Source organism: Maylandia zebra, unplaced genomic scaffold (genome assembly GCF_041146795.1).
Source record: "Maylandia zebra isolate NMK-2024a unplaced genomic scaffold, Mzebra_GT3a scaffold02, whole genome shotgun sequence".
Lineage (NCBI taxonomy): Eukaryota > Metazoa > Chordata > Actinopteri > Cichliformes > Cichlidae > Maylandia > Maylandia zebra.
In genome coordinates this window covers 3,128,077-3,193,446 of record NW_027490032.1, presented here as the reverse complement: position 1 = coordinate 3,193,446, position 65,370 = coordinate 3,128,077, and the positions used below count along the sequence as shown (strand labels likewise).

Here is a 65,370-nt window from a genome sequence, read left to right as displayed (position 1 = left end):
TCGGGCAGTGTCTTTGCATTCAGGAGCCTATAGTCTACACACAAGCGAAGGCCACCATCTTTCTTCCTGACGCATACCACAGGCGAAGAATATGAAGAACAAGATTTTTGGATCCAGCCCCGATTGAGTAAGTCTTGTATGTGTGCTTTTACCTCCTGATAAAGGTGTCTGGGGATTGCATTATATGTCTTTTGCACAGGCACTTTGTCTTTTAGCTGTATCTCCAGTTCTAAATCTTTAATGCATCCTGTGTCCCAGTCATCTTTTGCAAAAACATTGCATTCCTCCCTCAGCATCTGTTTTACCTGCTGCTGTTGGTCACTTGTCAGATGGCTCAAATCCACTGGTGGGTCCCAGGGCTCAGTTTTTGTTGTCTGACTGGACTGCACTGTGGGTAAGGAAGTACTTCCGTCGGATGTCTTAGAAAGCTCACCCTCCATACATTTTACATGTGGCATGTAGATAGCATCAACATTGTGCAGCCACCCCAGTGTAGTGCGACCACAGAGGGTGATATCATGGTCAGTCATGTTTTCCACAGTCACTGCAACTTTAGCATCACCTTCTGAGGGGAGCTGAATTAGCTGTTCTCTAACAACTAGGCCTGCTGGCCATGGTGTCTCACAGTTCGGCTCCAACACTGCATGTGACCCACTCAACACACTCTTATTTAGCCAACCACATTGCACTGTCATCATGTTACGCTTCGGGATGGTCACAGGTTGCCTTCCTACTCGGGCTATGTGGGGATGACTGTCAGGCGTTTGTTTCTTTAGGACAGACAGGACAGCTCTTGCAGTTTTGCGCCCCACCTCGAATGCTGAGCACAATCTGTCCAGCATATGCCCTGGGGGGATACAGTCTTTGCTGGTGTCATTTCTCAAGGCTAATTCTTCTATCACATTAAAGCCGATGATGGGGCATTCAATGTCACCACTGGCGACTAGGATTGGAACTTGGACGGGCCTGTTGGTCATCCCAGCAACAGCATTTTTGGACAGGCTGAACTCAGTCTCTATCCATCCTTCATATGGAATACTGGTCCCATTAGCAGCTGAGAGCTCTAAAGCTCCCTCTTCGAGCAGCTCTTCCACTGACCTCATTTCAGCATCAGGCAGGTGTTTCTTTCTCCAGTTCGTCCCCACTGTGAGCCAGTGTCCCACAATATTGTGGTGTCCACACCTCCTAAGAAGCCACGGACCTGGCATCTTTTGCCTACCAGCTTCGCCATTTGTTGTTGTTTACCAGTGAGGGGTGCTTTGAGGCTGAATGTCGGTTTGGTGCTTCTCCCCTTCAGGGTTAAGTATGATTTCAATCTTACTTGAATTAGCTGAGCACTTTTTCCTACGACAACCTGCTGCCCAGTGTTCCGTACTGCCACATTTGTAACAGTGGTCACATTTGCCGTGGTGGTAATCCCCGAACCAAATGGTGGACACCAGAGGTGAAGGGAGCCACCAGGCTGAAGAAGGAGGCCTATCGGGCTTGGTTAGCCTGTGGGACTCCGGAGGCAGCCGACAGGTATCGACAGGCCAAGCGGAATGCGGCTCGGGCAGTGGCTGAAGCAAAAACTCGGGTGTGGGAGGAGTTCGGAGAGGCCATGGAAAAAGACTTTCGGACTGCCTCGAAGAGATTCTGGCAAACCGTCAGGCGTCTCAGGAGGGGAAAGCGGTGCTCTACCTGCACTGTGTATAGTGCTGGCGGAGCGCTGTTGACGTCGACTGAGAAAATTGTCGGGCGGTGGAAGGAATACTTCGAGGACCTCCTTAATCCCACTGACACGTCTTCCGGGGAGGAAGCAGAGTCTGGGGATGAGGGGTGTGACCCACCGATTTCCGGGGGCGAGGTCACTGAGGCAGTTAAACAACTCCTTGGTGGCAGAGCCCCTGGTGTCGATGAGGTCCGCCCCGAGTTCCTGAAGGCTCTGGACGTTGTAGGGCTGTCTTGGTTGACACGTCTCTGCAATGTTGCGTGGAGATCAGGGGCAGTACCTGTGGACTGGCAGACCGGGGTGGTGGTCCCCATCTTCAAGAAGGGGGACCGGAGGGTGTGTTCCAACTACAGGGGGATCACACTCCTCAGCCTCCCCGGGAAAGTCTATGCCAGGGTGCTGGAGAGGAGGGTTCGTCCGCTAGTCGAACCTCGGATACAGGAGGAACAATGCGGTTTTCGTCCTGGTCGCGGAACACTGGACCAGCTCTTTGTCCTCTCGAGGATACTTGAGGGTGCATGGGAGTTTGCCCAACCAGTCTACATGTGTTTTGTGGACCTGGAGAAGGCATTCGACCGTGTCCCTCGGGGCGTCCTGTGGGAGGTGTTGCGCGAGTATGGGGTGTCTGGCCCATTGCTACGGGCCATTCAATCCCTATACAACCGTTGCAAGAGCTTGGTTCGCATTGCCGGCAATAAGTCGGACTCGTTCCCGGTGGGTGATGGGCTCCGCCAAGGCTGCCCTTTGTCTCCGGTTCTGTTCATAATTTTTATGGACAGGATTTCTAGGCGCAGCCAAGTGGCGGAGGGCTTTCGCTTTGGTGGCCTCAGAATCTCATCTCTGATTTTTGCGGATGATGTGGTTCTGTTGGCTTCATCGGGTGAGGGCCTCCAGCTCGCACTGGAGCAGTTCGCAGCCGAGTGTAACGCAGCGGGAATGAGGATCAGCACCTCCAAATCTGAGGCCATGGTTCTCAGCCGGAAAAGGGTGGAGTGCCCACTCCGGGTCGGGGATGAGTTCCTGCCCCAAGTGGAGGAGTTCAAGTATCTCGGGGTCTTGTTCGCGAGTGATGGGAGAAGGGAGCTGGAGATCGACAGACGGATTGGGGCTGCGGCTGCAGTAATGCGGACGCTGCACCGGTCGGTCGTGGTGAAGAGGGAGCTGAGTGTAAAAGCGAAGCTCTCAATTTACCGGTCGATCTACGTCCCTACCCTCACCTATGGCCACGAGCTGTGGGTAGTGACCGAAAGAACGAGATCGCGGATACAAGCGGCGGAAATGAGCTTCCTCCGAAGGGTGGCTGGCCTCTCCCTTAGAGATAGGGTGAGAAGTTCGGCCATCCGGGAGGGGCTTAGAGTAGAGCAGCTGCTGCTCCACATCGAAAGGAGCCAGCTGAGGTGGTTCGGGCATCTGGCAAGGATGCCCCCTGGGCGCCTCCTGGGCGAGGTGTTCCAGGCATGTCCCACCGGGAGGAGGCCCCGGGGCAGACCCAGGACACGCTGGAGAGATTATATCTCTCGGCTGGCCTGGGAACGCCTTGGTATTCCCCCGGACAAGCTGGAGGAGGTGGCTGGGGAGAGGGAGGTCTGGACCTCTTTGCTTAGGCTGCTACCCCCGCGACCCGACCTCGGATAAGCGGATGAAGATGGATGGATGGATGGATGGTCACATTTGTTTCCTGTATTGGATGATTGACACTGCTGGCACTGTCTAACGTTTGTGCTTCTAGGCTGTGACTGGTATTTCCGGTCAGGTGGTTCGGCCATTCTCATGTGCTGAGGCTTAACGGTCTGCTGGAGGCTGGCAATGTGAGTGGTGAGGTTCTGCAGAGCCTCACATATAGCCTTGTTGCCTTGATCAACTTTATCCATTAATGTGTCTCGTTTGACCGCTCCACCTTGCTTGTTCTTACTTTCTGATGTGTGCATACTGCTTTCTTTCTCCACCTCTTGATCTTCCCTACTTACTGCTGCAACTTTGATAATCTTTGCTCTTGATGCAGCTGACAGCTTATTCTTTCTTTCCATTTCCAGACTGTATGCCGCAGTCATTTTTTCCAGAAGAACCTCATCTGTGATTTTAGGATTTTGCAGGTGTAGCTTCACATCAGCTCGGATGGTGTCATCATGGAGGCCAGTGAATACTGTCTGGAGAAACTGATTTTGGATGAGCTCCGAACTGTACTTTAAACCAGACTTAACTCTCTCTGAAGCAAGAACAAGTTGTTGTCTCAAATCCATTGCTCGCATCAAAAACTGGATTGGAGTTTCTTTTGGCTCCTGTACAGCACGTGTGAGCGAGTAATATTTGCCTGAGAGCTTGCAAAGTCAAATCTACTCTACTCTCAAGGTAGCTTTTCAGTTTTGTTCCTGGGGTTATAGCTTGAATGATGGCTTCAACAATTTCTCCTTCATCATATCCCCTCTTCAATGCCCTCTGGATTTGTCTTTCCAAGCTAGTGTATGTTAATTTGTCCTTTTGGTTTGGTTCTCCAATTTGTCCCATTATTTTAAGATCCCGTCGGTACAGTGGGTGTACAAAAGGGACACTTTGAGTGGCGACAGGGGTGACTCATGTAGCATTCAGATGAGAAACACTTTCTCTCTGCTCGTCTGAATTACTGGGTGCTATCACATTTTCAGCCACAGGGTGGTGCTCTTGTACCACTTGTTGAGACAACGGGGCATTACTTTCGCATCTCTTTTGCTTCACTTCATTAATTTTGTCATCTAATTCCAACAACAGAGACATTCCTTCATCTTCTCGTGCAGTAACATCCTCTCCCTCTAAGTACTGGAGAATACGCCGCCTCAGTTTACGAGGTAAGTCTTTTTCACTTTCATCCACGGCTAAACTGAGGGCAGTACAAATCTCATTCAAATCCGGTGCTAGCAGTGTAAGCAACTTTTCCTCTATCTCCTCAAGAAGTTGCTCCCAATCAGGAGACATCTGCTGTACTTTAGACATGACGAAAAACTTTTACCTTCACTGCCTTTTCTTGGAGGGATGGCACTGCGGTATGAGTTCAGGTGGGGGGTAGTGAGCGAGGCTAGTCACATGTAGCTCGTCCTTCTTTGCGGTATAAACTCCAAACCGGGCGGAAACACCAAGATTATGTTGCACCCTCAGAGAGACATGACTCCATTCTCCTTTTTCTTGCAACTTTATTCTCCTCAGTTCAGGTTTGGAGTTTACAGGCAGGATAGCGGATCATCAGCAAAACGTCGCTCCCTCACGTCTCAGACACTGTTTGTTTGGGGTTTTTTAGCGCTTACTGATGACATCACACATCTGAACTCTGACCTCCTGGAGCCAGTAAACTACAAAAATTAACTAGAACTGTGTCCAAAAACAAAACACAATTAAAAAGGAATAGTCTTTAAAGATTTTCCCAACAGTTCAGAAAAATTTAAGTTTTATAACTACTTTTAGAGCGCAACATAAACACTTTATATGTCTACTTTTATGGTTTAAATGAAACAATATGAAGATAAAACTAGTCTTGTCAACCTTTACCTAAATAATAGCCTTGGACCTTTTTTCAATATCATGATATTTCTTGGATTTTCTTGGACCAACTGCTTAATTTGCCTCAAGTCAGCCGTCAGCTGCTGGTGATCGTAAGAACGATGTCTGAAGTGCGTTTGACTGAGCGGTCTGTGATGCTGAGGAAGTTGCAACATTCCAACAGTCCACAGCTGCAGAAGCGGCTAGAAAGAGTCTCTTATAGAGTCGTGAGATAAAGAAGAAGTTATTCGACAGCAAGACGGGCAGTGACACACAAACTGCTATACAGACATGTCTGACAAAGAGCTTCTACCGGGTAAGGACATTTAAACTCACTTTTTCAATGTACATTTAAATATGACATAAAAAAAAGATATTTCCAATGTCTAATCTGCTACATTTGGATAAAAAAAAATACAACAACGCAATCTTAATGTTCAGGAGAACATAACTCTATGTCAACTTCATGTCAAAATCCCAGAAAGTTGATTTTGTTCATCTGGACGTAGTGTTTTTGTCCAGATGAACAGAATGAACTTTTGGGGATTTCCTTACCTGGGTGATTGAGCATGCATTAAGAGAATTTGGCTAAAATATTAATTATTTTCTTTCACAATGACTATTTGAAAGCAAAAAACTAAAACTAGAGAAAAGAAAGTTTTAGCTCTTTAGCACTTTTAGCACAATTGGTGAGAAGAACCTCTGTACAGGTTTCATGTTCACAGTTCAAACAGGTAATAGCAAGCATGTATGTTATCCAAATTTAATTTGATACACTACTACATGGAAAAGGAGTTCATATTAGTTTCTCTGTAATAATTAAATAAATACATATTCCATAAAATTCCCCTTGTGCCCCTGCAGGTGGTCTGTCCTTCAAGCTCGGGTCCTCTACCAGAGGCCTGGGAGCTTGAGAGTTCTGCATAGTATCTTTGCTGTTCCTAGGACTGCGGTCTTCTGGACAAAGATCTCAGATGTTGTTCCTGGGATCTGCTGGAGCCACTCACCTAGCCTAGCTTGGGAGTCACTAGGGCTGCTCAATTAATCGAATTTTAATTACGATTACGATCTGGGCTTTCAACGATCATTAAAAGTGACTGAGCCGATTATTAGCCCCTCCCTCGTGCTTTACTCTCGCGCTGCTCCGTGTGGCAAATCGAGCCACCTCTCGTTTTGAACACGCGTCACAACCCGAGGGAAGCTCGGAAAGCTAAGCAGAAGTTATTTGGAGAGGAGAGTGACTGCCGTTGGTTGAAAAGAGAGGTAAAAAAAACAAAACTTCAGTGGTGTGGAAACATTATGGGTTCACGGAGTCAGATGTGGATCAAGTAGACATAGTGTGCAAACTTTGCTACGGTGTCGTAGCTGCACCACAGAGCAACACTGCAAAGTTCACTAAACATAGATGTTTACATTTTTCATTTATTTCTTATATTGCAAACATTTGCACTGTTATCAGTATTTACACACTATTTTATATTATTTTTTTAAAGTCATTATTCAATACATTGTTATTGTTAACCCTTTAAAGCCAGTCAGAGCAGCACGCTCCGTTTTGCATAAATATTTTTAAATCCCTGTAGAACCAGAATCGTGTAAGCTAGCGCAATAATTTTTTTTTTGCATATGAAACCAGAGGAGTTGTACTTACATCTTATGCCATCAGCTTGTCCTAGGTCACGGTTTCCTTCCGCATAAAGCTTTGCAAAAATTGCATAAAAAGCACTAGCAGGAACAAAAACATAATATTCCAGAAACAGGCTTTGTGATCCGATCAGCTGTTCGTAACACTTCCCACATTGAAACAGACGTCAGCGCGAACTATCGCATGTCCGCCATTTCCTGCCAGAAACCGGAAGTGATGTCATCTTCGTGGAAAATGTAGTTTTTTACTTGTAGGCCTTAAAAACCTATACTGGTGTTTTTATAAGTCATGTTTGACTTTTCTGAATAGTTGCTGGGATGCTTAGAACTCATATTGCACTGCTGGAAATAGTTTATTTTGATGCACATGCTGTTTTCTTTGCAAATTTGAATCATAGGATTGTTTTTTTGTTTTTCCTGCAGTATATAAAAATTGCTTTATCTCCAAAATAAAACTATGAAGACACTCAAAATAAATTTCCTGTTGTTGTAAACTATTTTTTGCATTTAAAGTTTTGAGGGATAACCCTCTTAAATTTCAGTAGAAATTTCAAGTAAAAATATATGTAAAAAACAAAAACAAAAATGATTTTCAATTTTTTTGTAGTTTATTGCGCTTTTTTGCAATTAATGTAGTTACTATGGACTTAATGCATACATATTATTAAAATATGGGCTATAACATTTGTATTGATGTATAGCAACTTGAAATGCTCCCAATGGCACTACAACATGTAAAAAAAATAATATAAGCTCTGGCGGACTTGGTTCTATGGTAGGTCTTAAAGGGTTAAATAAATATCGTCAAATAATCGAGATCTCAATTTCAGTGAAAATAATCGTGATTATCATTTTTGCCATAATCGAGCAGCCCTAGGAGTCACTACACCTAGTGCTCCGATTACCACTGGGTACCTCTTATCTGAACACTTCGTACCAAGAATGTGTGTTTTATAGATCATTGGGAATGTTTCTCAGAAAAAAAATAGACTAGGAGAGAGCCATTCCAATTTGGCTTATTTCCAAAGATGTAGCTGATTCTATTAAACCTCCTAAAATGAAATGATTTAAAGTTTATTTTAACATCTAAGGCCTAAAAGAAGAAGTGTAGCAATGCAGAAACCTGCAGTTTCTCTGTCCACCACAGGGTCAAAGACTTTCTCTCAAAATTTTCTCTTTATTTATTTATTTGTTTATTCAGTGACTTAAGCCCTGTCTGGGCTTCAAAACAACTGAGGGAAGCTAACAAATATTTGTTTTCAGGTTTTCATCTGTAAAAATGTTCATTTTAGAGAAAGAAAATAGTAAAATGTGCCTTTTACACCAACATCAGTAAAATGTTCATAATATTTTTCTGCAGAGCTAGAGGAGCCAGAACAACAAGAAGAACCAGATAAACCAGAGTACAGGATTGTGCTTCTTGGAAAAACTGGAGTTGGAAAGAACAAAATTGGAGATGCCATTTTACGAATTAATAGAAATGGTTTTGAGTCAAGGTCATCTTTAGAGTTTCAGAAGAAAACACAAGAATTCGGGGGTCAGATCCTGACTGTAGTTGTTACTCCAGATCTGTTTGAGAACAGACTGACTGACGTGGATGTGAGGAGGGAAATCCATAGATGCATCTGCTTTGCTGCTCCTGGTCCCCATGTGTTCCTGGTTGTGTTTCAAACTGGCAGCTTCACAGAAGAAGATAAAGAAATAGTGAGAAAAATTCAGCACATGTTTGGAGAAAAAGCAGCACGTTATATTATGGTCTTATTCACCTGTGGAGATGATCCAGAGGCAGCCAGTGTTACCATTGATGAATTTATTAGTAAAAATCCACCTCTGGGTAACTTCATCAGTCAGTGTGGAGGAAAACATCATGTGTTTAACAACAGAATGGAGGATTCCTCTCAGGTCAGAGAGTTACTGAAGGAGATCAACAACATGGTTCACAGAAATGAAGGAAGATACTACACCAGTGAGATGTTCAGACAGGCTGACTTCAGGATTGTGCTTGTCGGGAAAACTGGTGTTGGGAAAAGTGCAACAGGAAACACCATCTTAGGACAAAGAGTATTTATGTCTACACCAAATGCTTCCACAGCAACAGCAAAGTGTCAGATGGACACAGGTCAGTTTGATGGTCAAATCCTGGCTGTAGTTGATACTCCAGGTCTGTTTGATACCAATAAGACTGAAGAGGAGGTCAAGATAGAGATCAGTAGGGCCATCCCCTTTGCTGCTCCTGGTCCTCATGTGTTCCTGGTTGTGATTCAGGCGAACAGATTCACAGAAGAAGAACAAAACACAATCAGGCAGATTCAGAATGTGTTTGGAAGAGATGCAGCACGGTACACTATGGCCCTGTTCACCTGTGGAGACAATCTGGAGCATGATGGAGTCGCAATAGAAACATTAATAAAAAATCCAGCTCTCAGTGAGTTCATCCGTCAGTGTCATGGAGGATATCATGTTTTTAACAACAGAAGCAGAGACCCTGCTCAGGTCAGAGAGCTCCTGGAGAAGATTAACACCAGGGTTCAGAATAATGGAGGAAGTTGCTACACCAATGAGATGTTTGAAAAGGCAGAGAGAGCATTTAAAAAAGTGGAACCAGACCTCAGGATTGTTCTTGTGGGAAAAACCAGAGCTGGGAAGAGTGCAGCAGGAAACACCATCTTAGAGGGAAATGTATTTAGATCAACATCATCTTCTTCCCCAGTGACATTAGAGTGTCAGAAGGAAACAGCTCCGTTCGACTTTCAAAAACTGGCTGTAGTTGATACTCCAGGCCTGTTTCACACCATGTTCACCTTAGACCAGTTCAACAAAGAAATCAATAGATGCATCTCATTGGCTGCTCCTGGTCCTCACGTGTTCCTGATTGTGGTCAATCCAGGAGAGTTTGAAGATAAAGAACAAGAAACAGTGAGAATCCTTCAGGATGTGTTTGGAGACAAAGCAGCTTGTTACACCATGGTGTTGTTCACCCATGTAGATGATCTGAAGGTCTCCATAAAGGAATGCATCATTGAAAATCCAGCTCTCAGTGAGTTCATCAATCAGTGTGGAGGAAGATATCATGTTTTTAACAACAGAAGCAGAAATCCTGCTCAGGTCAGAGAGCTGCTGGAGAAGATCAACACCATGGTGAAGGAAAATGGAGGAAGGTACTACAGCAATCAGATGTTTAAGAAGGCAGGGAAAGTTATAAAGAAAGAGGTGGAACGACTAATAAAGAAAGAAAATATGACACCCAAAGAAGCAAGATACAAAGCAGAACGAAAAAACATGTTTAATCGAGACAGCAAGGTTGCTGTTCTTATAGGATCTGCTCTTGGACTGGGTGTTGGAGTTGGTGCTGGAATTGGTATTCCAGCTGTTTTCACAGCTGCTGCTGCTGGAGCTACAGTTGGACTTGTAGGAGGTCCAGTGGGAGCTGCAGTAGGAGCTACAGTTGGAATTGTAGGTGCTTCGGTGGGAGCTGTGACGGGAGGTTTAGTAGGGTCTTCAGTGGGAGCTGGAGTGGGAGCTGGAGTTCATTTAATTCCTGCAGCTAAAATAAAAAACAAGGCTTGTGTCCTGCAGTGATATGCAGTGTTATTTGGCAGCAGCTCATTAAAATCAACATGAATATACAGACTGGAAATCAAATTTTAGAATTATCTTATTTGACTGTGCATTTATTGATTATTAAATGTATTTTGATCAAATATATTTGGTAATTTTACAGAAAAAGGAAATCAAAAATTAATAATTGATTATGTCATTACGAAGACATTATTAAACTGTGAAACAATCAGCCTTTAAGATGATCTAAAATCTGTTTTACAGTTGTTCAAGTCAGTAGAACAAGCATATTTTTTAATACTGATGAAAATTACTTTTCTCGTGTTGTTAATCAGAATCAGAATACTTTAGAATACTTACTCGTTATTAATACGAGAAAACAAGATAAAAGATGGAAAATCAATCAAACAATTCAGAAAAAAGCATTTACTGTTATTTTTTTTTTTTTTAATTAAAGTCTGACATTAAAGAACAGCAGAGATATTTGATTCATGTTTCCTCTGGGCTTTACCTTTGTTCTGATCTGTTAATAAATAAAAACACTTCAAATGAAATGGTGTAAAAGCACTGTAATAAAAATATCTGAAAAATAAAAACTTTAAAAATGTTTCACTGGATACGATTTTTTTCTGCTAATCTACAAAATATCATCTGTAGATTTAAAACAGCCAGCTAATATTTTTTGTTCCTGTTCGATTAAAAAAATGTGATCACAAATTTTTAAGCCGCCTATTAAAATACAATTTTTGGTTGGGGAACATACGCACAGCCTGGGAGGGGCACATATGGATGTGCAACAGCTAATGCAGTAAATTTCAGAGTGAAATTCCTACAGGTTTTGAGGGGTAAGGCAAAGATATATGTCAAATGCCATATTTGTAAATGTCAAATTACAGAGTTGCATGCTGCTACCACTCCAAATACTAACGTAAAACTCTAAACTGGATGTGAAAATGTTCCTGTGGTTTCCAGTTCCTCTACAGAAACTTCAGCAAAGAAGTAAAACAAAGTATGTGGTATAGAAGGGATGCTGACACACTAAAACGTTGTGTGTTTGTGGTGTCTGCTGCATCTTCCTGGCTTTTTGGGTTCTCAAAAGTATCTCCTATCAGGTGCTTAGTCTGAGCAGAGTTCTTTTTTACCCTCCTTTTCCCTCATGTATTGTGCACTTTCATTATTTTTCTTACCATCATACGTCTCTCTGGTCTGTATGGTCGTAAGGGGTCCTATTTCACTGCATGTAACATTGCTAGTAGCAAATAATGGCCCAATCAATCAGATTTTTCACTTCCCCATCCACATTTACACAGCCCAAGATATACAGTAGAAAACTTCCGCCAGTCTGAGCTCCCCAGATCTTAATCCCATTGAGAACTCGTGGTCAATCCTCAAGAGGCGGGTGGACAAACAAAAACCCCCACTAATTCTGACAAAGAAGTGATTATGACAGAATGGGTTGCTATCAGTCAGGATTTGGCACAGAAGCTGATTGAGAGCATGCCCAGTCGAATTGCAGAGGTGCTGAAAAAGAAGGGCCAACACTGCAAATACTGACTCTTTGCATAAATGTCATGTAATTGTCGATAAAAGCCTTTGAACGTATGAAGTGCTTTTCATTATATTTCAGTACATCACAGAAACAACTGGGACAAAGATCTGAAAGCAGTCTAGCAGCAAACTTTGTGAAAACTAATATTTGTGTCATTCTCAAAGCTTTTGGCCACGACTGTATTTTGTGTCATTTTTTTAAATATCTGCATGTAAGAGTTTTAAATGTATAACATATTTAATTTAATGAACATGGTTTGTCATGAAAGAAAAGTGTATTCTAAATAGGGCTGTGCGATATGACCAAAAGCTCATATCCCGATATAAGACATCTATCGTCCCGATAATGATATAAATCACCAAAATTTAACATTTTCTGTAAATTCTGTGAATCCTGTTCTGACGTTTGAGTCTAAGGTTTATTTTTTAGCACCTGACGGCTCTTTTTCGCTTCTCATCCGTAAATACTCTACATACTCTTTCACGTGATTCAGTTTATTTTGAAAAGTCTCAACAGGATCTTGATCTTTATTGTGAAAGGTTTATGTGGAAAATAAACAAGCGGACACACGTTGTTCCTAACGACAACGCATAAAAACAGGCACTTGTCCTTCCGTAGAGTGGTTATTTTAAATATAAGAGAAAGAGAGAACTTCAAGAATGTTACGGTTCTGGGTCAGTGTTGACCCAGCATTTTGAGTTTCTTATATTTTGGTTTATTTTTGCATTATGGATTGTTTTCTGATGTTCTGGTGCTTTGTTTATTATTATTATCATTATGGATCTGTTTCTGTTATTCTTGGTGAGGGATCAGTTCTTAGGTTTTGGGTTCTCGTGTGTATTGCAGTTTCTGTTCAGTGTCGTGTCTGCATCTTTGTTTAGTGGTTTCTTGTTTCCTGTCTTATTGTGAAAGTCTTTGTCTTATGTTAGTGTGTGCAGCTTAGCTCCCCCGTCTCGTTAGCCCTGATCTCCCCCTGCTGTGTCTCCCTTCTGTTACCCATTCCCTGATTACCACCCTGTGTTGTCCTCAACCCAGTGTCGCGTCGTACCATCAGATTATGCCTGTGTGTTTCTGTTCTCCGTATTCAGTGGTCACTTCATGTTTTGTTTTTGTACCAGCAAAAAAGCTGAGGTTTTTGAGTTTCAAGTTAGTGTCTGAGTCCTGCGTTTGGATCCTCCTCTCCGCCTGCCCGCACACAGAGCCCTGACAAAGAAATTAATATAGCCACTACAGCGACCATCAAAACGATGAAAAACTATTGCCGTAAAAAGTTTATTTTGCGACACCACGAAACAAACGATAGCGTAAAATGAAACGATAGACGTTTTTATATCGTCATCCATGTTTAGAATTAGGGCTGTTCGATATAATGATATATATTATCATTATATCGAACAGCCCTAATTCTAAATGTAACCAACTTTAAGGTATAAAGGTGAATTACAGCGCAATAATTACTTGGGCTCGTAATAAGACCCTGGCCAGAATCAGAAGACACCAAATTCGTATGGAGCCAAAGTATTGAGCAGCAATAATGACCTGGACACAATGTTAACTTTTGAGTAGCCACTCTTGTATTGTTACAAAGTATAACAGGTATTTGTCCAATTTGTACAGATAAAGTATAAAATAAAATAAATAGTGTGCACACTCAACAAAATAAAAGTACTCGTTGGGGCCCTTTAAGAATTTAGAGTTAAGCTGGCGATAGCCAACTTCAAAGGTCCTTGTGAGTGTAACTGGAATGTATGAGTGTGTGGCGTGTATCTTCTTTGGGGTAGATCGTCCTCAAAGTGGTTGGCTCGCCATCTATCACAACCAGAATATCGTCCTGGTCCTTGGACTTTTCCGTCCTCTCCAAAAAACCTGACCTATAATCCAGGTCATAAAATGTACATTCTAATCAGTCTGTTTCAGATGCATTGTTTAAGGTTAAAATACAAAATCAAAATATTGCATCACCTCATATTCATTGCATCAACATCTTAAATCTTATCAAATCTCACAGTTCTGTTGTACAACATTCAATTTTCAAGCATATCAATTATGAGAACTAAACATCTAAGTTGCTCAAATATTTCTCTATTCATGTAAACATTAATTAAACAGTACTTATGGTAAGTAACCATTGACACTCAAAATACAATACACCATAACAAATTCAGAACTATGTGCAAATAAGCAACAAAATATACATGTGAGTTCAGTTCAGAGGCATTAAAGCAGTGTGCTTAATTTCTCCACACTATAGGCCTATTCGTGAGAGAGAAATGCACTAAAAATTACCCTCTAGATTACTTTAAACTCACAGTGAACTGACAAAAATTAGCTTTAGAGCAGCTAAGAACATGTTGCTCACCGTTGCTCTGTTTCACAAAAGCCCAACACACACTGGCGTTGGAATTGCAGCAGCTCTCCGGATGAAAGGTGAGTGGTTAGCCTGTGAGACACCGAGCTAGCATTAGCATGATCGCAACGGTAAGTCTCTACAAGTTTTTTCCATCAGAACAACACTCGTCTTACCGACGTTGCCTCTCTCCTTCATCCAGCCACTCGACTCCGGACTTCCAGCAGGTAAGTAGGCTGGCTTTCCGTCCTCTCAATCCTGAGTTTTCCTCTCTTTTGTCCGTGGATTTCTCGGTTTGAGTAGCAGATGCCTCCACTCCTCTTGCTGAGATAAGAAAAACCCGGGACACCATGCACCTCCACCTCACTTCCTGGCTGACAGGGTCAATGCGGCCTGGGTAGGCTCTGATTGGTTGCTGAGCTAGGTGCCCTCACGTGGGGTGAACTGAGAGGTGCATTCAATGGTCATAGGAAATACGACGCTTGTTGATGTGGACAGTTAATATAAAGAGAATAAGTATGATATTTTTCATCTGGGCTACATAAACATTTTATATGTCTACTTTTATGGTTTAAATGGAACAATATGAAGATAAAACTAGTCTTGTCAACCTTTACCTAAATAATAGCCTTGGACCTTTTTTCAATATCATGATATTTCAAAATTTTTAGTGTCTGGCACTAAAATACATTTTCTAATCAACACAAACAAACGTACTAATAATGTAACTGAAGCATGTGGCATGCTGTCAAAAAAAGGTTTATCCCTTGATTTTTATCGTCACTCAATGGCTTAATTTGCCTCAAGTCAGCCGTCAGCTGCTGGTGATCGTAAGAACGATGTCTGAAGTGCGTTTGACTTGCTGCTGGAGCTGGGGGCTAGGAGGAGGAGTTGGCCGTCCGATTGCAGTCTGGAGTGTGGGGCCTCCCTGCTGCTGCGGAGTCGGGGCGGTCTGCCTCTCCCCGCCACAGGGAAAAGGGTAACACCACCTGGGTCTGGGTGCAGTTCCCCCCTCCAGGGGCAAGGGTACCTAGACCCGGTTCGTAGAGTACGCTTGGGGAGTGTCTGTCTCCACGTCGGTTGAGTGTGGAGTAAGTGCATATGAGAGCATGAGGGTGGGAATGGATGTTTGTGTCTGTGTGTGCCTGTATGTCTGTGTCTATATGTCAGGTTGGGTATCAGACGCCACCTCTCTGGGGACATCTCAGGCCCTCCAAGGTTTGGAGGCCTATCTCCCCCCACCACCACTTCCCCTGCCAGTGGCGGACTCCCTCAGACACCGGTGCGTTGGTGGTTCTTTTGTTTTCTGGGGATGGGCGTCCAGGTACACACCGGCTCACTCCTTGGCGGCCGCTTATCGGGGCCTGGAGCCAGGGGCTCGCTCGGGCCACTTCGGAGGTGGGGTGCCCCCGGCCTCTCGGTCTGGGGCTCGGTCACTCAGGCACAGCTGGCTGCTGGCGGAGCTCACGGGCGCGTCACTGCAACTCCCCCTGGCTTCTGCTCCGCGGCTGCTGAGTGACCCCTCATCTGGGACTCTCCTCAGCTCTTTCTGGGACAGTGGTGCAGCTGCCCCTCTGTGGGTCTTCCTTGGTCTCTTGTGTTCTGAGGGCCTCTGGATGTCTGGAGTTTTGATCTCCTCCATACCTGCTTCATGCCCTGGAGGACGGGGCTGTGGCCCCCCCACACCTTCTACCAGATCATTACATGAAGGAACCTTTTAGAAAAAACAAGCGCGTCCATGCTCACAGGTGTACACACGGGTGATCACACCCACAAACTACACCCTTTTTGGCTCCTACCTCAAAGCACACTGTGTTCTGTTGATCTTATGTGCTGCACAATAATGTTTAATATTTAGTATTTACTGTCATATTCCCATATATCATTGTGATGTTGTTGATTCTATTACTCTTGTTCTCTTCTGCTTGTTTTTTTTTCTTTCTCAACAGGTGATCCAGGTGATCGATAGATGCATTTTCTTTTTCTTTTTTTTTCTTTTTTTTTCTGCCCATCCTGTTGGTTTTTGTTTTTTTGCCCTTCTCCCCCGTCCCTCTTCTCAGCTGTTTCTCTTTCCCTCTTTCTTTCTCCCCTTCTTTCCCCCAGTCAAGTCTGTCCCGTATTCAGCAAGTGAAAATAAAATAAACAATAAAAGGTGAATCAAATGGACCATTATGGCAAGGCTGGGATGGTCAATTTGGTAAAGTAAATCCGTTAGGCATCTTTCTTTGCCTTTAGACAATAATTCTGATGGCAAAAGAGCCAAACGGGACAGGCCAAAAAAAAAGAAAAAAAAAAAGGAATAGACGTCAGCGTGAACTTTTGCATGTCCGCCATTACCTGCCCGAAACCAGAAGTGACGTCATTTTCAAGGAAATGTAGTCTTTTTTACTATTAGGGCCTCAGGGCCTATACTCGTCTTTTTAAAAGTTATCTTTGACTTTCTGACTTTCTGTGTCGTTTCTGGGATGCTTAGGACTCATATTGCACTGCTGGAAATAGTTTATTTTGATGCATATGCTGCTTTTTTGCAAATTTGCAGTATAATATTTATTTTCGTTTTTTCCTGCAGTGTATATAAAAATTGGTGTATTTCAAAAATAAAACTATGAAGACACTCAAAATAAATTTCCTGTGGTAGGAAACTATTTTGTGCAACTTTTTTGTATTTACAGTTTTGAGGGATAAGCCTCTTAAATTTCTCTAACTAGAAATATATGTTAAAAAAGCAAAAACGATTTTCAATTTTTTTGTAGTTTATTGCACTTTTTTGCGATTTATGTAATTACTATGCACTTAATGAATACATATTATTAAAATCCGGGCTATAATTGTTGTATTGATGTATATCAACTTGAAATGCTCCCAAAAATGGCACCACGCCATGTAAAAATATAATATAAGCTCTGGCGGACTTGGTTCTATGGTAGGTCTTAAAGGGTTAACAAAAAACTGTGAAAATTGCACATATTAATCTCTAAAGCAGGGGTGTCCAAGTCCTTAAGGGCCAATGTCCTTCAGATTTTAGACGTGTCCTTGATCCATCACAGCTGATTTAAATGGCTAAATCACCTCCTCAACATCGCAAATATTCAACAAAATCATTTTAAGATAAGATAAGATAAGATAGAACTTTATTAATCCCTCGGGTGGGTTCCTCTGGGAAATTCGACTTCCAAAAAGCACAGCAACGACCGAAATTACAGTTACATTTTATGAGTTATAATAAGGGTGTCATCTGGAAACTCTAGTATTTTGCTATCTTTGGGTTACACTTTGTGGTATTTTTTTTCTTGGGTGGGGGGGAGGGTTGTTTATTGTTTTGTGGTACAACTATAGTTGGTCAATAAAGCACTGAAGCTTTGAACACATGTTCACTAACACTCAAGCATTTTGATACTTTTGTTATCGCTGTGTTCTGCAGGCTGGGTGCAGCCATGAAAACAGAGAGACAACACCGCCACCACGAGGTCAAACTTGAACATTACACCAGACAGCTCTTATCAAGCAAACTGATCTCATTTTGTTTCATTTTATTGTAGCATGAACTGAGAATTATTTAGACAAAATACTTTTAATTTACTGTGGTCCTTTTTTGTGAGCTCATTTGAATTGTAGCCTCGGATTCTTAGCTGACAGCAGTAGAACCTGATGTGATCACCTCAAAGGCCACTCTGAGCTCAGAGTCAACGGATTATACTTTGTAGTCAAAGTCCTTGTGACTACACACTTCTACCACATACACACGCAATTTAATCACCAGTTAACCTAGAGGTGTCAAACTCCAGGCCTTGAGAGCCGGTCTCCTGCAGGTTTTAGATGTGTCTTTGATCCAGCACAGCTGATTTAAATGGCTAAATTACCTCCTCAACATGTCTTGAAGTTCTCCAGAGGCCTGGTAATGAAGAAATCATTTGATTCAGGTATGTTGACCCAGGGTGATATGTAAAACCTGCAGGACACTGGCCCTCGAGCCCTGGAGTTCGACACCCCTGAGTTAACCTAACATGCATATGTGTGAATTCCAAACAACTCCACCACCATCCCACCCAATTGCAGATATTTTCTTTATGTCAGGGCCGTGTCTGACCTCTGCTAGTATGACCTCTGCTCGTTCTATGTACAGTATATGATCACTCATATGCAGTTTAATTGTTTCACTGGCTGTGGATTCCCCCATGGACCTCCATGTGCACGTAATACATTATTTTATATTTAAGTAAACTTTGTGTGTGAACTCCCTGCTTGTCACCTACTTTGAGACAGTTTGTGACACACATTTAAGACTCAAACTGACTCTGGTGTGAACATCTCCAGCCAAGCCTTTCAACCCAGGAACATGAAGTTTGACTCTTTAAAAGTAGAAAAACTCATTTTCTGTACATTAACACGAATCAGAACATCTATGAGAGCTCATGTGAAAAATGGTGTTAAGAGAAACTGTCAGGGACCTGGATCTGAGCGACCCAGGGTCCCTGAGCAGTTATGGACTTGTATTATATTATATGTGTTTTGGTGTTGCTGTCCCTCGTAGGTGTGTGTGTGTGTCTGGGTGTGTCTGGGAGCACCTGTTTACAGGCACCTTCAGGCCTGGTAGGTGGTTGGCCACACCTGAAGACCACCACACAGCTGATGAAGCCCCGTCGGAGGAGCTACTTAAGAGTGTGGTGGAGCTCTCTCCGACACAGGATCATTGCGTGGCTCTTGGCTCGTTAGTAAGTTCAGTCTGCCCATTATGTGTGTATTACGACTGCATATTTGTTATTTTCCCCAGGAGAAGTGTGGAGACGAGAGGGCAGCGAGCACGGGGTGCTCAGACACACTAACACTGGGAAAAGGACACGTCACGGCAGTCGGGAACGCACTGAGGATTTATTGTTCCATTCACTGTAAATAAATGCACTGCTTATATTCAGAGCTCCGTGCCTGGGTCCTCCTCCCTCCGGTTGGCCAGCGCCAGCCGTAACAGAAACCAGAATAAGGGAGGAAATTCTTGTCCGGAAACAGAAAAAAATGGAGAAAGTGTGTTTGCAAACTGGAATCAACAGATTAAACGTCTTGAGTGTGTAGCGTTTGATATCTAAAGGGTCGACCCTAAAACGCTTTCATCAATATTGCAATCTGTGATTTTTCATTCTGAATGATTTTCAGACACACCTTTTAAGTATAAAAACATTTGGTGTCTAAGTTTGAAAACAGTGGCAGAAGGTTTTTCAGAGGTAAAGTGACTCACCTGCTTCTCATGTTTGACATGTGAGAAAAAAAAAGTTTAGAGTTTTGATTTTTTGGTGTATTTTGTCTATGTTATGAGAAATGCTTTAACTCTTTTAAAAGCTCCTTTGGGAGTGCTGAGAATGATGTTTCTGATGTAAGAACTGCATCAAATAGTCAACGTGACGAACGTCTAGCCAAGAAACAAAGCTGGCAGCTCTGCAGCGCTCCCTTTTTAATTCTCTCCCTCTCACGTTTACATTTTCTCTAACAATTCATATGTCCTGGAAAGTCTCACGTTATTTGCACAAAAGCAGGTGCACATGCCTTTCAGACAAGGTAGGATTTGTTTGCACATCTTTGGGATGTGCACCAGCAGCTGTGAAGCCTGTCGCCATAGCAGACAGTCTATAGTGCAACGTGACAGAGTAAATGGGCTGTAGGGTGGATTCTGACAGGTCCTTTTACTTTTACTTCTGCTTTTAGAATATTTGAGCTAAAATTCACCATGATGCATCAATGCTCCCTCGAGTGTGTGTGTGTGTAGAAAGAGATGGTTCTCATTTTAAAATACAAATACCATCATACCTGACCAGATAAGTCGTGGTGAAGAATGCATCCACATGCTGATGAGTTTCAAACTGTTTGTTGCACTCACAGGTAAACTTGTGTATATTACCCTAAAGTGCTACCACTCTGTGAAGCACGTTTTGAGTTTGAAAAAGATCATTAGCTTTGGGAATATAAACAAAGATAAAGTTGGAATGCAACTAAGTTTGCATTTGTGGTAAAGTAACTTAGGTGAGCTTTTTAGATTCATCTCCAGATCAGAGCAGCGCACAACAATAAAGTATGTTGCTGCCAGAATAGTATATGTAGTATAAACTAACAACTAAGACAGAAAAGTAATGAGACTGTGTGGCTGAGGATTAAATCTGTCCCGAGAACTGAGAACAAACAAACTAAATGAGTTTAAGTGAATTCAGGGAAATCCTGTAAATTCCAGATATTTTCATATTTTCTGTGATTTTAATTATTTAAAACCTTTTAATAATATAAAGTTCGCTGTGTGTGTGTGTGTGTGTTTCTGATTGATCAGTACAGGGTTTGCTGTTTATTTTTTCTTTGGTAAATATGAGAATAAAAAATAATATTGTCTACACTGCTCCACCTGCAACCATCCACCCTCAGGCTTGTTTGTGTAGGCCATGAGCAGACCTCCCCCCTTTTCAGGAGTGTAAAGTGTGTTTGTGTTGTCCATGAAACACGGCACACAGTGCAAATACAGCAAGAGCAGATGGTGAGAGTTTTCAAAGGCATTTGAAACTTAGGCTGAACTAATGTCCTCGGGAGTTTGGTTCAGAGTGGAAACTTTTTTTCTACTTGGGAATTATTTCAGCATTCAGTCGGATCAGTGGAACTCACAGCATAGATGAATGCTACAACATTTTTGCTACTTTACTGGATTTTCCTGTCTCTCCTGGTCTTCTGTTCAGCTGCTTCTGGAGGTGAAATCTGAATTTATTACATTCTGTTTCATGTTTAAATGTTTTGTTTTTAATCTAGTGAATGTTTGACTATTTCAGTTAAAGTGTGTAAAATTTGTCACCACTTCTCATCAGCTGATTTCAGATTGGTGTCAACTGAGTTGGCTGCAATAGGACAAACATGTTTTAGTCAGACAAGAAGGATACCCCCCCCCCCCCCAAAAAAAAAAAAACAAACAAAAAAAAACATTAAAGCATCCAATTTAAGCTACACCCCAGGGAGACTTTCAACAGTTGTCTGTGTTTTTAAAAAATAAATAAGTAAATAATAATAATAATAACAATAATAATGGAAATTGTGTGCACAATATGGATAATTAACATGGATAATCTCAACACATGGTAATAAGTAAAAAAACCCATTTAGGTTTAGTAACAGAGGATTAGACATTTCACAGTGGGCCCATTTGAAATTTTTACCACCAATTCACCTCAAAAACACCTGCAGTGCGTGCACCAAACACCAAAGTGACTCCAGCCCTGCAGCTTGTCTAGGCTGCAAGGTCACTTTTTACCTGAGCTGTCAATGTTGGTGTTCCAGATTAACTGGTTTTTACATCAGATGGTTGACCTCTGTACCTGTACCTCTGTACATTTGTTTAGCTCACTTTGTTTAGCTCATTTGTTTAGCTAGATCTTTAATCTGATATTTCCAGTGTCAACATTACACTTCAGATAACAAAGCACATTATATTGATTAAAAATATTTTTAATGAAGTTAAAATAATGTGTTTCTGTGAAATAAATCACAAGCCAACATCTTCCTTCTGATACCACCGATCAGATCAAGAGAGACCAGAGTTTAATCCTTTTAGTTCTTTATTAAAATCACTATAGTATGCATTGTAAACATGTCAAAGGAGCTTGCAAAGAAAAGCATCTGGACTTCTTTAAGTTACTTGAAGACGTTTCACCTCTCATCCGAGAAGCTTCTTCAGTTCTAAGGTCAAATGGTGGAGAGTCTGAGCAAAAACTGGTTCACCCGAAAGACAAAACGCCAAAACACAGACTTAACAATGTGGTGTATGCTGTACAGTGCAGTGAGGAATGCCCAGACCTCTGCATTGGAGAGACCAAACAGCCACTTCACAAGCGCATGGCACAACACAGAAGAGCCACCTCCACAGGACAAGACTCAGCTGTCCATCTGCATCTTAAGGATAAAGGACACTCTTTCGAGGATGCCAATGTTCACATTTTGGACAGAGAGGACAGATGGTTTGAAAGAGGAGTGAAAGAAGCCATCTATGTCCACTGTGAGCGACCATCTTTGAACAGAGGCGGGGGTTTACGACACCAACTCTCTGCCATCTATAATCCAGTTTTGAGATCCCTTCCCAGACGCCTTAACGCCCACTCACATCCTGGGCCATCTGACCTCAGGAAATCACATGATAAGGTGGGGCCAGGTTTCACAATGAACTCACCCGAAACTCTGGCTGATTGGGACCCACACCCAGTTTCACACCTTGGCTCAGGCGATTAGAGGATCATCAGGGGGTCCTTTTGTCCCTCTGTGGGGGGTCACTCCCACTAGGTTTATATCTGGGACTCTCCACCATTTGACCTTAGAACTGAAGAAGCTTCTCGGATGAGAGGTGAAACGTCTTCAAGTAACTTAAAGAAGTCCAGACGCTTTTCTTTGCAAGCTCCTTTGACTATGATGACCTGGATGACTGAGAACCTTCACAGACCCATTGTAAAAAGTTACTGTAGTCATCCTGATTGAAAATGCTGAAACATTTTATGAGACAGAAATTCTTAACTTTTTAAATAGAGCAATGATGAACAGTGAGGTTCAGTTGTACTTTGACCTTTAACCTCTCTGATCTGTGTTGTTTCCTCTTTCAGAACAGAAAAACATCACAGCTGAGTCTGGACAGGACGTCATTCTGACATGTCGAGCTGCAAACAACAACAACATATTTGTGGAGTGGAGAAGAGTTGACCTGGATGAGTATGTCCTTTTGTACGGAGACGAGGGGTCTGTACTTGAAGACCAGCATCCATCTTTTAAGAACCGGGTGGACCTGCAGGATAGACAGATGAAGGATGGAGACGTGTCTTTGATTCTGAAGAATGTGATGATTGCTGACAGTGGAACATATGAGTGTCGTGTCATCCAGAGAGGACACAGTCACAAGAAGACTGTCATTAAGAACAAGCCTATCTGTATCATGGACCTGAGTGTTGATCCTCCAGGTGAGTGAGTAGAGTTCAGTCTGTGTGTGTGTGATCAGAGGTGGGGCTGTTTGATAGTCTCTGATGAGATTTTGAAGAAAGTAGCTCACACCTTTTCTCACCTGCAGGTCAATCAAGAAGAAATGAAGAAGATGGATCTATTGGATGGAAAGTTGCTCTGTCAATTTTCTGTCTACTTCTTGTTGCTGCTGTTGCTGTTTTTATGTACAGAAAATGTTAACAACAACAGAGTCGGGGTTCAGAGCAAACTCCTGTTTAAAGAAATGATGTGACTAAAACTGAAACCTCTGATGAGCCTCTCATTGGATCTTTGTGAAGAGACAAGCTAGACGAACACTTGTTCACACCACTTTTTATTTTTTAATGTTTTGTAATTAATAGTGAACTGCAGCTATAATAAGTTGAGTGATTAGTGCAATTATTTTGACTGTTACAAAACCACAAACATCATAAGCCCAGTTTCTACATGTCAGAAAATAAATCAGAGCAAAGCAGGAAGAGCTTGCTTCAAGGACATGCTCATTAACACTCCAGCACTTTGACACAGTTTTTATCACAGTCCTCTGCAGGCTGGGAGCAGCTATGAAGTGAAACTGGGAAACAACACTGCCACCATGAGGCCAAGCTGGAACCAGACAGCTCTCATCAAGCAAACTGTACTTAATGGAAGATCTTCAACATGTTTTTTTAAACATAGTATAAACATAGGCCGGCATAGTATACAGAAACATCTGTGCCGAATATGGCCTGGAAGTTCCAAGGTTAAAATGGGAGACGCCCCCAAGGGTGGTGGAGAATGACCGAGCTAAGATCCTGTGGGACTTCCAGATACAGACGGACAAAATGGTGGTGGCTAACCAACCGGACATAGTGGTGGTAGACAAACAGAAGAAGACGGCCGTAGTGATCGATGTAGCGGTTCCGAATCACAGCAATATCAGAAAGAAGGAACACGAGAACCTGGAGAAATACCAAGGGCTCAAAGAAGAGCTCGACACGATGTGGAGGGTGAAGGTGACGGTGGTCCTCGTGGTAATCGGAGCACTAGGTGCGGTGACTCCCAAGCTAGGCGAGTGGCTCCAGCAGATCCCGGGAATAACATCGGAGATCTCTGTCCAGAAGAGCGCAGTCCTGGGAACAGCTATGATACTGCGCAGGACCCTCAAGCTCCCAGGCCTCTGGTAGAGGACCCAAGCTTGAAGGATAAACCACCACCCGCTATATATATATAGCCAAGTCCTGATCGGGAGGTAACGTCAGATTCCGATCGAGTCTGAAACCATGTGATTGGGCAGATTTCCGATCACGTGATCGGATCTGGATATCCCTAGTCTCCAGTGGCCCTGCTAGCTCAGTCTCCTGTGTTCCCGCTAGCTCAGCCACCCATTCTGCCACCATTCTTGCAAAGTCATTCCATACGGGGAAAAAATTTCACATTAACCTTTGGTATTTCTCATGAACTGGCTACCTTTGAGACTATAACTCCCCCCAGGGCCTCCCCAGAGGCTACGTCTCAGTCCTCAGCTGATTCTGGACCCCTGGAGGCTAAGAAGCCTATTGAGGATTGCACCGTGTGTGCCTTTGGAGCTCCTGTTTTGTTTCTTTAGACATGAGTTTCGAGTTTTGTCAGTTCTGTTCTCGCCACCATCGTGTTTTGTTGAATGTCATCCTCCTCAATAAAACTCACTCACATCAGCAGTGCCTGCATCTTGGGTCCTTTAATAATTCCCACACGGCTTGCCTTGCAAACCGTGACAGATACTTTGTTACCAAGAAACTGTATGACTGTCAGAGAAACGAAAGAAAAACTAGATTAAAACCAATGATGCCTATCAAATTCTTTCCATGACAAAGAAGTTTGCCAAGACATGCCATGACTTCAGCCAAACAGGACACACCCACATTTTTTGCTTTTGACTTTCAAGTCCTGCCCTTCTGAGCAGTGAATCCAGTAAAGGGGAAGTGGAAAGTTTTAGGCTGACTTGACAACTGATTAAAATGATTATAAAACTATTAATCAAATTATTCCTTGTTGGAACAGTCACTGTTTTGCTCTTTAGAAGTACACTTTATAACTTCTTCAAAGAAAGTGTCTTAAATTACAATAAATGCAAATCATAAGGGTAGGCTTGGCAGGAAATTCCCTTGTGACAGTGCCAGGGCAGGGTTTGTGAAAGAGAAACTAAAGACGCGAAATAAAAACACAGAACCAAAACAGAGACAGCAGATCCCCTGAGGCATCTTGACAAACATACATCATCTGCAATTTTTCTCATCATCTCAACAGGTCAGTATTAGATTTAAATAAAACTGCATTAAATATAAATAAAAGAACGTATTTTTTGCTCCTTCCTTGTCATAAAGGGTCACCACAACATATTATCTGTACATGTTTGATTTTTTTACACTGACTTTGTGTGTGTGTGTTGGATCGTGATTCTCAGTGTAATACAGTGGAGAGAATAGATGCAGGTTGCTTGGAAATTTGTAAACAATGTATTTTTATTTTCAAAGTAACAATCTCAACATATTTTACCTCTGTTTTGACCAGTGTCTTTTTCAAACACCTTTAAAAATGGATGCTGATGAAGAAATTCTCCTCCAGAAGCTGAAAGGACTGGTTACAAATATCAAATGGAGCCCAAAGGAGGTCGCTGACTTGTTTGATGCTCTTTTGAAGCGATTTGAGTCAACAACAAATAACAACTCCCATTTCCTCACATGGATGATAAAAATATTGCACTGCATAGAGATTTACTTTATTACTTCTGACTGGAAGGATGAAGATGGAAAAACACTTCTGGAACTACTCAGAGACAAAACTGTAACAGATGAAACCTTGAAGGAATATTTAGCAAATGACAGAGAGAAGACCTTGGAGGAAATCATTGATGAAATCCGCCAAGAAAAGTTGAACCAGGTTGATGTAAAGATTTTAGATGATGTCAGAGATATTGTATCAACAGTTCATCAAGACTGTGATATTAAAAATGACAGCTTAAAGAAGAGTGAACTGAAATCAATCTTAAAAAATCTGCTTTTGCCAATGAAAAAAAAATCAGCTGTTGTTTCAGGACCTAAACTCATGCTTAATTTTTGTAATGACAGCTCACCAAATAGTTATTTGAAAAACATCTTAAAGATTCTCTGTTTGGCAGTGAGTATAACAAAAACTAAAAATATTAAAAAGCCATTTCGGCCACGACTGACACAGATGGTGAGCTGGTGTCTGATGGCTCTTTCAGAAACAGGGCGATTGATTCAGGTTGGCACAGGAGAGGGGAAGTCCTGCATAGTGGCCATGTTTGCAGCTTTTCGAGCTCTGAGAGGAGAAAAAGTCGACATCATGTCAAGTTCATCAGTTCTTGCAGAGAGAGATTTTGAAGAATGGAAAGGATTTTATAAAGAGTTAAATATCACTGCTGATTATAACTGCAACAGGCCTGATGTAGAACTAAAAAAGTGCTATGAGTGTCAAGTTGTTTATGGCACTGCAGAAAACTTTGCTGGTGACTGGCTTCGGCACCACTTTCAGAGGTTGGACATATTAGGGCAGAGGAAATTCCAGTGTGCAGTAGTGGATGAAGTGGATTCCCTGATGCTAGACAAGGGTCATCATGTAGTCTATTTAAGCAGTAACATGCCTGCTTTACAGCATCTCAACCCACTCTTGGCATGTATATGGGCCACTGTTAATCAGTACAAGAAAACTGGCACATATACAACAGTAGGGCCAAAATTTCCTTTTTATCAAGTGCTGGAAAACATGATGAGCAAAGATGGTGATGAGTCCATCATTCGTCACATAGCAGAGGACACAGGTATACTGTTAAAGGGATCAGTCAAGGACCTGAGAAAGAACCCGAGCCTCTTAAATGAAAGTGTTACTGCTAACGAGCTGTCTGAGTTCTTTAAAACGGTGGAAAGGAAATTCCCATCTTGCCAGTTTGCTCTCCACCTCATACATAACAATGAAATAGAGGAACTCAAGAAAGAGCTGCAGAGTGAAAATGTGGAAAGCAGAAGAGTGTCACTGCTTTTACTTGATGGTGGCTTCTGTCAGTACATGTACTCTGATCACGACAGTGTGGTGAGAGCTGTAGAAGAGGAAGTAAAGAGATCAATTCATTTTACACCATGTGAACTGAACCAAGCTAAAAGCAGCTGCTACATCACAGGCTTCTTTTCAGAGCTGGTCAAATCTAAACTAAAGGTCTGGATTGAAAATGCATTTGAAGCTCAAGTCATGACAGAGGACCATGAATATGTGATGGAGAAACATGGAATCGTGCCTGTGGACTACAGCTGCACAGGGGTTGTTGAAAACTACATGAAGTGGTCAGATGGACTTCAACAGTTTATTGAAATGAAACACGAGTCAAAGATGAGTGACATGACAGCCATCACAAACTACATGTCTAATGTGGGCTTGCTTCAAAAGTATAAAAACCAGTTTGGAAGTCAGATCTACGGGATGTCTGGAACTCTTGGTCAAGAAAAAGAGACTGAGACTTTGCAAAAGATTTATGACGGTATCAAAACCTGTCAGATACCTTCATTCAAACGTAGAAAGCTGTTTGAGGTTGAAGGTGTTGTTGTAGAAGATGAAAAAGAATGGATTGAAAAACTCTGTGATGTTGTCATTGTACAAACCAGCCCTACATCATACAGAGATCCTAGAGCTGTACTCATCATCTGTGAAACCATCAAACGAGCAAAGATGATCCATAGCAGTCTAGGAGACAGAGTCCAGAACAAAAATCTTTATATAAACAACAACATGGACAACAGTGTGATCATTTCCAAGGAGCTTGAAGCAGGAGAAGTCATCATAGCAACAAACCTCGCTGGCCGTGGAACAGACCTTCAGGTTTCTGACACAGTAAAGGAAGCTGGAGGTTTGTTTGTTGTGCAGACCTTCCTGCCAAAGAATGCTCGTGTAGAGGCGCAGGCATTCGGCCGCACTGCCAGACAAGGATCTCCAGGATCTGCTCAGCTCATTGTCTGTTTGAGTCATCTGACAGAGTTGCTCCAATTAATGGTTTTAAGAATGAAACTTCTTTCTTTATTCAGAAATCTAACAGATGTGACTCCACTTAAACAACTTCTGTTTGTGATGCAGTTAAGGTCATATCAACAAAGCAACCATAATGAAGGATCTGCAGAAATGACTTCAACACTGAAGGATATTTTGACTGGAACACCACAGCAGGAAATAAAGATAATTAAACAGGTCAGAGACAGCACAGTGGCTGATGAGCTATCAAGCTACTTGGAGTCTCAGGTCCCAGACATGAAGAAGAAGGAAGAACTCTTCAATGATTATCTGGATGTACTGGATGATCTGTATACAAGCAGCAACAACAAACCAGAAGCTTCAGATTTGTCTGCTCTGAATGAGTTTTGGGGTATGTGGCTACTCACAAGCTTCAGTGCAAAAGATTCTACTGAAGAGTTGAAAAGTAGACTGAAAACAGACCTGGACACAGCGAGGCAGAAACTCAGACGGAGAGAATCACCATCATCAAACCTCTACCACTACATTAGCTTTGGTAATGACCTGCGTGAAAAGGGGAAGTTTGCAGAGAGCATCAACATGTACACTAAAGCCATTCAGAAGGATCACTGTTGGGGAGCTATTGCATATTACAACCGTGCTCTTACATCTTTGAAGCAGCAAAACAGGAGTCAGAGTCCAGACTGCATCAATCGAGCTCTAGAAGATTTGCAAAATGCACTCAAGTCTGTTCAGCTTCACTGTGACCAACTCGAAGTTACTCACAGGTTCTTAACACAGCACACCAACAAAGACAACAGTGATTCACTCACCAGGCATGACAAACACTTAATAGCCAGATACACAGTGTTGGTGTCATTCAAGGTAAACATTACAGAGGCCATAAAGAAAGTGGACAGAGCCAGAGATACAGGTGGAAATGTAAAAGTGGAGGAGAGTCTAGTCTACTTCATGGTTCCACTGGTGTATTTTTTGCCTTTTATTTTCCATTCAAGGCAATCAGTGTGTGTTATCCGCTCTAGAGATCCTCTGATGTGCCAACAACTCATCAGCCATCCTTCTTTTGATATTCTAAATGAACTTGAGTGTCTTAAGAGTCTGGGCCTGACTCATGTCTATACCTTAGACACACTGTTTTCTCTGGGAGGCTTTTTCTCAAAGATTGGTAGAAAAATAATGCAGACAAGTTAGCTCTTTTTTTGGGGGGTGGGGACATAAGCGAAGAAAGAGAATATTTGTCAAATTTTCAAGACTGGGACAAAAATAATGTTGGCCTACCCCTGAACCTCCTGATACATACAGCTATGGCATTAATTTCAAAATTCCATGTTTCCTTGTCCTCAAGTTAAATTCACGAGATTTTTAGAACATTTTACCTTAGCAATGTTTTTTTTGTGTGTGTTTTAATGCGTTTTAATGCAGAAGATGTGTACCATGCCTCTGCAATTCTGACATTTTATTATTACAATGTTTTAACGTGAAATGTGTTTCTGAGTTGATGAATAAGTTAACTGCAATAACACATTGTCAAAATTGAATCATTTGTGACTGGTGGATGACAGCCAAAGAACCATCACACACCTGTTACTATGGCCAGACTTGCAGTTTTATAGAAGATTTTTGGAAGTAGAAGTAAATGGTCTGTATTTGTATAGCGCTTTACTTGGTCCTAAGGACCCCAAAACACTTTACACTATACACAATCATCACATATCACAATCATCCACACATTCACACACTGGTGATGGCAAGCTACAGTGTAGCCACAGCCGCCCTGGGCGCACTGACAGAGGCGAGGCTGCCGGACACTGGCGCCATCGGGCCCTCTGACCACCACCAGTAGGCAAACATGGGGTTAGTGCAGGGGTCGGCAACCTGCGGCTCTTTAGTCCTTATAGTGCGGCTCTGCGTGGTTTGGGAAAATAAATTAGAAGTATTTAGCTGAAGTGTATTTTATTTATGTTAGTTCTTTTTTAACTTGTAGTTCTAAATTGGAAGATTATTGTGATATTGAAATATATAAATATAATTATATTCTATTATTTTTTCATCACTCAAAATAAGCGTCACACTCGTGGAAGCTGGTATACCCGCCGAAACGCTGTGCATTTATCGAGACTTTCTACCCCAGGTAGGCCAATTATGGATCTTGGATCCACATTATGTCAGCAGCTGTTCTCCACCGTGAACTATGTTAAAAACAAACACCGCTCACACCTCACAGATGACAGCTTACAGTCCTGCGTAAAGATGAAAGTGACTTCGTACAGCCCCTATTTGCAGACGCTGTGCGCAGAGGTTCGGGACCATAAGTCTTATTGTAAACATATCACGACAGACCCGACGATGTTTTCATGAACACGCTTTTCAGCATCTCTTTATTGGCCACTTTTCACACACTGTTGCTGTACGCATACAGCCGGATGTAGCTGTTCAGCTCACACCCCGACACACACCAACACAACAGCGTAGATAGCGCAGACGCAAAGGCGGCGAGGCGTGATTGCGGGTGCCGCTCAGGTGCGTCCGCCTGCCCTGCAGCCCCGCCACACACATTAACCAGGTAAAATACATATTTAGGCAGAATTTTGCAAATATCAATTTTTCAGCTTTTAGCATCTTTTTTCCAATTATCTTTTAAAAGTGAGGCTCCAACAGCCCAAAGGCGATATAAGGGCGGTGGCTCACAACAGTTTTTGTTTGCTGCATGGATCATTTTAGTTCAGCTGGGTGTCTTTCCTTTTGTTATATTTCTTTAAGAGTTCAAAATGTGTTAATTACATAAATAAATTGTAATTTTCTCTGTAGCACTTCAAGGATTTCATAAGCAACACACCTTAGTTGTTCACACAAAGCATAAAGGTAAAAACAAATATATATATATATATACACAGTGTTATCTTCATTTTAGATGTCAGAAAGTATTTGCGGCTATCATTGTTTTCGTATAAACCAGGTCCAAATGGCTCTTTGGATGTGAAAGGTTGCTGACCCCTGGGTTAGTATCTTGCCCAAGGACATTTGGCATGCAGCTAGGAGGCAGCCTTGGATCGAACCACCGACCTTCTGATTAGTGGCTGACCTGCTCTGCTACCTGAGCTACAGCCACCCCATGAGCTCATTGTGAAACCTAACCCCACCATATCATTTGATTTCCTGAGGTCAGATGGCCCAGGATGTGAGTGGGTGTTGAACTTTGATCCCTCTTATCTGTGTTTGCACTTTGGGTTTTACAGTTTCTTGTGTGTGTAAAAAGCAAATGAACATGTTAATGAATTCTTAAATTTAAAGGGATGCTTACTTTGATTACGTTGCATGAATGTTCAGGCATTAATACTGTTTTTGGAAAGCTGAACTAAAAGAATAAAAAGTAAATGTGAAAATGGTCACTTCATTGTGTCGTTTTTTTCTTCTTACATTTAGAGTCTCTTTGTTGACACGATCAAATGAACTGCTGCAGTCTGAGTAATTTTAAAAGAGAAAAGTATTTGGGTTGAAAGAGATTCTGCTAAAGTGAATGAAATGCTAATGAACTCCGAACTGAATGAAGACAGAAGTGGTACATCTCAAATATCTCGATCCGCCCGAAAGCATGAGTCATGATGGGTCACTGACAACCACGTGATGATGATTATCTCCCATTTGTCTTACAGATATATCTTAGCCTATATTTCATGTAGGTCTGGATCTTTAATGGATGTTTCTGCCTGCATGTGTAGAGGATTGAAGTATTTAGCAAAGAAAACACAAAGTGACCATATAAGAGGGTTAAATTAGTGTCAGTGTGACTAAAATCTTATGTGCAAACTGACAGGTGTTTCTGACAATGTCAAAAATTGTATATATTTCAGGTAATATGTCTTTTATTTCTTCTATTTTTAACATTTGGGAAAACTTAAGTCTGAAATCCAAATGAAACATATTTTAATAGTGTTTGTGTCCCACACTTTGGCTGGAACACTGGCGGCTGATCAAGGTCAGTTTTCAGTCACACACATATTTATTTTACTGCTCCAACATATTGACACTGTTACTGCAGTCCTCTGTAGGTGGCTATGGTAGCACTAAGACAACACTGCCACCTAGAGGTCAAACTGAAACATTTTTGTTTCTTCTGCAAAGTTTGTAAGATTCAAAAGAAGATTAAAAAAGTAAAGTTTGTTTTGAAAGATAAACAATGTTACTGAGGAAGAAAAGTAGGAAAAAAAACAGCAAAAAAAACAGCAGCTGGTGATAAACTGGACTCACTCAGACTGACACAAGTGCAAAAATATAAACAGAATTTTATAGTTTCTACTTGTGGCCACTTTATTAGGTATATGATGCTTGTTACATGTTTGACGCCTGTTTTTGTCACCTGAAACTTTGGAGGCTGTGATGTAATTGAAGTTCTTGGAAAAATGTGCATGTAGAGCAGCAAAATGCATGCATGTGTGGGTTTCCTCTTATAATCTGAAGATGTAAAAGGAAAAGGCGATAAGCTGGCCCAGGGGATCTCCAGGCCCCAAGGTTTTAGATGTGTCCTTGATTCAACACAGCTAATTTAAATGGCTAAATGACCTCCTCAACATGTCTCGTAGTTCTTCAGAAGCCTGCTAATGAACTAATCGTTTGATTCAGGTCTGTTGACCCAGGGAGCTATCTAAAACCAGCAGGACGTTGGCCCTTGAGGCCTTTAGTTGCCTACCTCTTGTGTAGTTGTTTGTCTCTCTGTGTCAGCCCTGTGAAGGTCCAGGATGTACCATGTCTCTCACTCTATGACAGGAAATAATCTGGTACTTTGAATTAAATTTAAGAAGAAAACTGTGTGAAATCCAAACTAAAGCCTGCACATCTTCCATCTCACTAACATTAACATGTGGGAAACAAAGAAAAAAGGTACAGGTCCAACTTCACGTGTTCACAGTAATAAAGTAGGTTTTGTTATTTGACATGATGTGATAACCACCATCACACTGATGGAGCAGGAACTCTGTGCAGCCCAGGACAGATGCTCAGTGTCTACCACAATGTCTTTGTAGGTCTCCCTGCAGAGAGGATCCCACCTGCTCAGGTGAATATGTGGATAAAATAAGAGGTGAAATCAGAATGAAGCTCCACACCTGTGACAGTGATCCAGCTGGATGGAGACTCTCCATGACCGCTGATGTCACACTTGTACTTTATACTTATAGAATCTATTGTTAAACTTTAATATCTTAGTAACTTCTTCTTTTGTGCTAAAGCTGAAAATTATTAGGTAAGATTCAGATTTCCCTCATAGAGTGCCCTCTAATAATGTTCTGTCTCCTCTTTGTATCTCTAAAACCCTTTAAACCTCCCTGAGTCCACACCACTCTAAGGGTTTTTTGGATCTAGAAACAAAGGAGAAAGGATAATCATTGCAGTGTACTTGCATAGTGGCCACAATAGACGTTTTCTCCATCCTTTCTCTCTGTGATATTATATCAACCCTTTGATCAGCTCAGTGTTATAATACGGAGCTCCCCAGGGGACATGGGAGAAAAAAAATTACGGAGGAAAAAAAAAAAATTAGGGAGAAAAAAAAAAATTAAGACGGACTTTTGCGAGATCTCGCAAAAGTATTGCGAGCGCTCGCAAAAGTATACTTTTGCGAGCGCTCGCAAAAGTATTGCGAGATCTCGCAAAACTCCAACAATGGCGGCAGCTACTTAGTTGTAATATTACTCTTTCTGGGTCACAAAATACACTTTTAAGATATTTTGAGGCGTGAATGTAGTTGTGTAAACGTCAGATACCTGCTCGGTTTACAAGACATCACATATTTGCAAAAGAGCTCCGACGTTTTTGGAGATCTGACACCCACTAGCTCGAAGCTAACGGGCGGTCGAGACCTACTACAGCCGGGAGGAACACCGCTTTCCCGGCACATCGTGCCTCGACCTCCCGGTCGGCTTCGAGCTGGCGGCCACTAGCTCGAAGCTAACGGGAAGTCGACACCTACTACAGCCGGGAGGAACACCGCTTTCCCGGCACATCGTGCCTCGACCTCCCGGTCGGCTTCGAGCTGGCGGCCTCCGAAGAATGCGGCTAAAACTTTTGCGAGATCTCGCAATACTTTTGCGAGCGCTCGCAATACTTTTGCGAGATCTCGCAAAAGTCCGTCTTAATTTTTTTTTTCCTCCCTAATTTTTTTTTTTTTCCTCCCTAATTTTTTTTTCTCCCATGTCCCCTGGGGGGCTCCGTATTATAACAAGTCAAATTGTTGTCCTCTTTTTTTCTGTGGCAGGAAGACAGTAGCACTGGGGAAACATTCCACTTTAACAAAGGAGAGAATAAAGTTTTAAAACCGCAAAACAAACCTGATGCCGTTCTTTTAATCTGCAAGAATCTTGATAGTATAAATGACTGATAATTATTTTAACCACAGAGTGTGTTGATCATGTTGCAGATTAGTAGAAAACATTGCTTCTTCCTGTAGCTGACTGTGGTTTATCTCAGAAGAAGTGAGTTTGTGGTTCACGACTGAAAGCTTCTTTCTGTTTTAATGTATGGGAAGAAAAAAATTCTGCAGGACAGACATTTCAGTTTAACCCACAACTAATTCTAGGGTTGTGAAGGAAGGTAACAAATACACACACACACACACGCTCAAATTCTATGTGTTCTGATCACAAGACGAACTACAAACTCTTGAGCCACGAATGCCCTAAATAGCAATGATAATAATACTTATGTGATGTAACACAAGCTTATAGGAATCATGTTATATACTGTTCCATAGCATTACATTTGAATTCAAAAGTTCGATCTTTCAATCATGATACATTTGTGAATGCATTTTAACAATCTAAATATGCATATGTACAGACAGATACATTTAATAATCATGAAAATTATGTTTTATTGCATTACAGTGATTTAACGTTAATTTACATTTGAAATGTGAAATCACAGTCTATTTACGTAACTTTAATGATATTCTAGAAGAACAGAACAAAACTGTAAAATTGTCATGGTCCTGAGTCCGAGGACTCAGTGTTTTGTGTTTCCTTATGCTTTTGTTCATTCCGAGTGTGTATTCTGTTGTGATTTTGCCATTTGTTAGGTTTCTGTTCTTTGCCTGTCTGCTTCCACTTCTCTGTGTTCCCTCTGTCTGTCCATGGTGTTATTGTGTCTGCCCATGAGTCTGCCTGTCAAGTTCAGTGTCCTGTCTGGTTCTCTGTGTCTGTTAGTTTCCTGTTTTATTCTGAAAGTTCATGTCTCATGTCAGTGTGTTCAGTTTTACCTCTCCCCTGTCTCGTTAGCCTAATTGCTCCCAGCTGTGTCTCCCTCCTGTGGCCCATTCCCTGATTACTCCCCGTGTATTTAAGCCCTGTGTTTTCCTGTGCTCTCTGTCGTGTTGTCTGTTTAGTTCCATGTCAGTCTGCATTATTCTGTTACCCGGTATTCATTCTGCGTCTCTCTGCCATCTCTCTTTGTTAGTGATGGGCAGATGAAGCTTCATGAAGCACTGAAGCTTTTCATCCAATTGGTTCACCCCAGCACAAAGCTTCTTGAAGCTTCATTTGCTCTAGTAGGACACCTACTGGACGTAAAAATATTAGCTGGCATGAATTTGAAGAGTGTGGCCTTTTGCACACAGCCTGTAAATGTCAACAACAAAAGGAGTGTGTAAAACATCTATATTGTAGTGATGCAGTATACTGTGTATATTTATACTGGCAGTATGGAACATGATTATTTGGAAATGCCTAAAATGGAAATGATCATATACTGTGAGGTGAGGTGTGGACAGTGGTTGTGCTTTTGTAACATTGAGGCAAGGACAGTGATTAGTGTTTAGGGGACACATCATTGGTTTTTATTTAAAAACAACAGTTTCTCCACTGTGGCAGGTCGTAGGCGATTTCTTTTTTTTCTAAACTGTCTCTAACTCTCACTAACCGCAACTCTCCATCAAACGCCCACATTTTGAATGGGGTCTGAGGGGTTTATATCGCTGTCATAGCTCGCGGCAAAGTTCGAACCGCTTCCTGAACCAGTCACGTGGTACAGCCGGGCAGCGAGGCTTCGGACGTCATCATTTTCAGCTCCTCCCATAAATGAAGCAAGCCTCGATACGCGCTTCGCGGAAACGCCCCCTCCATTACTCGACACACGCTTCGAAGCCTCGATACAGTACGTCACATCACTACTCTTTGTGCATTTTGCTCCTCCTGCCGTGAGTGTCTGGTTTAAGTTTTGTTCTTTAGTTTTCCCAGTTTAGGTTTGTTTACTCCCTGCTCTGCTCTTCCTGTTTTGTCACCTTCTCACCGCTGTAAATAAACACTCACTCGCACCCCAGCCAGTACCTGCATTTTGGATCCTTTTTTCAATACACCACACGACTGCCCCCAGCCATGACAAAAATGCTTTTATATTAGGATTTTTCTCCTACAGTGCAGCCATACCCGCGACCTTGTAGTTGTTAGTTCACATTCATTGGCCGATGCTTAGCGTCATGTTATTATGTGTCCCAACATCCAATGGCATGTCACATTGTTTTCATGGCCACACCCTCACCCCAGGTGCAGAGGCCTATTTCTGTTCAGGAATGTTGTGAATACTTTGAGAGTCATATTAATTGCAATTCCTACCTCTACTAGGGCTGCCACGATTAGTCGACTAGTCACGATTACGTCGAATATCAAAATCGTCGACGACTGATTTAATAGTCGACGCGTCGTTTGAAGCTTTGTAAGATCACAAAAGACGCAGGAATAAGTAGTAGGATTTAAGAGTGTAATAACGGACTGAAACAGAAGATGGCAGCACTGCATGTTCAAGGATGCCAGCTGCCGTTAAACTGCGACGAAGAAGAAGCTGTGTCCCAGAATTCATAGCGCGGCCCAGTTCAGTTTCCAACAATGGCGGCAGCTAGTTAGTTTTAATATTACTCTTATTATTCTTTCTGGGTCACAAAATAAACGTTTAACATATTTTCAGGCGAGAATGTAGCTGTGTAAACCTCAAATATCTGCTCAGTTTATCAAGACACCACATATTTTCAAAAGTTATCATGAGGCCTTTTGTTCTTTTCTCTCTCAAGATGATCCCACACAAACTTTAATAATGCTGAGGACAATCTATGTATTAAGATAATGTAATTATGTCAACACCATTTATATGTACTTTAACAAAAAAAAAAAGTATTCTGGCTTTGCAGTATATTTCTCTGCCTGTTTGAGGAAGAATGCCTGTCAAATGACCCTGACCTCCAAGAAGCCATTTCAAGGTCTTTAGACTTAACCTTCCTCGTGTGTTAGCTTTCTGTTATCATCTCTTATTCAAAGGAGCTTGCAAAGAAAAGCGTCTGGACTTCTTTAAGTTACTTGAAGACGTTTCACCTCTCATCCGAGAAGCTTCTTCAGTTCTAAGGTCAAATGGTGGAGAGTCCCAGATATAAGCCTAGTGGGAGTAACCCCCCACAGAGGGACAAAAGGACCCCCTGATGATCCTCTAATCGCCTGAGCCAAGGTGTGAAACTGGGTGTGGGCCCCAATCTGCCAGTTTCGGGTGAGTTCATTGTGAAACCTGGCCCCACCTTATCATGCGAATTCCTGAGGTCAGATGGCCCAGGATGTGAGTGGGCGTTAAGGCGTCTGGGAAGGGATCTCAAAACTGGATTATAGATGGCAGACAGTTGGTGTCGTAAACCCCCGCCTCTGTTCAAAGATGGTCGCTCACAGTGGACATAGATGGCTTCTTTCACTCCTCTTTCAAACCATCTGTCCTCTCTGTCCAAAATGTGAACATTGGCATCCTCGAAAGAGTGTCCTTTATCCTTAAGATGCAGATGGACTCTCCACCATTTGACCTTAGAACTGAAGAAGCTTCTCGGATGAGAGGTGAAACGTCTTCAAGTAACTTAAAGAAGTCCAGACGCTTTTCTTTGCAAGCTCCTTTGACTACGATGACCTGGATGACTGAGAACCTTCACAGACATATCATCTCTTATGTTAGCGGGTCGGTTTTGACCCGTGAATTAAATCAGCTATAAAATATACTAAAAACAATAAGTTATCATCCAATTTGTTTCTCATCTCTTGGTTACCTTGTTAGGCTTCCTTATCCATGAAAATTTTGGTTTTAATACTTTTGGCGTGGGCCTCTGGGTCTTTTTTTGTCACTATACCCCTCGATTTCAATTTAAAAAAAATTGTAAAATGAACCTCAAGAGAATCATATTAATAAATAAAAGGTTTCTGTGTTACTTGACTATTACTGAGGGGTATAGGACACATCTCTTAAATAAATCTGTTTTATTGATTTTTTTCATTTTAAGATTAATAACTAAAATTACATCTATGGTGTTACGGGTCGTTTTTGACCCATATACATTTACATCAAGAAAGTCAAAAAAATGTTGTTTTTTTTTCAGCAGTAGATCTTTAATATAAACTGAAAAAAAGTCCACTCCTCCTTTGTTTTGGTTATAGTTGTGGGTAATTGTGGGCTTTTTATCACTTCCCAATGATACAGCTTCACCTTTGTGAAGCTGCACCAATCTCTCCCAGACATCCCTGATGGCACAATTCCAAAGAGAACTGTTACTCTGTAACATCTGAACATTCTTGTATAACATTCAACATGTTGTAAATTGTGCAACAAACTATATTCAGTAGTGTTTTTTTTTTATAACCGAAAGTTGTAGCACAAGTCAAACAAAATAAATCCTAATGTATACCTTACATCTTTCAGAATGAACCAAATGAGTCAGCCCTCAAGCACATTAGAACTCTTCACCTTTGACAACTTGAACAGTCAATAACACATTATAACTCAGCAGGTCTCAAGTAAGTGTGAACAATTACTATTCTAAATGAATTATTATTCTTTATTTACTTGTGATTTATTTTGTTTTAACAATTCTTTACCACAACAGTTCACACTTGTTCTATGACCCTCTCTGTAGGTTTCTTAGGTCTGGTAGACCTTCTCAGTATCTCAGACATTGGGGAAGGTGTTCAACAGGGTTAGCACCTCATTGTTCAGTTCCAGTCTGTGGCACTTGGCCAGAGGTGGCGCTGGTTGACTCGAGTCCATGTTAGTGCACAAAGTAAACTGCTCGCTGTGGTTGTGGAGCAAAAACGCTGAATTCGGAGAAATAAACCGTGGGAGGGGAACGATAACGACGACAAGAGTCTCCCGATCATTTACTCTTGCTGTCCTGTGAACAACATCGGCGTGGTTTTAATTGTTTGCTGTTTTCGCGATCGCGTCGCGCGTGAGGATATCACCAGGTAAACTCGCCACATTTTTAAACATTTTGTTGTTCAACAGCATCAAGACTGACGGAGTGTGTTTGAGATAAACAGATGACACATTTGCGAGTTTTTTTTGCTGGTTTGTCAGTAGTAGCTCCTGAAACGCAAGTCTGCCACACATCTGTTCGACTAACGCCAGTTGATCTAAATGCCAGTAGATCTGGAACACCGGCGATGGTGAGCAGCATGGCTATTTTCCTTTCATCTGCCCGACGATCCACTCCAACAGCTGCAATATACAGTTTGAACTGCTGTTTGAAAGTCCTCCAACTTGCATCCACGTTTCCAGTCAGTTTCAACGGACTTGGCGGTTTTATTGCATCCATCTTGTTGCGTTGCTTCTTATTCTTACCCCGACTCCTGGTACCATGTAATGTTCTTATTCCTCTATGAATAAAACATCAAGAATTGCTCCTGGTGCTAGCTTCAGCTAGCTGTCTATTGTTTTTTCTACAACGATCACTTCTTCTATTCTGTATATCTTATTGATTCCAGAGCGCCCCCTTTGGGTAGCTTCAACAATAGCAGCTATCATTACACCTCCTTAGAAACCTGGCCATCTGAATCGCTATGCTGCTCTGTGTCCTCTCCTTCATTTTCACCAAAATATGATCCTGAACTTAGCTCACTGTGAATCTTCTTCTCAGTTTTTGTATGCTGCAAATTGTAAATGTGCAATCTGGAAGTCAAATGGCCACTCAAATAGTGAATTCCCCTCACGTCTTGATATGCCCGTGTTTATTTTGTTTGGTTTTTGTGCAGGTATACTGCAAAAACCATGCAAAATAAGAATCCCCTGAAGCTCATATGATTAGGAGAGGAGCTTGCTGTAAGTGTTTTAGCTGACAGTGCACTTATGATTTCAGTTTTGGCTTTAATTATTGCTTTATACTCATAATATTATACCTGGGTCGAAACCGACCCTAACAACACAAAGGTCATAATTTCAACTAGGGCATTTTATAATTTAGTGAAAATATATATATTTTTTTTATTTGGTAGAAATAGAGGTTCCTAACAAAGTCAAAAAGCCTTGATATAATAAACCAGTGGTTCTTAACCTGGGTTCGATCGAACCTTAGGGGTTTGGTGAGTTGGTCTCAGGGGTTCGGCAGAGCCTCCGCTGTGACATGCACGGCTCATTTTGTGCACCAGTAAAAAACATATCTATGTCTTGAATTTGAAAAAAATCACATTTTATTTTTAACTAAAGAGGGGTTCAGTGAATGCACATATGAAACTGGTGGGGTTCGGTACCTCCAACAAGGTTAAGAACCACTGCAATAAACAAATGTATGTGATTTTTTATGTATTTGAAATTTAAAATGGGTCGGTGCCGACCCTAACACGAGAGGAAGGTTAAGTGCAAATGAAAGGTCAGTACAACAAAAACTTTTACTTGTCATATTGAAAGATCAACATATTAACCAATATTTGATGTTTGTTGCAGAAAAGGAATTGGATCAGTTTGAATGAGCAAACTATTATGTATTTTGTTATTTTCCTTTGTTTAAATTCTATTCCTATTCTGTTTTAATTGAGTTTCCGTGTTTGTTTACAATAAAACTCCAGATCCAAGTGACAACAAGGTAAAATAATGTTACCTATCGATAGTGATGGATTATCGCAGGAGGCCTCAAATCACCAGCAGATGTCAGTACTTCAGATCAGAAAATGAATTTAAATAAGTTATATTTGAATTCGCATTGCTCAGATTGAGTCTGAATTGCTCAACTTGAATAAATGTTTTTAAAAAATTAATTTGGATTTGCATAATTTGAAATCCAATGTATTGGTTTGGAAATGATCATCACTAAATTGAAACAGAATTTTATATTTTATAGATGAATGTATTTGCTTGTATTTGTATGCTTCTATAATGTATTTTATGCTTTTTAAAATTTAGCTCTCGAATACTTTAAGTTTCACTTCTACAATTTTGTTTTTGGGTCAAACAAGAAAGCCACAGAGAAATCGAGCACAGGTTAATAGAGCTACACTGTGCCAGCGGACCCAGAGTGTTACTCTGCGGACCTACAGCATCTTGAGTTGGAACAGGGCACAGATTTAAGTGTTGAGTGAGTCCTGTACACTTGCTGAGATCCCCACAGTATGAGAAGGCAAAGTTTACTGGGTAATTTTAGGTGTATAGAAACTGCAAGTCTCTTCAATTTTAGTACTCATGAAAAGCACCATGGGTTCATTCATTAAACGTGCTGAAAATAACCTTCATGATATGAAGCCACAGTGCATCAGTCTTTGGTTAAGATACTAACCCCATGTTGCTCTCTGATGCATCCATCCGAGTGTAAATGTGTATGAATGTTAAATAGGCACTAACACATTAGAAAAAGTGCTGGGTGTGATTGGATGAATGAATTAGTTGTATAAAGTTGTATAAAGCGCTTTGAATGCTCAAGTAGAGTAGAAAAGCACTATATAAGAACCGGTCCATTTACCCGTTTGGTGGAAATAGAGTTGTCAGTGCAGAACTTCATATACTCTGATATACACTCTGTTAAACCATCAATGTCACTGCCGTGTGGTTCATCATTTGTTTACATGACGCTTTTTATTATACATGTAATACATTTATTACTAACCTGAGAGTTTATCGACTGGTCATTTGACATGACCAGAACTGAAACAGAATCGTTTTAATTTAACTCCTGACAAGTTGGCATATATTTGGTGGTGGTTTAAAAGTCTTCCTCCTTATTCCTGCTCTGCCAACTCTCAGCCTCATTCTGTCTCTCCACTTCCTTCCAGCCTACAGCAGCCAGAGCTTAAAGTCAGGGTCTTCTCTTTCCTGTCCCTTGTAACATTCTGCCTTTTCACAGGCCTCTGCTCTGTGTTGCCCATCAACGCCCCTGAACCTAGCACTCTTCTCTCTCTTTGTTCTGTCAGCCATCAGCAGCCTCAAGCATTAACGTCTTCTCTCCTGGCTTATTTGCTAACTCTCAGCTCTATCACTGACTCTCCTCTATTTCCGTTCCAGCTGTTGTCACAAGATGTGACAACAGTAAGCAGGCTCATTCTCTATTCTGCTGATCTAGCCCTTGCTAACCAGACCTTTCCCAGCTTTCCTGTGTGTGCATTATTGCTAATGTACTTATGTCCCATTCCCTGTAGGTCAGGACTTCTACCACAGTAGGATCACTCTCCTTTTCTTTGCAGGTCCTGCTCTAATCTCTATCACTGCCGAGACGGGCCATGGGAGTCTGCCAAATACGTCTATAAAAATTCTGTACATCAACAAATCATGTTCATTCTTTCTAATGATCTCTCTTCATTTAACTTTATTTAACTAATTAAATTTATCAGAATCAGAATCAGAATACTTTACTCATCCCGAGGGAAATTAGGGTTACAGCAGGCAGCACGCTAATGGCGCATGCGCACTTACAAAGGAACCTTCTGACCAACTTTACACAAACATCACATTGGGCAGACATGTCAGAAAGGTAGGCTGATAGGAAAAAACAACGAAAATACACTACATGAGGTAAGAGGAGGAGAAAAAAAACTCCACTCAGACTGAGCTCCTAGTGGGAGAACAGTTTGATAACAGAAAAAACACCTCAGCACAAAAGCACATGACTATCAGTACACCATAGAAACATAAGACAAGCAACAGGGGCGGGTAAAGGGTAAGAGAGAGCCGGTGTAGACAGCGCATCCGGTCCTGCAGTATATCTGCGCTGGTCCAGTTGACTGCTATCTTCCCCGGTAGGGCACAAGCATCGAAGGCGTTGGAAAGGGAGGGGGGATGAGTGAGTGCTTATCAGTGTAAGTGTGTGTGTGTGTGCGTGTCCATAGTTTAGCTGAGACAGTGTCCTTCGGCCTATCAGGCTAAGTAAACAGTCCTCCAGCCAATCCAGGTGTCCTTTATTTGACAAGCTCAAGCTTTTTGGAAGCTTTGTGTGTTTTCCAGACTTAGACAAAGACAAATATTGTAGTTATGGAGATCTCAGTTATTTACTTCACAAATTTATCGTTTTTATGTAGTTTATTACATTTACAGGTTTTGTTGTTGGCATTTTTGTTCCTTTTCTTCCTTCTGTTTTGTTTCCTTTATTATAGTCAGATGAATTTTTGTTCACCCAGGGGTTTCATATCTGCCTAATTGCCTCATGTGTGTATTTAAAGGCTCAGTCTCCCTTTGGCCTTTGGCAGAGCATCTGGTAATACAGGAAACTAAACTTTAATAATAAACATTTACAAAACAAATTTAGAGGATTCATATTTTTCTACTAGTCTTAAAACACATCTTTTTTCAGGGAAATATAGACCTTAAATTTCTTGATTTCAGAATTTTGATGGAACCATGCTTCCCACTCACACACAATGTAACACATACAATTATTGTGATGGTTTTAACGAAAACCACACTTTCAGTACAGTGGATGTCTAGGTCTGGGATCTTAACTTTCTGTTGAGGGAGTCATTTCCAATGTCAATGATGTGTCTCATGGCGTTCATTATTATAGCATCCATGTCAGGATTCAGTTCTGTTTCTGAGTGGTAGTTCTTCACTGGAAAAATAAAGTTAATAGGGATGCCCACACGTTTGCTGAACTCCTCAATCTAAATTAAAAAACAAACAAGAAATATAAAAAATATGAGAATTATTTTGACAGTTATAATGCATTCCTGTATACAGTTCTATTAAAATATAGTACCCTTTTCTGCAGACATTCGCTCTTGTAGACATTTGTCACATCATGTTTTATCTCAGGAAAAGCCTCGTCAATTTTGGTGAAAATTGCCACTTGTGGAATCTCTGACAAAATAAAATACAAATATTGAGTGAATGGATTGTGATGTGAGATAAGTGTTTCCTAACACTTCTAGTTGTACATAAAAGACGGTGGTCCAATTTCTATCTGGAAGAATCATGAAAAATTTGGTAACTTCCAAATGACTGTGGTTACAACTGTGACTGTGGTTACAACTGTGACTGTGATTTGTGAACTGTGATTATAACTGTGAATCCAAAGACCAGGTACTTGGAGCTGCTGCGTGGCACATACGAGTCTGATGTTGGTGGAATAGTATTGACAGCTGAGATAATGTACAGGATATACACGGGGAATCTGTGGGTGTTTTAGCAAAGAAACTGATGCGCTGTGGCTCCAATTGCTCAGTGTAGCTCTCTCTTAAACCCATTTTACAAACTCTGGTTTAGACTCTGATCCTACCTACATTCTGCAAATCTCAGGTGGGTTATGTTTGTATACTGTTTGTATATTATTTATGTCTTTGTGCTTTGTGCTATTTTGCTCTTGTGAAGATAGCTCTTATTTGTTCAATTCTTCATTTACTTTCATTTTCACTTATAAATGCTATATAAGACAAAAATAATCCTCTTTTTTGAGGAGGTATTTAACTAAAAAAAATCACATATTTTGACTTTGAATTATATATTTTACGTGTGAGCTTACTAATTAATACATTTCTATCTGTATTTATAAATTATATACTAAGAGTAATGCTTCATTAATAAGGAATTAAGGGCTGACTTATAGCTTAACAATGTGAATAAGTGTTATTCTTTATTGATGGGTGTTTACACTGAAATAGCAATAACAATAACAAGTACTGATGGCTTACATTAGATTTTTTTAAGGCAGTTAGTTCCCATTGTAAAAAGAAGAAGGAGTGATTTTTGCTCACCCAGCTCAGTGGCTTCATCTCTGACGTCCTGTATTGCTTCCACAGTGGCATCACTCATCAGAGATGCAGTGTTGGTATCAACAACACAAACCAAAACGTGCACTTTGTCATTCTCAGTTGGAGTTCTGTTGTAGTATCTATCGCCTTTTGACAGTTTGTTTTCAGGGTTGAACTAAAAGATAAAGTGTAAATATAAAACAAATAATGTAAAATGATGAATTACCAAAATAATAATAATAATAATAATAATGTAAAAATCTCATTCTTTTAACTGAATGTCAGAATTTTTAAAATGCAGTAACTCTACCACGTAACCATCTTTTATGTGGCCCTTCAGCGCCTGTTTGACATCTTTCACATGAATCCTTCTGTTTCTTCTGCTGGTTGTCTTTTTCAACCCCATCATGTCATTTAGGACAAAAGGGTAAAAGGCATTTCCCTTTTTGATCCTGCAGGTTGTATACTGTGGATCACATATGGAGAATACATTTATTTATTTTAACATTCAAACACTCTCAGAAACAGGTCCCATAATGATTATAAATTCAGAAGAAATTTACAATCTATTGAGCTCTTGTTATTTTCATAATTTGTTGCCGCCACAGCATCACCGCTGGGTTAGTGGAATTTCATACCGAAACTTCAAGGTGAAAATTTTTAAGTTATTATTTTGGCCTTTTGAAACCAGAGGTGGTGAGCAAGGGGTGAATCTGATAGAGAAACTAAAGTGCCACTACTACTAGAAAGCAGCATTTGTAACACGAGCTTGTGAGGCAGGAGGGGCTAACAAAATCAGACAATGATAGCTATTGCATCTAGTAATAGCTAGTGCTCATTAGCACCAAGTATTACAGGGTTAGCTCATTGATGCTACTGATAGGATAGGAACATGGTGCATTCATTTGGTGGAACATAAGACTATCCGATTCCAGTTCTCACCACATGTTAACTTGGCATACATGACAGTAAAAAGCCTTCACCAACTTGCACATTCATGGATAAAGCCAGATCACTGCTCTGCCTACAAGTTATTTAGTGAGTCACATATTAACTGTTACTGGCATAGTTGTACTCTGTCCATACCTTTTTGGTGGAACAGTCACAAGCGTTAGTCACCAAAGCCTCGCAACATACTCTCTTTTGTAAGACACTGTTTACAGAATTGATGAAACTAGATTTTCCAGCTCCAACTGGACCATGAAGAAGGATCCTAAGATTTTGTTCTTCAACCTCAGGTTTGTAGTTCTCCACAAAATGCTGATCAGTTGAGTTCTCTCTGCTTAGGAAAGGAAATATTACATTATCTCACACCTTACGTGGAAAAAATTTATAGACATGGAACAACTGGGTAGTTTACTGACTAAACAGAGGAAATAATTCAAATGTATTTTTTTCTGTGAGCTTCACTCACCCATTGTTAATTTGCCTCCACGGGTTTTCAAGAACTGACATGAAACAGTTTAAAGAGAAAATAATATTTATGTATAGTACATTTTTTTTTGGATGACAACTCGTATCATTATAGCTTTTGAATAAACTTACATAGAGATGGAGCAACTGTTTTTGAAGACGAAGAACCCATAACTGAAATATTTATTCTATTTAATTCAAAGTTTACAGAAACGATTTCATTCTTGCTTTGGATTAAAATGAACCTACCTTTGCTTGACAAAGCCTGCCACCCAATGCCAGAATGTGAACCTATCTACAGTTTTAAAGTCTTCCAAATCTGTTTTTTTCTTTCAATTTAGCAGAACATGTGACTTCTAGAACTTCCCCTTTGTCACAGTTTACTTTCATTTTCATCTTGTTTATAGATAACATGAAAACAGCAACATATTGATGTTTCCACTGTCACGTTTACTGAAAATATTTAATCTTACATCCTAACAGTGTGCTGTGTCACTGTGTCTTTATGATTTCTGGAAAATGATAAAATTTTAACTGTGGCTTTTCATTTGGTTGAGTTTGATATACTTCTATCATATAAAGTCATGTATTCCCACAAGGGGTTCTGCAAATTATTAGTTTTTTAAAACTTATAAGTAAGTAAAAAAAATTTTTATATAGCACCTTTCTAGATAAAAGATCACAAAATGCTTCACACAAGGATAACAAAGCATAATTACTTTGTTATTATGTGAACTTGTCATGGGCGACTAGGCTTATTCAGGGTTTGGATTTAACCCTTTAACCCTTTAAAGTCGGTCGGAACGGGCACGCTCTGTTTTGCGTAATTATTTTTAAATCCCGGTAGCTCTGCAACCACGTAAGCTAGCGCAATAATTTTTTTTGCATATGAAACCAGAGGAGTTGTACTTACATCTTATACCATCAGCTTGTCCTAGGTCACAGTTTCCTTCCACATATAGCTTTGCAAAAACTGCATAAAAAGCACTTGCAGCAACAAAAACATAATATTCCAGAAACACGCTTTGCCGATCCGATCAGCTGTTTGTAACACTTCCTACGTCCATCAGCGTGAACTATCGCATGTCCGCCATGACCTGCCCGAAACCGGAAGTGATGTCATTTTCGCAGAAATGTAGTTTTTTACCATCAAGGCCTCATGAGCCTATACTGGTGTTTTTAAAAGTTATGTTTGACTTTATGACTTTCTGTGTCGTTTCTGGGATGCTTAGGACTCATATTGCACTGCTGGAAATAGTTTATTTTGATGCAGATGCTGCTTTTTTGCAAATTTGCACTATAATATTTATTTTCGTTTTTCCTGCAGTGTATAGAAATTGGTGTATTTCAAAAATAAAACTATGAAGACACTCAAAATAAATTTCCTGTGGTAGGAAACTATTTTGTGCAACTTTTTTGTATTTACAGTTTTGAGGGATAAGCCTCTTAAATTTCTGTAACTAGAAATATATGTTAAAAAAGCAAAAACGATATTCAATTTTTTTGTAGTTTATTGCACTTTTTTGCAATTTATGTAAGTACTATGCACTTAATGCATACATATTATGAAAATCTGGGCTATAATGGTTGTATTGATGTATAGCAACTTGAAATTCTCCCAAAAATGGCACTACAACATGTAAAAATATAATATAAGCTCTGGCGGACTTGGTTCTATGGTAGGTCTTAAAGGGTTAAAGCTGGTCGGAGCGGGCACGCTCCGTTTTGCGTAACTATTTTTAAATCCCTGTAGAACCAGAGCCACGTAATGTTTTATCTGAATTTTTTCTGAATTTTTCAGTAGAATTCAACAGAGTTCCGAGTTAGTTCAACACTTAATCGAGTTAAAATAACACATCGGGAGTTGATTCCTGAAAAGTGTTACTGTGGATTTTAGTCGTTACTGCATTTTAACACTGTGGGTGTTAAATTAGACCACACCTTCATTTCCTGTGGAGCTTCGCATTCCAGAATCTTCGGTCGCCATTTTTTCTTGCTTCTGCGGTAAGTTTTATTTGGTTAAATATTAAGTTTTAGATTGATGTTAGAACAAGTAACATGATAACTAGTAAAAGAAATAATATTTATATCAAAATGCATCATCTTTAAGTGTCATATTTGAATTTTAACTGTTTTTGTTAAGCTGGGCTACTGCTAGCTAGAACTCTACAAAGTACCAGTTACTTTCCTAATATTGTTACGCCCCAGTCTAGGGGTACAGGAACGCAACATAAGTTTGAAAAGATTGCCCCGCCCTGGTCCCCAAAAACCATACACAGAGGGAAACCAATTTCTTAGTGAATGGTGATTTATTTTTCTACACTGCAAAAATGAGGCTCCGGGGTGAACAAAGGCCAAAATAACAAACAAAACAAGCTAAGTCAGGAGGAGGTGCTATCTAAAACCCTATGTGAAATCAAATATCAAACAAAAGACAAGCGCTACACCTAACTCCCTAACTGAAATAAACAGGAGAAAACAGTGCAAGGAAAACAATAAGGCAGCTCACCCCTTCTGTTCCAGTGCTATTTACAATGTGCTATTTACAATGAAAACTAATGTACACACTATATCAGGGGTCACTAACAGGCGGACCGGGGTCCGAGTCCGGACCCAGTCGCCATCCTATATGGACCCGGACCTATAGTTAACAAAATATTAAATTATATTTAATTTTGACGGGGTGATTCAATTTTAAGCGGTAACGTTACATTGTATTAGACCACGGAACATACAAACCAATTGTGTGCGAGTTAAGCCACCCACGTGACACTGCTTAGCCAATCACATCTGTGCATTCAAGGTGATCGCAACGCTGAGTGCAGACACAGACAGACAGAGGAAAGAGACGGTGAGTGGCGAATGACAAGCGAGACGATTAACGATACAGTGAGACAAGACGTGAGTGGGAGTCACGAAAGGTAAAACAACTATGGCGCTTTCAAAAAAGAGAAAAGTAGACACCGAAAATAGAACTTTCAAGACTGAATGGACCAAGGCATATATGTTCATTCTTCCGGCCGCAAGCAGCAAACCAGTGTGTCTCATATGTTCAGAAACCGTGACACTGATTAAAAGTGGCAATGTCAAACGCCACTATGAGACAAAGCACAAAGCTTTTGAACAATCATACCCACCCAAGTCTGAACTTAGGTCCCAGAAAATTAGCAGTCTCAGAGCCCAATATGATCAATCCACAAGGATCTTAACCAGTTCTTTCACTGCCCAACAACGTGCTCATGAATGTTCCCTCACAGTTGCTTGGATTTTAGGTTAACACAAAAAGCCCTTTGCAGATGCAGGTGTTGTCAAAGAGTGCATGAGTGCAGTAGCAGAAACATTACTTGAGGGTAAACAAAAAGAAGAGCTTTGTGACAAAATAAAGCAAATACCTATGTCAGCATCAACAGCCACAAAGAGAAGTGAAATATTAGCTCAGGATGTGCTGTCCCAGCTGGAAGAAGCTATTCATAAGACACCATGTGTAGGCTTGGCTGTAGAGGAGTCCACTGATGTGTCTGACAATGCTCAGCTGTTAGTTTATGTAAGGTTCTTCAACAATGATAAGAAAGAGTTCTGTGAAGACCTGCTAGGTGTAACTTCTCTTCACAGCACTACAAGAGGAGAGGATATTTACCTGGCCATTAAGGAAATGTTAACAAAGCGAAGAGTAGAGCCAAACCAAGTGGTTTCAATAACCACAGATGGAGCCCCTGCTATGATGGGGAGAGAGAAAGGAGCTGTAGCAAGAATGAAAGAGGACAATCCCGAGCTAATCTCTTACCATTGCATTATTCATCAGTCTGTCTTATGCTCCACCCTGTCAGATGAGTATGCTGAGGTGATGAAAACAATGATGGAAATGATAAATTTGCTCAGGGCATCTTCTTCTTGTCATCATCACATGCTCAGGAAATTTCTCAGAGAAGTTGATGCACATGCTGATGATCTTCTGCTTCACAACAATGTGAGATGGCTTAGCAAAGGCAGGGCATTAGAGCAATTTTGGTCCATCAGAAGTGAAGTAGCAGCTTTCTTGGAAGAGCTGGAAAGTCAAAAAACAACAAACTTTTCTCTTTTTAAATGATGGGAAAAACATGGATATTGTGGCCTTTTTGGTTGATATCACTTCACACCTGAATGAACTGAATTTGAAGCTGCAGGGGAAGGACAATTCAATTTGTGAACTGATGACAGCTGTCCGCTGCTTTCAGAGGAAACTTGAAGTGTTCAAAGAAGACCTGCAAGGAGACTATGCACACTTCCCAACAGTGAAGGAACAGGTTCAGGGACAGAGAGATGTGTCCTCTTTTGTTGACTTTGTTGATAAGCTGATTGAAAACTTCAGCAAACGTTTTGATAGCTTCAGCTTTGGACAGCAGCTCACCATGTTCATAAAGAACCCATTTGCCATCACTGATGTCAGAGGATTCTCAAAGGAAGTCACATAGCACTTCAAGTGGGCAAATGCTGGGCCTCTTCAAATGCAACTGGTTGATCTCCAAGCAGATGTTGCCCTGAAAGAGCAGTTTGGAAGAAGTGAACCTGCCACTTTCTGACCCCAAATGGTCTCTGAGACAGCTTTCCCAAATCTGAGGAAAGTAGCCCTGTACATCTTGACCATGTTTGGCTCCACATACAGCTGTGAGGCAGCTTTCTCCACAATGAACATAATAAAAACTAAATATCGTTCCAGGCTCACCAATGAGCACCTACACATGTGTATGAGAATGGCCTTGACACCATTCCAGCTCAGATTTAAAATCCTAGTAGAGCAAACTAAAGCTCAATTCTCTTACTGAACAACAGAAAGTGGGGAAGTGGAATATAAGGGGGTGAAAGAAAGAGAAACTGTAAAATTGTTAAAATGTTTTGATCTTATCTGTTGAAAATGTATTGAGACTGTTAAGTCGAGATGTAAAATGTAAAGAAAAAGGGAAACTTTTTTTTCTGAAATTAAGCACTTTGTTTAAAGAGGCACAATGTGAAGAGAAATTGTTGAAGGCAAAGGAACTCAGACTCAAGATATCTTATACATGTGCACACATGGACGATCGTCCCTCACCGTCCAATCCATCCTGCACCAGATGTGTGCAGGACAAATGTGAGACAGAGAAAAGACCGCCCAGGGCTTTCAGAGCTTTCTTTATTTATACTTAAACCGAGCTTTATTGTTGATTACCTGACAGGAAGACCACAATATGTACGTCTCCCACAGTGTGTGTCTGACAAGGTGATCAGCAACACAGGGGCACCACAGGGGACTGTCCTCTCCCCCTTCCTCTTCACCCTCTACACCACAGACTTCAGCCACTGCACAGAGACCTGCCATCTTCAGAAGTTTTCTGATGACTCTGCGGTGGTTGGATGCATCAGCAGGGATGATGAGACAGAGTACCGGGCTGTGGTCGACTCCTTTGTCACGTGGTGTGAGCAGAATCATCTGCAGCTCAACGTGGCAAAGACCAAGGAACTGATCGTGGACTTCAGGAAGACCAGGAAACACTTGACCCCTGTTTCAATCCAGGGGGTCAGTGTGGACATTGTGGAGGACTATAAATACCTTGGAGTACACATTGACAATAAACTGGACTGGGCTAAAAACACCACAGCACTTTACAGGAAGGGCCAGAGTCGTCTCTATTTTTTGAGGCGACTGAGGTCCTTCAACATCTGCCAGAAAATGCTGAGGATTTTCTATGAGTCTGTTGTGGCCAGTGCGATCCTCTATGCTGTTGCATGCTGGGGGAGCAGGCTGAGGGTCGCAGATGCCAACAGACTTAATAAACTAATCCGTAAGGCCAGCAATGTTGTGGGGATGGAGCTGGACTCCCTCAAGGTGGTGTCGGAGAGGCGGATGCTGTCCAAGATAAAGACAATGTTGGATAACACCTCCCACCCACTCCATGACATGCTGGTCAGTCACAGGAGCACGTTCAGTGAGAGACTGAGATTACCGAAAAGCACCACTGAACGACACAGGAAATCATTCCTGCCTGTGGCCATCTCCCTGTACAACGCATCCACTTAACACACTGTTTACTGCTACAACTACACATGTTTCTTTACCAGCTATTTATTTATGAGTGACTTATGTATGTATATATATATGTATATATTGTACTATTCTTAGTTAGTGTATTGTCTGTCTTGTCTTAATGTTGGTTTAAAATGGAGCACTGTAACAAAAAAATAATTTCCCCCAGGGATCAATAAAGTATTCTGATTCTGATTCTGATTCTTTCAGGGAAGTAGGAGTGGCAAAAACATTTCCATAAAAGGAGAAAGAGACCGTTAGCTTGCCTGTTAACAAAGGAGGTAGTATGTTCAGACATTCCCATATAAGGAGAGAGAGAGAGACCGTTAACTTGTCTGTCTACACAGGAAATAGTGTCGTATGTCACAGCATTCCTCTGCACATACGTCTCCACTCCCCCTCTCTATAGTGGTTCCAATTCACAAGCTCTTCTTCCTTTAAATGAAGCTACAACTAAGCATAATCACAAAAATCTCTCAACATTCCCTCCTGTTGTAGCGAATTTAAAGAATATACATCAATGTGTTTCAGACACAGACCCTACATTGTGAGTGCTTTCGGTCTGGTCGTCATAAAATGTGTATCATTCAAACATAATCATTCATCACATTAGTTTCATACTCATCGTCTTCTCCTTCTTCCTCATCTGGCACAGTGACATATGCAACAAGAGATTGAGATATCATTCTTGATACCATTCCTCTTACACAGGGGATAATGCATGTAGTAAAGATACAAAACATGTTAAGTATTATGCCAATAAACATCAAAACCTTAAACATCAATGTTCTCCATGAGCCGCTCATAAACCAATTCCACCAATTACTTTGTGAATTTGCCCAATTGGTTACCTGTGCCTGTTGAACATTTCTAAGTAATTGTAGAGCATTTGTCATATTATCAGAATGCACATTGTCTGGAATATATGTACAACAAGTTGTATTGAACAAAACACACAGTCCGCCCTTTTCTGCCAAGAACATGTCCAGGGCGACTCTGTGTTGCATAACAGTTATTCTTATGGCATCAATTTCCTGATTTTGCTCTTTGTTGATGCTGGTTGATGCATTTAAAAACAGCTCAAAACGATAGTCCAATAGTCAGGGGGTCGCTGTGGTTTAGGACAATTCCTGAATATTGATAACCTGGACTGGCAAAGCTTGTTGTGCATGTCACTTGAGTCATGTTCATAGGTCTGCCATATAATATAGCATGCTGTGTTGTAGTAGGCATGTGTGAGCATATATATCTGTATCAGGCGTTATTCATCCAGGGATGGATGTGGTCCTGTGTCACTTCGACCAGGTGTGAATTGTCATATGTCCATGTCCTTCTATGCAAGTTGGCTTCTTGATCCATTAAGTGCATCAGAGTCCATGCTGTAAGCAGCAGGGCCAAGGTGGTAAACAGAATAATCTTCATGATGACCAGACACACCGATTTACTCTGGTGAGTAGACGACAGGCGAGAAGTAGAAGGCGGGATATACCCAATCAGCCCTCCCTTCACCTGTAGATCACCAAAGAGGCGGGGTGGTGGTGTCTTTAAGTTGCACTGTCACTCACTTCCACCTTTTTGCAATGGCTCTGGTGGATCCAAAAGGGCCTCTCAGCGATTTTGCAAACTGTTGGCGTCGTTAGGAGTACTTGGCATGGACCTTATCGCCTGGGTTTAATCTGCAAGAGACTTGAGAAGCGTCGCACAGCAGTTCAAAACAATATCCCTATTTTCTACTAAAGTTGTCTCTCTAACAGATTTATCTATTGGTTCACTTGTATCAATTCATGCATCTTTTCACTGAGGTCTGTTTCAAACTATCTTACTACTGATTCTTTCCAAAAATAATTTCACATGTAACAATTTATATATGTGTGTTTTCTATTTTTGTTTACCTCTTTGTTGTGCTCTGGTGGACATCTCTAAACACCATCATGAGTTCAGGCTTCAATTTCAACCCAGTTATACTCCTCTGGGCTTCACCTTCCCACTGGCCCCTGTACCCTTCTCAAAGTGTCCTTTGTTGTCTTAAATCTCCAGCAAACACAATCTGTTTCTTTTCTGTTTCTTTTCAGTATTTTCCTTTTAGATTAAGTCCCAGCCAGGCAAAATATCACATTCAGTGCCTTTAAACAGTTATGTCACACTGTTCTTACCAGCCTGCTGTTAATTCTTCATGTTCACGATGTTCTATTGGTCTTCATCAGGAGATTGACTGTCCTTTGAGCTTCTTCTCAGGATCGGGACAAGTGGGAGGTCAAGCTGTAAAATTTTAAGCCAAACTTTGGCTTGTTTTTTGCCAAATTATGTTAATCTATGGTTTTGCTGCTATGCTCAAAATTCTAGGTTGAGAAAAGTCCACCTTTATCTATTTGTGGCCTATATTGACACACTAAACCATACCATTAATATCATTTACATTTCTTTTCTTAAAGCCTCCATTTGCTTCATCTGGCTAGAGTCTTTCTCTTCTGTTTTTCTCTCTGGGTGCTCACTCCTATGGGCATGCAAAGGTCCTGTCACACACACACTTCCTGTTACTCTCTTTTGTGTTTCAACAAGCTAATCAAACTCATTTTGTGTTTACAATCTACAAACCCTTTGTAATTCTACTAACTTTTAATCTAACATGTAGCGTCATTCACACAATAATTTCATAACCCTCTCACACACACTGCCTTTTAAATAAACTAAACTTTTACATTTTTGTCTATTTCAGGCATTTTCTAAGTCTCTGTTTTATGGTGCTGTTAGTTATCTCTACTAACCCTGCACTCCATAGATGATAAGCACAATGATTTCTTATACTGAATCCTAGTGCTTCAGAGACCTTACTGATCATATCATTGACAAAATGTGTCCCATTGTCTGATCTTGTCAGAGAAGGGATACCATATGTTGGAATAAAATGATTACATAAACATTTTGCAATGGAGATTGCCTCTGCTTTTTACTGGATATATCTCTGGTCAGTTTGAAAACACATCTATGATCACCAAGGCATATTTTGATCCTTGACATTCATTCAATTCAATAAAATCCATGTGGATGGTGTGGAGAACTGGCCTCTCTTAGGTCTTAAGTTTCCTTGTGAGTTGTGTTTTTGACAGAATAGGCATGTTCTTACAAATTTTCGCTGAAGTTTCAAAATTTATAGTGTAAAAGTGTGTATTGTATTGTTTATCTATACTATATTCCCCTCCTATTGACACATGTATTACAGCATGTGTCACAACAACCGCTGTCCTGTGTAACGACTCTGGTAATATTGGTTTTCCATCACAGACCATTAAGTCATCTGTCAGTTGTACTCCACATTTCAGCCACTTGTTTTGTTCAGTGATTGTTGCAGCTTTTTATTCGGTTTTTAGTACATCAAGTGGTATTTGTGGGCAGCAGTCGGATACTAGTAGCTCTGCCGGTTGCTGTGCAGCCTGTTTTGCTGCTTGATGTGCAAAATTATTTCCTTTTGTGACAATAAAATTGTCTTTTTGATGTGCTGCACATTTGCAAAGTGCCAATTGTTTTGGCAAGGTGATCACTTCCAATAAGATTTTTTAAAAAGCTGCCGTGTTTCACTGGGTTACCCGTAGAGGTAACCATTCCTCTGTTATGTCTAATTTTTGCAAAGTGGTGCACTGCTGAAAAAACAAACTGGCTGTCAGTGTATATATTTATATTTTGGCCTGTGTGCAATTCATATGCACGTATGACTGCATACGTGCAGCTGACTCTTTTACTGCCTCTGCTGCGGCTACACAGGCTTGCACATGCAGCCAGGCCTGACCCAACAGAGTCTAATGTACACGAGTCTAAATTTCACCAGGAATGTTAACGAGCGTTGTTTTTCTCCAAATGCCTGTGTTATCACAGCTTTCATATAACCTGCTGCTCTATCTACACGTAAGTAGAAAGGCTTATCATACTCAGGCAATGCTAAAACTGTATTTGTCTGTAATGCCTATTTTTAAATAACTGAATGCTTCTTCTTCTTCTTTTTTCTTCTCTATAGATGCAACATTACATTTTCACTTTAAGGCAGTTTTAGATGATTTCTAGTTTTTCAAAGAATTCACACATCTCACACATCTTACATACTTCAAACTTTGAAGTTAGAGGGTTTTTTTATATACAGTGGGGCAAAAAAGTATTTAGTCAGCCACCGATTGTACAAGTTCCCCCACCTAAAATGATGACAGAGGTCAGTAATTTGCACCAGAGGTACACTTCAACTGTGAGAGACAGAATGTGAAAAAAAAATCCATGAATCCACATGGTAGGATTTGTAAAGAATTTATTCGTAAATCAGGGTGGAAAATAAGTATTTGGTCACCTCAAACATGGAAAATCTCTGGCTCTCACAGACCTGTAACGTCTTCTGTAAGACGCTTTTCTGTCCCCCACTCGTTACCTGTATGAATGGCGCCTGTTCTTCTAACACTGGAATATTTCTAACATTTTGAGTTATTTTCCAGTGTTAGAAAATCAACTCTGCTCAGTGTTAGCCATTGTTAATCTTCAAAACTGACTAGATTACTTTTAAACATATAACACTGTCAAAAGTAGGGATGGGTACCGGTGTCCGGTGCCATGATGGCACCAGTTCTGACATAAACGGTAGTAACCAGACCGAAAAGCAGCGCACATTTCGGTGCTTTATTTCGGTGCTTTTTTTTCCTGAGATGTGATACACTTTGAATTCTAGCCAATCATTTTACGTTTCCGAGGATAGTAGGCGGGGCCAGGTACGTACGTTCTTTTAGAGCAGAGCTACAGATTAAAAATGCCCAAGGCGAAGCGGTCAAAAGTCTGGCTGTACTTCACAGCAAAAGATGCAAACTCAGCAGCCTGCAACAAGTGCTTTAAGCTGATACTGTGATGCTGTCAAAGGAGGTAACACCTCAAATCCGATGAAACACCTGGCGACGCATAGCGTTTTTTTTAAAAGCCGAGAAATGCGCCATATTTGATAGCTTGCTGTGAGACCTCACACCGAGCGCATCTACTGCGGGTGGGTTGCCAGTTATCGGAGCCGGAGTTAGCAACATCCCCCAAAAACACGAAGAGGAGAGTCCTGGCCCCTAGCCCTGCCAGTGTAGCAGAAATGATGACGGATGATGATGCAGCAGCAGCCGTTCTTCTCTGCGTGAGTAGCTTAATGTTGTTCGTGTATAATTTACGTTGAGTAGGCTAACCACGTTATTACATTAATGCATGTAAGGTGAACTAGCAAACATCATCATAGCTACATGCAGCTGTCTTCTTGTTTGATAGCAGATACTCCCTTCACCCTGGCCAAAAAAGGCTAAAATGACCAAAGAAAAAGTGGAAAACAGCTAAACATGAGAGGTTTTTGGACAGAGTTTGTGTTTTTTCCATTGTTTAAGCACTGCTTCCAGCCAAGAGTGATACCATATATGCCCCATAGCTGCAGAAAAGGCTAACATTGTTATCTTTTTACAAAAAAACCAGCTGAACATGAGAGGTTTTTGGACCAATTTTGTGTTCTCCATTCTTTAAGCACCGGTTTGAGCACCGTTTGAGCACCGGCACCGTTTCAAAAGTACCGATTTGGCACCGGTATCGGATAAAACCTAAACGATACCCATCCCTAGTCAAAAGTGTTAATTTAACACTCAACAGTGTTGTATTTAACACTCAGAGGTGTGGACCCATATAGACACTCTCTAGTGTTAATTTAACACTGGAGATTTTCCTGTGTACCATATAACTTTGTTGTTTGCAAAACAACAGTTCTAAAAAGTATGCACTTTTTAGAAATGTACAGTTTCTATTTGCATTTCAAGTTATGAAAACAATTTGTTTAACATGTTTGTGGGTTTTACAGTAAAAAATATAACTTTTTCTCTACTCGGATTTTGAATTTTTTGCCTGAATTTATTAGGAGGTGGTGGGTAGGTGTATTCTTGTTCTTGGGTTTTGTTTCCCTTCTTGGCATAGGTAGGCGGGGCGGGACTTGATGGCATTCCAGCACACCTGCGGCGCATCGGATGTCATCAGTGAGCGCTTTTATGGAGCTGAGTCACGGACGTCTGGTGTCGGAGTATTGTCGCTTTCACAAGTGGTAACGTGTTGGTGCAAGCTGAATATGTTGATTCCACGCTATTGAACTGCATGGTTTTAGGATCCATCTCCAGCCTGCTTCTCCTTTGTTCTACCCTGTCCCGCTGCCTGCCCGCCTGCATAGTTTTCTTTGTGTTGGCTTCTTTGGATCCGTGACGGAGAGTTACTTCGTACCAGTCTGTGACCACCGCTACAGCTCCATTTCTGTGTTTCAAGTAAGCTCTCCAACTCTCCCCATCCACTTCAGTTTAACTCTCGGCTATCGACGTGTAGCGTGAGGTGGAGATGAAGCCAGCCTCGGAGGTGTGCAGGTGGATAGCGAATGAGCAACAGCTTCTGACTTCCCAAAAAGTACTCATTTATTTACAATATCAAAAATAAAAGTGCTACCTCTACCACACCTTACTAAAGAGCAAACTAGTCTGCGTACACACGGGAGCATCCATTACAGGAGTGCGAAGAAGAACAAAAAGGGGGTGACACACCAGTCATGAGACAGGAGGCGCCGCCATGTAGTGATACACTGCATTACAATAGCAACTGTTACATAGTCCCCCCTGGTGAGAAAAAGGCTGTCCTCAGCCGCACACAGCTGAAAAAGCACACACCACACCTAACAGTACCCTATACATAGAGGTTACAGCTAAGATTGGTGCACACACACAGGGCAAAAGACCATTTAAAAATGAAATTGGTGAAAATAAGACAAATATGTACAGTGGAAAATCAGTTTTCTTAGTTTTTTCATTTTTTTTTTTTTTTTTTAAGTAAATGCCAAGAATGAACCTTAACGCACTAAAGAGCCATACAACTGGATTAAGTAGAGCAAACAGAACATCTACATATCATGACTCAAAATAGCAATGCAACAAGACAGCATGAAACAGGTTTAACCAAAACATTTCACTTCAGATCAAGCCTGGTTGTGTGAAAATCATTAGTCCATCTTTTGTTGCTCCAGCCAGACGTAACTCTGGGACAACGTCTGGGCCTGAGATTGTAATGTCCACCAGCAGCTGGGTGCTGGACAGATCTGGGTGAAACACTCAATGTCCGGTAAATCAAAGGGGAACGGCTCAGAGTTAATGTCAGTGTCAGAATCAGAAGATTCAGAATCAGATTCAGAAAGGGTTTTATTGCCAAATGTTGAGCAGGTTTACAACATTAGGAAATTGCTGCGGTGCTTCAGTGCAAACATACTGTCATAAATTACGCTTAAATAGACATGAAAATAAAAATAAGAATAAGAATTAAAAGTGCTAAGTAGATAGATATATACATGATATATACATGAGTGCAGGTGGTGATCAGTGCCAAACATGGAATGATGCAGGGTCATGTGTTAGTGGTGGGAACAGTCATACGGTTATTGTTCATGTGTCCGACAGCAGAGGGGAAGAAACTGTTCTTATAGCGAGAGGTTCTGGTGCGAATGGACCGGAGCCTCCTGCCTGAGGGGAGCAGGTCAAACAGACTGTGTCCAGGGTGAGAAGGGTCAGCTGAGATCCGAGCTGCACGCCCCAGTGTCCTGGAGGTGTACAGGTCCTGCAGAGATGGGAGTCTGCAGCCAATCACCTTCTCAGCAGAGCGCACAACACGCTGCAGTCTCTGTTTGTCCCTGATAGTGGCTCCAGCGTACCACACAGTGATGGAGGAGGTGAGGATGGACTCGATGATTGCAGTGTAGAATTGCATCATCGTCCGTGTTGGCAGGTTGAATTTCTTCAGCTGCCTCAGGAAGTACATCCTCTGCTGGGCTTTCTTAATGACGGAGGTGATGGTGGGCTCCCACTTCAGGTCCTGGGTGATGGTGGTACCCAGGAAGCGGAATGAGTCTTGAGATAGGAGAGAACCAGGCGCTCAAATGACTTCATGACCACAGATGTCAGAGCCACGGGTCTGTAGTCATTTAGTCCAGTGATCCTAGGTTTCTTGGGGACAGGGATTATGGTAGAGGACTTGAAGCAGGCAGGCACATGACATGTCTGCAGTGAGGAGTTGAAAATGCCAGAAAACACTGGGGCCAGCTCGTTTGCACAGTGTCTGAGGGTGGCAGGAGACACACCTTCTGGGCCGGGAGCTTTTCGAGCATTCAGACTCTTAAACTGCTTCCTCACACCTGCTTCATGAATATGAAGAATTGTGGTGGGAGGAGGTGGTGTGAAATCCTCTTTTGTGTGGGGTGAGGAGGGGGGTGTTGTAGGTGAAGTGTTTGAAGGTGGTGATGGCTCTATGGAGGGGGGAGAGGTGGGGGAATGAGTGTCCAAAGTGTCTCTATTGTTGGGGCCGTTGGAGGTGTGAAGGCTGCCTGATGGCTCGTCAAAACGGCAGTAAAAGTCGTTAAGGGTGTTGGCTAAGAGCAAGTCATCAGTGGAGTGGGGGGTTTTAGGCTTGTAGTTGGTGATATTCCGAAACCCTTTCCACACAGAGGCCGAGTGGAAAGGTTTTAGGAGTGAGTCAGTGAAGATAGTAACATGAACACCTTGAACATATGGGCGGAAGTGTTCCAGAGCCCATATCACAGCAAGGCACTCCTTCTCTGAAGTGCAGTAGGGGAGTTCAGCTTTGTGAAGGGAGCGACTAGCAAAAGCCACAACATACTCACGACCCTTGTCATCCTTTTGCATCAACACTGCCCCAAGACCAATGTCACATGCAGGACGGTTGAAGTCTGGAAATGACAGGATCGGGGCTGATGTGTGTCCATCAAAGTGTCCGTGGACCTTCGACAGCTGTCGTCCCAGTGGAAAGCATTGTCCTTTCTGGTGATGGCGTGAAGAGGTTCGGCATGGCGGGCATAATTCTGAATGAAGCACCGATAATAGCCAGCCAAGCCAAGGAACTGACAGACATGTTTCACCGAGGTTGGGGTATCAAACTTTAATTGTTATTAACCTCTGTCTCTCTTCCACAGCATGTCTTTATCCTGTCTTCCTTCTCTCACCCCAACCGGTCGCAGCAGATGGCCGCCCCTCCCTGAGCCTGGTTCTGCCGGAGGTTTCTTCCTGTTAAAAGGGAGTTTTTCCTTCCCACTGTCGCCAAAGTGCTTGCTCATAGGGGGTCATATGATTGTTGGGTTTTTCTCTGTATCTATGAAGCGCCTTGAGGCGACTTTTGTTGTGATTTGGCGCTATATAAATAAAATTGAATTGAAACTCCTTAACCACCTTTACTTTGTCTGGATCGGGCTTAACACCTGATGATGTGATGCGGTACCCGAGAAAGGTGAATTCATCGATGCAGAATTGGCACTTTTTTAGCTTCAATGACAAGCCAGCAGCCTGGAGTCTGCCCAGCACCTCCTCAAGATCCACCAAGTGCTGTTCAAAGGTAGGTGAGGCGATAACAATGTCATCCAGGTAGACTGCGCACGTTTTGTAAATGAGGCAAGCAAGCACAGAATTCACGAGTCTCTGAAAAGTTGCAGGTGCGTTGCAGAGCCCAAAGGGCAGCATCCGAAACTGGAAGAGACCGCAGTGAGAGATGAAGGCAGTTTTAGGCTTCGAGTCCTCTGCTACAGCAACCTGCCAATAGCCTCGCGCTAAGTCCAATGTCGAGACAAGCTTTCCCAGTGCCAGAAAGTCCAAAGACTGATCTACATGAGGCAGGGGATAAGAGTCTTTTCGGGTAACTTGGTTGAGCCCTCGAAAGTCCACACAAAAACTTGGTTCCGTGGCCGCTCTATTTAAAATGACTACAGGAGCTGCCCAAGGGCTTGTGGAAGGTTCAATGATGTTGTCCTTCAACATTTGTTGCACTTGTTCTTCAATCACACGTTTCTTAGCAGGTGACGTGCGGTAGGGAGGGAGATTGACGAGTGCCAGTCTCTATGGCGTGCTCAGTGAGAGCCGTTCGACCAAGTTGACCATCAAACAAGGAGCTAAACTTGCTGAGCAGATTGAGTAAAGCATCCTTGTTGTTCTCTGAGAGACTTGCTTCAGCCAGTTTGGCTGTTAAGTCTGAGCGAATCAAGTCCAAAGACATCAGTGTTCCAGGTGAATGTGAGTAATCATTTTGAAGGTCCTCTTCATCGTCTGTGAGTGGGCAGGGGATGTCCTCAATGTAGACGGTTCTAGTGGGAATGTGAATAGAAACAGAAGCTCTTGCCATAAAATCCATTCCCAGAATGAAAGGAGAGGACAAATCTGGTATTATTGCAAAACACTGGTAAAAGTTCTGGTTCATGAATCCAATATTGAGCCAAATAACACCCTCAGGGATACAGGGAGCATTATTGGCAAGGTTAACTGCAGGACCATTCCACTCACTTGTGTTTCTAGGGTAAGAGTCATTTACTTGAATGAGATCTGTTCGTACAGCCGAGAGGGAAGCACCCGTGTCGAGGGTAGCATCCACAGATGAAGCATTGAAGTTCATGTTCGTTCTTAGTGGGGTATTCCAGTGGACTTGTGAAAAATTCTCTTCCAAGTGTCCAAGACTGTGTCCACCATGTAGTGAATCGGGCGTGTGAGGCTCCGTTAGTAACTGGGGGAAGGTTGGCCTCTGTGAAATGTCCTCCCCCCCCTGTAGTTTCCCGACTGCCAGGTGAGAGGGGCCAGGTGCCGGCAGTGGCTGGACTGGGCCATGCCTAGCGGTGTTTGAGGCTCGTTGTGGCAAATGAGGTTGGGTGTTACAGTTTGGGCAGGTGCGTGTGGTGAACCCTGGCTGAGAGCATTTGAAGCAGTAAGGTTCAGGCTTATAGTTGTCTTTGCCACATAAAGCAGGCTGTGGTCTTTGTGGTCCAAGCACTGAGTGAAGCTCATGAGCACGTAGCAGCAGGTCTATTACAGAAGTGACATTAGCGCCATACAGGGCAACTCTGTATGTTTCCAGAGCATGTTTACTAATTAGGTCGATTCTGTCTTTTTCAGGTGGAGGACTCTTCAGTTTGTCAAACTCACTCAACATGTGGGCAACAAAGGTTGGGAGCGGTTCGTCCTGAGCCTGAACACGATCCAAAATTCCTCTCAGGATGCGTTCTTGGTTGTCGGAGGGCAGAAAAACGGTCTTAAACAGTTGACAGAATTGAGCCCATGATGTGATGTGGGAGCTCAATGCCTTGAACCATTTCCCGGGCTCTTTTGCAAGAAAGTGTGGCAGTTCGTTTAGCAATTGCCCATCAGTTAGGTTCAATGAGGCTTTTGTATGTGCCAACTGCATTTAACCAGTCTTCAGGTTGTACTTTGCCGTCCCCAGCACACAGGAGGCTCCAGTTTGGCGTTATGTAAAGCTGCCGCAATCACTCTGGAAGCGCTGCTGAGCTCAAGTGAGTGAGATGGGAGGAAAGGATTTGTAGGTTGAAATGGGTTGCTGGGCAGGAACGGATTGGTACTGTTGGTGGGTTCAGTTTTGTCCCTCGCAGGAACATGAGGTGTCGATGTGGCCATTGGGAAAACAGGAGACTGTGGGACTGCAGGAAGGGGAGAGTTCCCCGTTGTAAGTTGGTCCCACTGCTTTAGTAAACTCTGCTGTATGTTCAGTGAGTCACGTAAACAATCACTAAGCTTATTCACCTCAGTTCTTAACTCCACCACTTGTTGGCTAAGGCTAGGAGTCACATTTTCAACTATCTGGCACATCAGTAATGAGGTAAGTTCCATGTCTGAGTCAGAGTCGTCTGGGTAGTGTGCCATTGCGATTTCAAAAAAATTAAGCAGCTCCAGGGCACAGCGCAGTTATTGATATAGCAGTAAAAGAGTCAGTTAGGTCAGACTAGAAAGACAAAACTGCAAAAATGCGTTCAAGATTAAATTTAGAAAAACCACAAATAAAATTTTGCCCAACAACTGAAATTAGACTGGAGTGATCAGAACCATGTTATTACAATAGCATGTCTGCAACACTAGAGCTCAATGTAAGATTAGTTTTATATCGTTTCGTTATACTGAGCCGAAGACCAGCACTAACAGTTGTAGTCGGCCGAGTTATCACTTACATGTGCTACAGTCAGTCTAGTCTCAGCACAGGGTTAAGGGGAATGAAAAGCCAGCAGAAATGTTCATGTCCAGGCTCTCCACAGAAGAATTAATCCTTAGAAGACGAAACCAACAGCACGTCCAAATAACAAATCCACGGAGTCCATTCGCGTCACAGAGTCAGCTTCTCTCTTTTTCTTTCTCCCAAGCGGCGCAGCGGCACATCCAGAAATTAGTTGGGTCCCACCTGAGCTGAGGCTGCGGCCATGGCTGGGGAAAACGTCCGAGTGTCCGCAAAAGTGGAGGGATTTCCGAGACAGTTCACGTGCTAGAAGAGAAGAATCCTTGGTGGGATACAAAAATCGTCTGAAGTCCAAGGGGAAAAAGTTCGGGCGCCAGTTGTAACGTGCTGTGGAGATGAAGCCAGCCGCGGAGGTGTGCAGGTGGATAGCGAATGAGCAACAGCTTCTGACTTTCCAAAAAGTACTCATTTATTTACAATATCAAAAATAAAAGTGCTACCTCTACCACACATTACTAAAGAGCACACTAGTACACACGGGAGCATCCATTACAGGAGGAGTGCGAAGAAGAACAAAAAGGGGGTGACACACCAGTCATGAGACAGGAGGTGCCGCCATGTGGTGATACACTGCATTACAATAGCAACTGTTACAGACCTTACTCCGTA

At 41.7% G+C, this 65,370-nt stretch overlaps 3 protein-coding genes and 1 long non-coding RNA gene across 6 annotated transcripts; 2 read left to right on the top strand and 2 right to left on the bottom strand.

Moving 5' to 3' along the window:
- The first annotated feature begins 5,454 nt into the window (after nucleotides 1-5,454).
- LOC101483954 (GTPase IMAP family member 8-like) lies at nucleotides 5,455-10,960 on the top strand. Its single transcript, XM_076881121.1, has 2 exons — nucleotides 5,455-5,534; nucleotides 8,223-10,960. The coding sequence occupies exons 1-2, from the start codon at nucleotides 5,510-5,512 to the stop codon at nucleotides 10,439-10,441; spliced, it is 2,244 nt and encodes a 747-aa protein (XP_076737236.1). The 5' UTR covers nucleotides 5,455-5,509; the 3' UTR covers nucleotides 10,442-10,960.
- Nucleotides 10,961-13,520: 2,560 nt separating this feature from the next.
- Nucleotides 13,521-14,847, bottom strand: LOC143415661 (uncharacterized). The gene is made up of 3 exons (XR_013096096.1): nucleotides 14,493-14,847; nucleotides 14,329-14,409; nucleotides 13,521-13,840 (listed from the first exon to the last, which is right to left on the bottom strand). It is a non-coding gene; the product is annotated as an uncharacterized LOC143415661 (long non-coding RNA).
- Nucleotides 14,848-25,497: 10,650 nt separating this feature from the next.
- Nucleotides 25,498-39,273, top strand: LOC143415632 (protein translocase subunit SecA-like). Its single transcript, XM_076880944.1, has 4 exons — nucleotides 25,498-25,560; nucleotides 25,825-28,275; nucleotides 28,396-29,203; nucleotides 39,209-39,273. The coding sequence occupies exons 2-4, from the start codon at nucleotides 25,849-25,851 to the stop codon at nucleotides 39,271-39,273; spliced, it is 3,300 nt and encodes a 1,099-aa protein (XP_076737059.1). The 5' UTR covers nucleotides 25,498-25,560; nucleotides 25,825-25,848.
- Nucleotides 39,274-42,829: 3,556 nt separating this feature from the next.
- On the bottom strand, nucleotides 42,830-46,955 carry LOC112430847 (interferon-induced protein 44-like). 3 transcript variants are annotated; one of them, XM_076881037.1, is made up of 8 exons: nucleotides 46,896-46,955; nucleotides 46,779-46,820; nucleotides 46,648-46,681; nucleotides 46,320-46,515; nucleotides 45,544-45,699; nucleotides 45,237-45,408; nucleotides 44,243-44,343; nucleotides 42,830-44,147 (listed from the first exon to the last, which is right to left on the bottom strand). In XM_076881037.1, exons 2-8 carry the CDS (start codon nucleotides 46,816-46,818, stop codon nucleotides 43,971-43,973), a joined length of 876 nt encoding a protein of 291 aa, XP_076737152.1. In that variant the 5' UTR covers nucleotides 46,819-46,820; nucleotides 46,896-46,955; the 3' UTR covers nucleotides 42,830-43,970. The 3 variants fall into 3 exon arrangements, with proteins under 3 accessions (XP_076737152.1, XP_076737155.1, XP_076737153.1); XM_076881040.1 differs by having other exon boundaries at nucleotides 46,320-46,512; XM_076881038.1 differs by having other exon boundaries at nucleotides 46,779-46,906.
- Nucleotides 46,956-65,370: the final 18,415 nt, after the last annotated feature.

What these genes read in the sequence shown, in the direction of transcription:
- LOC101483954 (XM_076881121.1), top strand. Translation starts at nt 5,510, where the DNA reads ATGTCTGACAAAGAGCTTCTACCGG. An exon ending in TGACAAAGAGCTTCTACCGG is followed by an intron (nt 5,535 to 8,222) that starts GTAAGGACATTT and finishes ATTTTTCTGCAG; the next exon opens with AGCTAGAGGAGCCAGAACAA.
- LOC112430847 (XM_076881037.1), bottom strand. Translation starts at nt 46,818, where the DNA reads ATGGGTTCTTCGTCTTCAAAAACAGTTGCTCCATCTCTAT. An exon ending in TGGAGGCAAATTAACAATGG is followed by an intron (nt 46,516 to 46,647) that starts GTGAGTGAAGCT and finishes TCCTTTCCTAAG; the next exon opens with CAGAGAGAACTCAACTGATC. An exon ending in GCGAATGTCTGCAGAAAAGG is followed by an intron (nt 44,148 to 44,242) that starts GTACTATATTTT and finishes TTTTTAATTTAG; the next exon opens with ATTGAGGAGTTCAGCAAACG.
- LOC143415632 (XM_076880944.1), top strand. Translation starts at nt 25,849, where the DNA reads ATGGATGCTGATGAAGAAATTCTCCTCCAGAAGCTGAAAGGACTGGTT. An exon ending in CAGGATCTGCTCAGCTCATT is followed by an intron (nt 28,276 to 28,395) that starts GTCTGTTTGAGT and finishes TTTGTGATGCAG; the next exon opens with TTAAGGTCATATCAACAAAG. An exon ending in GGACAGAGCCAGAGATACAG is followed by an intron (nt 29,204 to 39,208) that starts GTGGAAATGTAA and finishes CCCTCTCTGTAG; the next exon opens with GTTTCTTAGGTCTGGTAGAC.